General features: G+C 44.3%; 2 protein-coding genes and 1 pseudogene across 2 annotated transcripts in view; all 3 read left to right on the forward strand.

The window, feature by feature from the left end:
• The first annotated feature begins 725 nt into the window (after positions 1–725).
• LOC138788916 (cytochrome P450 2D17-like) lies at positions 726–13,373 on the forward strand (annotated as a pseudogene).
• A 10,203-nt stretch (positions 13,374–23,576) lies between these two features.
• LOC138788914 (cytochrome P450 2D15-like) lies at positions 23,577–34,868 on the forward strand. Its single transcript, XM_069967309.1, has 9 exons — positions 23,577–23,823; positions 26,266–26,437; positions 26,804–26,956; positions 28,063–28,220; positions 29,444–29,617; positions 30,600–30,741; positions 31,716–31,903; positions 32,233–32,374; positions 34,512–34,868. Exons 1-9 carry the CDS (start codon positions 23,629–23,631, stop codon positions 34,691–34,693), a joined length of 1,506 nt encoding a protein of 501 aa, XP_069823410.1. The 5' UTR covers positions 23,577–23,628; the 3' UTR covers positions 34,694–34,868.
• A 25,430-nt stretch (positions 34,869–60,298) lies between these two features.
• The window catches only part of LOC138788915 (cytochrome P450 2D15-like), a 17,536-nt gene continuing 5,745 nt past the window's right edge, over positions 60,299–72,089 (forward strand). The window contains exons 1-7 of the mRNA XM_069967310.1: positions 60,299–60,540; positions 61,850–62,021; positions 62,978–63,130; positions 67,995–68,152; positions 69,541–69,714; positions 71,468–71,609; positions 71,795–71,982. Of these exons, the coding sequence (XP_069823411.1) occupies positions 60,346–60,540; positions 61,850–62,021; positions 62,978–63,130; positions 67,995–68,152; positions 69,541–69,714; positions 71,468–71,609; positions 71,795–71,982 (1,182 nt within the window). The 5' untranslated portion in view covers positions 60,299–60,345. The remainder of the gene's footprint in view (positions 60,541–61,849; positions 62,022–62,977; positions 63,131–67,994; positions 68,153–69,540; positions 69,715–71,467; positions 71,610–71,794; positions 71,983–72,089) is intronic.

Consider the following 72,089-nt stretch of genomic DNA (forward strand, 5'->3'; position numbering starts at 1 on the left):
GCTTAACAGTGCAATATGAACTTTGAACTAATGAACTAAATGAACTTGATTTATTGCATGGTGGGATGGTGATGGCTACAGAGAAAAGTTGTGCAATATACAGCTGGTTACCGTTTGTTATTTTATTTTTAGGGTGCGTTCACACCTACAGGATCTGCAGCAGATCCGCAGCAGATTTGATGGCGCAGATTTGATGCTGTTTTCAGTTAATTAAATGAAATCTGCTGCGGATCCGGTAAGTGTGAACGTACCCTGAAGGTAAATAAATGTTATCTTTAATAGAGTTTTCCTAGAGATCAGTGTAAGGGTTAATATACAAGGAAATCCAAGAACCCAATCTGTCAGAGATTTAATATTGGTGAAGTTTTCTATATTGCATCATGTATCTTTTCATGTCATATCATTTTCTAACCTTTTTGCTTTTTATGATGTACACAGTGTCCAGCTGACAAATAATAATGCGAGGACAAGTCTCCATCCACTGCAGCTCCGGTATATATATATATTGGGCTCAGGTCCAAAATCCAGAAGAACAGTGTAATATATATATTTTTTTATATATTACACCGTTCGTCTGGATTTTGGACCTGTGACCGATATATATACATGTAATGCTGCTTAAAGAAAGCCATTACTTCTGTGTTCTATCCCTTTAAGTGAAATGATAGAGGTTGGCTTTCAGAGATGGGCGTTTCCAGTTGTTGTTTCCCACATTGTACAGCACACTACCAGAGTTATTACTAGCAGGATCCAGCACACAGAGGAGATGGCTGAGCTTCTCTCCTTATTTTCTAATGTATTTTTATTGCTCATTTCTTTCATCGTTGGCCTTTTCCTCTTGGACTTTGTGAAGAGCAGGAAGAATGGATCTCAGTTTCCCCCAGGTCCTAGAGGAGTTCCATTTCTTGGTAACATTCTGCAGGTTGACTTCCGAAATCTAATAGAAACCTTGCGCCAGGTACAATATTTGAATAGAATGTATGTGTTACCAATACCTGTTTAACAATTCTATATATTGTCCATTGCGTCTTCACTGAGGAAGATAGCAACTGGCCGGCCATAGTCATGCAATGTCTCAACAGCAAGCATGACATCTGTAATAGGTTTAGATAAAATATGTAAATTGCATTCTTGTTTCCATATATACTGAGATATTGGTGAATGCTGAGCAAGTGAATAGATGGCAGCAGGTGAAGCGTACAGTAGCACGCTTCGCTCCCCAGCTGGCCACAACATTCAGCTAGTTTGCCCCATAGACTATAATTGAGCGAATGAGTCGGATCTTGCCACCAGCTGAGGTGTGAAACACGCTACCATGTCTTTCACTCACTTTTAACTAGCGATTGCAGTGAGTGGCTATGTTCACACAACGTCAAAAATAGAGAAAAGGCGGCCGATTTAGAAATTTAAAATATCGCCCGTTTTTGCTGCAATGTAACTGACTGCAATGGCAATGCATTGAAGTCAATGGGAAGACGGACGTCCAATGCACACAATGTAGTGAATAACGGACGTTGTTACCGCGGATGGCATAATAATGAACATGAAAATTATTTTCGGACGTCTTTTGCAAACAGCGGACGTTTTTTATTAGTTGTTTACGCACAGTTTTTCTTTTGTCACTGTTCTTTTTCCATTTTTACTATTAAATTCGATGGACTTTTCAATTAAGACACCCCCAAGATTAATTAGTAACTCCAAACTAGAATAACATACAAACACCAGTCATTGCACTAAGGAAAGGCCAGGATGCTAAATGATGCCCGTCCAAATAACGGACGTAATTTTAAACAGAGCTGAAAAAACGTTGTGTGAATGTTGTGTGCCAATCTCAGGACTGAGACCTGGTGCAATCTAAACTTTTGACACATCTTGACAATATATGAAAAATGTAATTATGTGGCTTTAACTTTGAACTAATACACAGCAATAAGACGTCAAATCAGGCGTACAGATTCCATGATACATTCCCTATCTATGTTGCAGGGGAACATAGGTCACATTCAGGACTTCCGCATTTCATAGAGTAAAACCATCATGATTGAGCAAATTCTATATGTTGTTAAAGGGGTATTCCTGCCGTGGCCTGGGGTTGCTTGGTGGTAGCAGCAGGTGGGCTTCTGGTGTTTAACTCGGGCACTTGTCACAGGGCCAGGAGTGGGGATTCTCAAGCCCAACCCTTTACAAAGCTCAGTGCCAGTCTGTCCGGACACACTGGCACTGGGCTTTGGAAAGGGTTGGGCTTGAAAAAGTGGAGTATATCCTCAAAACGTCGCAGAATCTGGCATCTGGTTCCCCAACGCCGTTCACCTTCATGAAGATGACAGCGCTCTGAGCTTTAAAAAAAGGACTTTTTACTCTCATACAACATCTGAACTTTCACGTGTGTTGGGTGAATATACGATTGTGCATTTGTATCCTGAAATAACTTTTTCGGATAAAGAAAATCTATCTATTCTTATATAAAACTCAGTCTCTCCAACTAACAACCGACGAAAGACAGTGACCATGAACAACCTCCTATTGGTGGGGAAAGTGCTAGAAAGAGGAGAAGGCACAAGTATTCTCTCTACTCTCAAGTATTCTTCTATTTCTATCTCTGAACTTCCGGCAGAGCACAGTACTACTTGGGTTGGGACCCTCTCGACATCCTCCTCTCTACTCTTCTGATTCCCTTTACTACCTCTCAGCACGCAACTCAGGCAGCACAGCTGTATCACTCCTTCTACTGTCAGTATTAGAGATGAGCGAAATTTTTTAAAAGTTTGTTCCGACCGGACTTCTGGATTTTTTTGAAAAGTTCGGTTCAACTGAATTTTGGATTTATTTGGATTTCATAGTTTAAAGCATCTATATGATACAGGGGTAGAGTATTTGGTTGAATTTAGGGCTCTACACGTCAGTAACATTATTATCTTTTCAATATCTCAAAGTCAATTTTTTTTTTAGACTTATAGACTTTTTAGACAATATTCACCATTACAGGGTCTATGCAGGAGACTCACCATTACAGGGTCTATGCAGGACATTCACCATTACTGGGTCTATGCTGGAAATTCACCATTACAGGGTCTATGCAGGAAATTCACCATTACAGGGTCTATACTGGAAAAAGGTCACAAATGCAGTGAAGGAGCAGCAGAAGTCATTGGAGGCCAGTGAAGGTCCAGCAATAGTTTTTAGAGTTTTATTCTACACACATGCACAAGGTATATATTTGTGCCTCAGGAAAACACCTATGTCATATACACTCTTCCAAGGGTCCAACTATAGTACTTGTTTATCTGTATAGCACGTTTTTGTTCTGCGCACCCTTTGCTCTCCTATGCCTAATCTATCTACCTATCTATCTTTGTCCCTCTCTATTTTTCTCTCTCAATCACTATATGTTTCTCCTCTCCACTTTCCTAATAATCTTTTTGTCTTTGCTTTTGTTCAATATCTTCTCAGTGCAGCAGCAGCAGCGTTTTGTCACTGACAAGCTGTGTACACTGGTAACAGTCTCCTTCCACTCTCTGCAGACTGCGTCATGTGACCGCTCCTCTTAAAGCAATACTGACGTCACACGGGGTGGGCTAGTGCAACATCCCTGCTGATTGGATGTGTTCCGGGCATCATGGGAAAGCGCTTTTCCTGTCCAGAACACTTCCTGCTTTCTAAAATGGTGGCTGCCATTTTAGAAAGCAAGAAAAAAACATTCGGAGCTGACTCAGACTTTTGGAAAAATCTTAACCGGATCCCATACCGGCCAAACCGGTTCGCTCATCTCTAGTCAGTATATATCTGGACTCTAAAGTATTAAGTAACTTATCAAGTGTAAAGTATTGTCTCAAGGCAAAGCTGTATTATCTACTGCCTATATCAAGTACCTCCACAGTAAACAAGATTATATTTATGCAAAAGAGACTCTGTGATTCTTTATTAAGCACCAACACAGAAAATACATCTTACTTGGGTCATCTTCCCTTTCTGTGGGTGGCAGTGCCGATATTTCGGGTGGGTCACTACTCAACTCCGGACCACCGTGATAATTGCCCAAGGGACCCCGCAACAGCCCAGCAGGTCACTGTCCACAAGAAAATGAGGTATAGCCAGCCCACTAAAATAAAATCAGGTGTGCCACCATACCTGTGTGTCCAACCGACACTGACGTCACAACAAACTACCACCGGGCAGAACTATACCTCGGCCAACCACTACATTAGTGGAGTCACGCTGTACCAGCTAGCTTGTGATGGTCCGTCTGTCCCTGCTCACTGGCAGGGCAGTCTCCACTAGAGATAATCGAACATCAGGAATGGGAAGCCGATGGTTCGAGTTCGAACAAACTTGAAAAATCCTGATGTTAAATTGTCCCTAGTCACCACACATGTACTGGGAAACTACATTCCCATCTCCATAACTATATATAAAACATTAGGTAATTAAAATTTAAGAAACTTTGCAATTGCTTCTTATTACCTTGTGTTTTGGCTCCCTGCTAGGCCCTCTGATGTGTCTGATGTGTGGACAGCTGGCTGTCTGGCCTGGTCAGTCTGATGACTCGCTCCCTGACCAGAGATTACAGGCTCCCCTGACAGCCACCTAATGTGCAGCAGTCCATCACACTTACAGCTCACAGCTCTGTGGAGCTATGAGAGTTGGTGTAGATGAGCTAAGCACAGAACAGCAGAGCACAGGCCAGAAGCTATGATGCCAGTTCTAGTTCTGCTGGTGAATAGGACCAATCACAGTGAAGGAGCCACGTACAGGGTAAAAAGGGGAGGTAGAAATAACCCTTCAATATAAATGACCAGCTAAGAGAACTTTTTTCATGTAACATTAGTCCTGTGACTTAACATTTGATTAAAAAAAATTCACAGCTGAGAAAGGAGTTTGGGGATGTATTCAGCTTGCAGTACTTCTGGAAAAAAAATGGTGGTGCTGAATGGATTTGAAGTGTTGAAGGAAGCGCTGATCAACCGGTCGGAAGACATCGCAGATCGGCCTCGATTTCCCATCTATGAAAAAATAGGATATGTCGGAGACACCAAAGGTTTGAAAATTTCATAGCATAATTTCATAGAAAATATACAGCGGTTCTAAGCAAGGGCCAAGGCTTGGAGGAAATTACGAAATGTATCCAAGACCAAAAAAACATAACAGAAGAGTAGAATTAAGAGATAAGTGTGGAAATAGTCCATTACCAGCAGTAAAGATGAGCGGCTAGGCCCTGGCTATACACAGACGTTAAGATATAGCACAACTGTTCCGATTTAAAGAATTGGTTTACATTCGTATACTACTCCGTACATTTGGGATGGTCCCCTATACAACATACTATATCTTTAATAAACAATGGTCCTTCCTGGACTACTTTAACTTGCAATGGTTGGGCACCATCTATTAATCTGTGTGTTTTTGTTAGGTATAGTAATAGCCAGATACGGAAACTCATGGAGATAGCAAAGAAGATTTACCCTGTCCACACTTAGAAATTTCGGGATGGGCAAGAAATCCCTGGAGGAGAGAGTGACAGAAGAAGCTCAGTGCCTGTGTTCTGCATTTAGATCCCAGAAAGGTGAGTGGTAGATGTTTTTTTACAGAATGGAGTTGACCTGCTGCAGTTTTTTTTAAAAACTTTTCTAACTTGGCTGGATGGGACATTGTATTCACTTTTCATTCAATTTTATCTGATAGATGATGTGACCATAAATCATTCATGTGCTTGGTATTACTTTTCTCTTACGACGATCACTGTGCTGGATCAATAATGGTTTATTATAAAAATTCAGACAATCCCGCATGCGGCAATACCAAATACATGTTTTTTGTTTTTTTTTTAAATTTGCAAAATGGGAAAAGGGGAGGGAATTAAGGAGGAACTATTAGCAGGTTAGATGAATCTAATTCACAGCAATCAGAAGAATACAGTGGCACTCACCAGTATAGGTTGCAAAATTAATTTCTTTATTTCATCACTGGTCACTGTGAAATTAATTTTGCAACTCATACTGGTGAGTGCCACTGTATTCTTCTGATTGCTGTGAATTACAAAGAGACTGTGACTTTCAGTTGAGCACCACCAAACTTTTGCAAACACGCGCCCACCCCATTTTTTTCCAAGTTCACCTGCAACCGGTGTTGATTGCCACAAGCTAGTAGTGCCGAGGCTATCTCCAATTACATGCAGCTTAGATGAATCTAACCTGCTCTTATGTCCCTTTTGTGCACAGGGCACTAAGAAGGAAGGTATGTCTCTTACCTCGATCCTCAGAGTCGTTCCCGTGCAGTTGTTAATGTAATTGTGTCTCTGTTAAGGCCGCTGCACTGCCCTGCCTCCAGAGCACCGATCCGCCCCTTCTTATGATTACCAGTGGAGTGGGCTGGTCGCGGTAGGGTCGGATCTATGCTCTGGGGGCCTTAGCTTAATGGCCTTACTGAAGACACCATTACATTAACAACAGCACAGGACTGTTGTTGAGGATTAGGTAAGACACATACAGTACCTTTACCCTCAGCACTCCACGCGCAATGGGGAGCTATCAGCGAGTTAGATTTGTCTAACCTGCTGATAGTTCCTCTTTAAACATTTATTAGGAAGGGAGGAAGGGGGTGTTTGTACTTTTAAAAACTTTTAAAATCCCCCCAGAGGACTATAATAGGCATTCATTCGATTGCTTATACTGATCAATGCTTTGCTTTTGCATAACATTGATCAGTTAGATTGGTGCTTACCTGATTAAAGCCCCTATTCCAAGGGGTGACTTTGAGGAGCAAAAGAGTGATGTAAGTGCTCGTTTGCTCCTCGTTCCCCACTTGCTGACGGCGCTATAGCACTCCTATTCCACGGAGCGACGGCAGCAGAGCGTTGCTGTATGAGTCATTATCAACGATCAGCCGACATCGTTCATGTTGGCTGATCGTTGCCTTCTATTCGAATACGGCCGATAATCGTCGATAATAAGAGCCGATTGGCGCTCTTTTTTTTTGCTGTGGGGGTGAAGATTGAACAACAGAGATTGTTTGCTCAGCCCTGCCTGCCAGAGGCATGCAATAGGTTCAGTAAACGAGTGCTGATCTAGGAGATACAGCCCTATCCTTTCCTTGCTTTGTTTTCCACCTTGCATAGTGTGCATAGTACATAGTGGATAATGTGTTATGATGGAGAAAGGCTAAATTATGTGTTTTATTAAAAAAAAAAAATACCGTACCTATGTATGGATGATAATTTTTGGTTTCCGCAGATCAGTTCAATCCACATTTACTCATAAATAACGCTGTCAGTAATGTTATCTGCTCCATTGCGTTTGGGGATCGCTTTGACTATGATGATGCAAAATTTCAGTGATTTTTAAGTCTCTTTGATGCAGCATTAAAGGTTGAATCTGGACTCTTGGCCCAGGTACTTTAAAACCTTATATACTATATAATATGGTGCTAACATCCACCTACTGTAAAACAATAGAACAATACTTTAAATTATTATTATCACTTCTCACGCATGTTCTCACACAAGCCATATGGATTTTAAGGTCACATCTGCTATGGTTTATTTCCATCTTGGTTGGACTAGAGCACCCTGAACCCATCAGATGCCCATTACCCTAACCCCTTCCCCCAAGTTGCAGCATATAAAAAGGTATGCCCCCCCCCCAAAAAAAAATAAAAAAATATATATATATATATAATATATATCTCAATCATATAAGACATCATATCCCATATAAAGGAAAATGCAAGCTCTCTACAGACGCTCTGCAAACCATATAAATTATTAGTCTTATGCTCCACACTTTTCCAGCACCCTCCTTACCTCTATGCACACTCTTCATCTACAATATAATGCTTCACTTAGTAATAATTCTGCATTTAGCCCCAACAAAAAAACAGAACACCTTGCGTAACATGAGCCAGTCATAAGGCCTATTTTCTTTTTTTTTTTTTTTTGCATCCAGTTATTATCCCAATGTGCCCCCACATTTAGTTAAGCGCCTTTTGTGCCCCAAAGAGTAATTAGGTCCTCTGTCCCCCCCACATTGTAGTTAGGCCTCTTTCTCCTCTACACTGTAATTAGGTATCCTTCGGGTCCCAACCCTGCATGTTGGTGCTCCTCTACCCCCACACCATAATTATTCCCTGTTTAAGCCCCCCTCCCCCCTGTGCAGTTAAGCACCAATTGCCTCCCACCCTCCATTTGAGTCACCATATTGTAAATAGGTCTCTCTTCTGTGCCCTCATACTGGAGATAGGACCCCTTTTGTGCCCCATACGGTATATAAACCACATTGTTGACGTGTGTCCCTTCTCTTCTATAAATTATACTTAGAAGTAAAAAAAAAAGTTATACCCACCGCCTTTGCAGATCTACGACACAGTCTGTCCCGATGGTGCCTGATTTCGGCTGAGCGATGCTTACTGCTTTTGTCTTAAGATACAGAAAGTGTCCAAACAGCCAATGATTGATAATATTGGGTGTGGAGCTGGACAACCAATTAAATTACTATAAAACATATCATACATTCCCTCTAAATTAAGGAATTTGAAGAAAATTGTCATTGTCTTTTTTTCCCCCTAGCTGCCGTGAACTCTCCCAGCAGTCATAAAGGACTGAATACAGTATGACCCTATTTTTCAATGTGCATATAATATTACTTAACGTAATATAATTCCCAGATTTACCTTTTAGATCCTAACTGAAATTCCTCTTCTCATGAACGTCTCATGGCTTGTGGATCGTGTGATGAAGCCAGAGTATGAACTCATAGCATTCTTAAAGGAAATAGTATCAGAGCATCAGAAAACCTGGAATCCAAACGACATCCGTGATTTTATTGATGCCTACCTAGTGGAGATGGAAAAAGTAAGGACTCATATTCTTATACGCTATGGTAGAAGTCCATATCTCCAATTTGTCAGGCTTTCTCTAAATTGTCACCTGATCAAGAATGCCAGTGGGGCATTGCTCCCAATCTCACCAGACTCCAATCCTAACAATGTCAACGTTTCTCCACTATCTAATGTCTAGAGGGGTTATGTAACAAATTAACAAATGTACCATGATGCCCACTACTCCCACATGTCCCAATGGACCAGCGTACCTTTCATCCTACTTCCGACCACTGATCCTGGACTCAGGACACTGGCGATTACTAGTGATGAGGGAACATCCTGATGTTTGGTTTGGAACACGAACATTAATAAAAATTATTGTGATCGGTTCGTGTTCACCAAACATTCACGAACAAATAACAAACGTACAGTAAAACTGTACATTTTGGTCTATGCACATGCACACAGATTATCAGGTCCAAAGCGTTAATTTCGCAGTTGCGTACATCGTACGTTCGCATTATAACCATTCCGATCATTGAATACATTGTTCGTGATCGGCGAACACTAACAATTAGTGTGATGTTCGTATGAAAATACCATTTACGAACATGTTTGCTTATCACTAGTGCCTACTGAAGCTTAGGAGAAGGTTTCTTCAGGGACTTCTCCACACACTACTGGGGAGAGTAAAGGAGACTGCTAAGAAGTTCCTCTCGAAAAATGGTTATGCTCTCTGCTCTCAAACTGCCTCACAGACTCACTCCATTGTCTGAAGATATTATGGTCATTCTCCATAAATGTTCTTGAAAATCCCCTGCTAGGAGTGGCGAGTAGGTTTGAAATCTGTCTATAGCTTTTTTAAAGTGTGCCTGTCGTAATAACTTTCAAAATCTAAATCAACAGTAGAAGTGAAATAAAGCAAGTTTTCAATATACATTCATTATTATTTTTTTTTTGTTATCTTGCTGTAAAACAAAGCTGAACTTACCAGAAATCCAGGTCCAGTCTCCTGAAAGCAGCAATTCTGGCCAGTACTGGCTCAATGTGTCCGTCAATCACATGACTGCCTTCTCTCTGTGAACGCAGAGATGGCCTGGGATACCTGGGTTTCCTGTTTTTTGAGAAAAAAAAGAGTTAGAAAACAGGAAGTGCTGTATTCTCCATGATAACTAAAAAAAAAAAATGTAAATTGCAAACTTGCTTTATATCACATCTACTGTTGGTTTAGATTTTGAAAGTTATAATGGCAATGACACTTTAAGTCATAGAGCATTGGCCTGTCACTTCTTTATTATATAGTTGGTCTTTTGATCTACCTACCATACATTCTTGTAGACACACTAACTTATGGTTGTCTTGTAAGATGCACTCACCTTTGCCATCTGTGCCCTCCTTTCTGAAGGTGCCACCATAGGCCCAAGCTCTTAACCCTTTACTTGATTAGAGATCAGTCCACAGATCTACCAGGCGTCCTTTCCACCATTGGTAAACTGATCACTCTGGCTTTCACTTCTGTTGCTGCTATGTGTGGCTCCACACTTCTGTTCTGTCCCCTACACCGTACTGGTCTGGTACTTAGACTGCCGGTACACACCCCTAACCTAACTGACTGATGAAGTGTCAAACTTTATTTGAAACGACAGTAATGCTTTCATATCAACTAATATAGTTAATCTTGTCGAGATCGTCAAATTAAATATTTTTGGAAATACATTCATTTAGCAACCTTCCCTACCATTGTTGACAGCTCTCTGTCTAGATTACAGACCACCACTCTGCTCCAAAACCAGTGGTCTGGACAGTATATATATATATATATATATATATATATATATATATATATATATATATATAGCTATAATGTAGATGTAAAGAGATGTAGAGGAGATTTATCAAACTGGTGTAAAGTAGAATTGTCTCAGTTGCCCCTAGCAACCAATCAGATTCCACTTTTCTTTCCTCACAGATTCTTTGAAAAATAAAAAAGATGGAATCTGATTGGTTGCTAGGGGCAACTAATACAATTCTACTTTACACCAGTTTGATAAATCTCCCCCATAGTCTATATATACTGTAAGATAGATAGGTAGATCTCAACATCTATACTATAGCTACATATAACAGCCAGACCACAGCTTTTAGAGCAGACTGGTGGTCGGTAACCTAGACAATGTATAATTATAACCTACAAGTATAATTATATTAGTTGTAATTGGAATACCCGTTATGTCTTTCCCATTTCTCTGTGTTGGAAGGCAAGCCCTGTATATTCAGGGGTGGGAGGGAGGAGGCTTGCTGTTGCGGCCTAGCACCACCTCCCCGACCATTTACCTGCAGAGCTGACAGATTACCTGTTACATTTATTCCAAGTACACAGCAATAATACTCATTTCTTTTAGGTGAAGGGGGACAGTGCTACTAGTTTTAATGAAGGAAACCTGCTGATGACCACATATGATTTATTTGGTGCTGGGACAGAAACTACAAGTACCACCCTGAGGTGGGGGCTGCTGTATATGATCCTCTATCCAGATGTTCAATGTGAGTAGCAACACTTTACATTTTACATGTATAAACTTTAAATCTCTTATTACTGTAGGAATTTATCTTTATATTTAAGTCAATTTTTCACTTTTTCTATTTATATTGCAATTTATTATTATGTCCCTATATAAAGCTGACATGTATCAGTGTATGTATGAGCATTCGTGTAGTAATAAATATTGTCATTCAGCCAAAGTACAAGAAGAAATCGATCAAGTGATTGGAAGAGAGCGGAAGCCGACAATGGGGGATGTGCTGCAGATGCCGTATACTAATGCTGTGATCCATGAAGTACAACGATGCGGAGATATCCTTCCCTTGGCTTTGCCTCATATGACCTACAGAGACATGGAGATTAATGGGTATAATATACCAAAGGTAAAAACTATGGGAAATGTCTATTATCAGAAATGTTTTGTTTTCTCAGATTTATGATAAACGATTGCAAATGTCCGGAAATCGTTCACCATAATACATGGAACGATAAGTCCTTAGTTGATAAGTTCTTTACTATTGTTCTAAACCATTCCCCATGTACCATTATTTTTCAATTCTTTTCCCATAGGGCACCACTGTTATGACCAACCTGTCCTCTGTGCTGAAAGATCAGCAAGTATGGGAGAAACCTTTCCAGTTTTACCCAAAGCATTTTCTAGATGAGAACGGAAAGTTTGTAAAACGAGAAGCATTTATCCCATTTTCTGCAGGTGAGCATGAAAGTCTTATTGGTGTTTCCTATCAGGGTAAAAAAACTTAAATTTTATAATATAAGTACTTCAAATATTTGAAGCTACGTGATTCCAAATCCCTTACATAGATATGAGTATGGGCGGTTTCAGAAAGAGTGGGTTGTTTATTGTTTAGCTTCCCCTTAAAGTCAATGTCTCACTGTACCTAGAAATCTTAAAGTATGACTGGAAATGCATGTCAAGCCAGCGATCAGATTCTTCTGGAGAGATCTCTGGCTTGGCGTAAATTCCCAGTCATGTTTAAGACTCCTAGTTGGAGTGAGACACTGACTTTAAAGTAGAAATCCAACCAAATGTAAAAAACAGGGAGGGCTGGGGGAGGTGGGAATGTAAAAAAGTGATACTTACCTGTCCCAGTGCCCCCGCAGTGCATTGAGACTAGCTCACAGTCAGTCTCCGGTCCTACCTCAGTCACTGACTAGCTGAGTAGGCATTTCTGAGCCGGGTCGTGATTTCACGGGACTGGGAGCTACAGTACACTGATGGGCAACTGTGAGTGGTGGTGCTGTACTGTGGGGGGCACCGGGACAGGTAAGTGTGACTTCTTTATTATGTTCCCACCACCCCCTGCCCGTTTTTTTTTTTTTTTTTTTATGGAAATCTGTCCGGAATTCTCCTCTAAGGAAAACTACACTAGAGTGAGAGTTACTTTGCATATATTTTTACCCAGAACTCCCAGTGGAACATGAATGACCTGTAAGATAAGAAGTTAGGGTCATTTGATGTAAATATTAACCAAAAACATAAGCTTCACTGCCAACATGTGTATGGCGGGGAGCGGAGAGGGTGGTTTAAAAAAAAAAAAAAAAGCAAAAAACAACAGACACTCATCTTCTCGTGCCGCCACCAGTATTATGCAGCTCTGTTCCCTGCCTCTGGGTTTGGGTTGCAATGTCACCAGCACACCCAGCCAACCAGTGGTGGAGGTGGAACCCTATTGCCTGTGATATCACACCCCAAGCACAGAAGTGGCTGCATAATATGGGAAGCAGCATGGGGGCCAGGAAGGTGAGTGCAGGTTACCTTTTTTTTCACCCCATCTGTTAGTTAATTTTTTTTGTTTTCTCTTCTAGGTCGGAGATCTTGTTTGGGAGAACAACTTGCCAGAATGGAACTCTTCCTGTTTTTTACCACTTTATTACAGCAGCTTACATTTGGGATACCGAATGACCAATCTCGTCCCAGGGAAGATCCTGTCTATGCCCTAACACAAAGTCCACAGCCCTACAATATTCATGTAGTAGCTAGGGGATAAGTCTTCAGACAGGAAGACAACTGTATCCATGTCACTGAATCTTACTCTTTAGCTTCTCATAGTCATACAATTAATAAAATATTTAGTTTAGTTTCTCATAGTATGGCATCTCATACAAATTTTTCTAAAAATCCTTTGCTAATTTTCAATAGTAATGTTCAAAAAGTGACTCATTGTTTATATGAATATAAGAATAAAGTATTTACCCAGATACGTTGGCTATCACACAGTACATTCAGTCATGTAATAATAAATCATAGCATCTTTGTAAGCAGTTCTGGCCTTCGATATGTGCTGTCTGATCTGCAAACAGAATCTTACAAAGCAGAATTTGCTAAGCAGATTCATACATACAGATTGTGGGAAATTACTTAACTTAAAGGGGTTAGACGATTTACAAATACTTGTCCACTGTCTTTCAGAGAGGGGACAAGTATATGATTGGGGGGGGGGGAGGCGATCTCTGTGCCCCCTGGGGATCTCTCTATTGGCTTCCCTTCTCCTTTGTTATGAATTGAGCTGCTTGTTGGCGCATGACTGGTAGCTCCATTAATTTTCTATGGAGCCGCCAGAGAGAGCCAAGTACAGCAACCGGCTTATTCTGGCGGCTACATAGATAATAAATGGAGCTGCGGGTCAGGTGCCATCCCATGGCTCGATTCATAACAAAGGAACTGGGACACTATTAGTGAGATCCCCAGGGGGCATGAAGGTTGGATCCCCTGCTTTCTCATACTTGTCCCCTATCCTGTGGACAGCACCAAAGTACGACCACATTTTTATTCTGCACTCTTATATATATCGGTGCTGTCTCTGAGCTATGTCAAATATTGATGTGGATGGAGGGATCCGTGGTGGTAAGAATTCTATAACCAGTACCTGTGGTGGAAAGTCAAAGTGGGGAGGAAAGGACAGAAGAGCAGAGTGTTGAATTGTATCAAAAAACTGCAGCTTCTCACATTATAGCAAAGTCAAACGCAAGTTTAAGGCCACCATTATTATGGTGAGGGAGAAACCTTTCCAGATTTATCAGGTTTCTTACAGTGTACTGTAATATACTGAGGGGTTGTTTCTGGGTGGTGTAGTGCAACCTTAGGGCTCACCTTCTGTAACCTTCCTGTCACGGTGAGGTCCTCTCAGCATATACACAGGGGAATATCTTTAATAAAAGTCTTCACACAGTAGTGGTGCAAGTATATGGAAACTTTACTTGAAGAATAACTATGTACAATCCATTACAGGGGCATCTGATGATCAATATATGTTAGCTTGATCAGAGTCCTTAGCTTCAGGGGGGTTACCTTGGTTACTATAATTTAGACTTGGTAGATAGATAGGTTTACAGTAATAGTGTAGACAGACCTGTTCCAGGGACTTTGCTGTTTCCAGCCTTTATAAGGTACGTGTGAATAGATACTTGAAGTTACTGAAAAGACTTGAAAGAAATTACGCTGGCAACGCTCACTGGCAAGCAGGAGGAAGACGTATGAACACACTGACTTGAGAGCCAGGAAGATATGGACTGTGAATGGGAGACCCTCTATCACTTCACCAATGTGACAGCAGGCACTAATAAATACAGAGAATGTCCTACTTAGACTTTGAGGGCACGTATTAATCCTTATAGCTGCCTGGAAACAGGTTAGGAGACTGAACCTCAAGCCTGACAGGATTGGTAAGGTGATGCAGAGAGGTTAGATGTGACTCTGGCCAAGCCAGATTACCAACTGTCAACTGTAAAGACCCGCACAGCACTCTGGGTAGAAGGTGGGCAGAGCCAACTTTCCCCTGGCCAATCACTCCAGTCTCATAGGTTGCAGGGGAGGAGCACTGATCAAGCTCAACACTTGTATACAAACAGATAAATTGACCAATCAATATTCTCCTAGTGGGTTGCTATAGAAACTGTATGAACACGTGTACCACTAGAGGTCAATACATAACAGCATCAAACAAATACGTGACAGAAAACAATGCTCATTTAACCCCTTAGGGACCGCCATGCTGCCTTTTCACGGCGACCACTAATGGGCTTTATTCCGATGCATACGCCTTTTAATGGCGGGCGCATCAGAATAAATTAGCGCCCGGCGGCGGCAGCAGGACGGGGGATCAGCGGTCATTGTGACAGCTGACCCCCTCCTGTAACTGCCCGGAGTGGAGGATTCTCCGCTACGAGCAGTTTAACCCGTTAAATGCCGCTGTCAAAGCATGACAGCGGCATCTAATGAGTTGTGGTGTGTACCGGACGGCGCCGCAGGTCCACTTACGCGATCGGAGGTCCCGCGTCGTCGTCCGGTCCCTCCGACGTCTCCATGGTAACTCCGGGGGCCTAATGAAGGCCCCCGGGCTTACCATGGATAAGCCATCCTGCTGACAGGGGTGGCTGTGCTACTGCCTGTCAGCAGGATGGTCACATGACACAATACACTGTACTGCAGAAGCAGTACAGTGTATTGTATACTGTGATCTAAGTGTTACACTAGTGTACAGTAATGTACACTAGTGTAAAAAAGTAAAAAAAAAGTGCACCAAACACAATCCCCCCAGCCCCCCCTCCCCATAATAAAAATGCATTACATTCCCCATACACTATAAAACATTACATAAAAGTGATCAAAAACACAAATCCTATACATATTTGGTATCACCACGTCCGTAACGACCCAATCTATAAAACGATATCAATAATTATATCGCACGACACACGCTGTAAAAAAATAAATAAAAAAACAGTACCAGAATAGCAGTATTTTATCAATCTGCTTTAGAAAATACGCCATAAAAGAGATCAAAAAGTCATATACATATAAAACTTGGTATCAATAGAAACTATAGATCTTCCTGCAAAAAATAAGCCCAAAACCAGCTCTGTCGCGCAAAAGATAAGAATGCTATGGATCTTGCAATGTGGCGACAGCTTTTGTGGGTTTTTGCTAGGAAGGTAGTTTCTATTGCGCCAAAGTGGTAATAGTTAAAAAAAACCTACACAAATGTGGTATCGCCGTAACCGTAGTGACCCAGAGAATACATGTATTATGTTATTAGTGACCGCCGCTACGGATTTTTACGGCGATCACTAATGGGCTCTATTCTGCTGCCATCAGCTCTTTATGGCGATGGTGCAGAATAGTGCAGCAGCGCCGGTAATGCCCGCAGCCCCCTCCTCTCAGCTACCGGAGGTCGCTGAGAAGTTGGGGCAGAGTGTGGGGTCAGTCCTGGCCAGTCCCCGCACCGATGATCGCCGTTATTACCAGTATAACGGCAGCCACCGGTAACGGGCACTGCATGCTTTCATCTCCTCTCACCGTTAATCCACAGTGAGAGGAGATGAATGTCCCCCCTCCCCCTGTTCCCCCCGGAATAACCTTAGTGTTCACAGTGAGTAATTCCTTAGGGTACAAACACACTTGCCGTATCTGCAGCGAGTTTCTCGCTGCGTATTCGCAGCGAGACTCGCTGAGGATCCTGACCCTGTGTACTCAATGGCAGACAAAGTCGCAGCAGGGATGTACATCCCTGCTGCGAGTTTGTCCAAAGGCCGACCCGTTAACCCCCCGGCCGCCGGAGACTATACATCACCTGGTCCCGACTATACATCACCTGGTCCTTCGCTGATTCCAGGCACGTCCCGCTCAGCCAATCAATGTGCTTCCCCACCGCAGCACTGATTGGCTGAGCGGGCAGTGAAGACGCCGGGAGCCCCGTAGGCGGGATCGGGTGACGTATAGTCTCCGGCTGCCGGGGAGTTAGCGGGGCGAGCTGCGGACAAACTCGCAGCAGGGATGTACATCCCTGCTGCGAGTTTGTCTGCCATTGAGTACACATGGCTGGGATCCTCAGCGAGTCTCACTGCGAATACGCAGCCAGAAACTCGCTGCGGATACGACAAGTGTGTTTGTACCCTTAAAAAAAGATCAAACTCTCATTCTCTCCACCACCAGAGGTGGCGGAGAGCATGGGGCAATAATCAGGGACTAGCCGATGTGGTCCTGGCACAAGTGATCAGCGGTATATACTATATACCACTGATCACTTGCTCCAAATGCTTCCGGCACTTTTTGTCCCGTCACCAAAAATCATTGGTAACAGAATAAAAAGTCAAGTGCCCCGGATTACCTGTAACCACCTTGCATTACCTGTAACCACCTCGCATTACCTGTAACCACCCCAGATTACCTATAACCACTCCGCATTACCTGTAACCACCCCAGATTACCTGTAACCACCCCAGATTATTCATAACCACTCCAGTTTACCTGTAACTGCTCAGATTACCCGTAACCACCCCAGATAGCCAGTAAACACCCCCAGATTGCCTGTAACCACCCCAGATTGCCACAGGCTACCCATAACCACTACAGATTACCACAGATTGCCCGTAACCACCCCAGATTGCCCATACCCACCCCAGAATGCCTGTCACTCCTCCCCCAGATTGCCCATCACCACCCCAGTTTGCCTGTGACCCACCCCCCCCAGATTGCCCGTCACCACCCCAGATAGCCCGTAAATACCCCCAGATTGTCCGTTACCACCCCTATATAGCCAGTAAACCCCCCCCCCAGATTGTCCGTTACCACCCCATATAGCCGGTAAACACCCCCAGATAGCCAGTAAACACCCTCACATTGCCCATAAACACCCCAGATTGCCACAGACTGCTCGTACCACCCCAGATTGTCCATAAACACCCCAGATTGCCACAGACTGCTCGTACCACCCCAGATTGCCCATAAACACCCCAGATTGCCACAGACTGCTTGTACCACCCCAGATTGCCCATAAACACCCCAGATAGCAAGTAAACACTCCCAGGTTGCCCGTCACTACCCCAGATTACCTGTAATCTCATAAAAAAAAAAAATATTTTAGCACCTGCGCTATTCTAATAACTGATGCTAGCTGTGGTTTTGCACCAGCAAAATGACGCTCCTTCCCTTCTGAGCCCTGCTGCGTGCCCATACAGTGGTTTATGCCCACATATGAGGTACCGTTGTACTCAGGAGAACATGCTTTACAAATTTTGCTGTGCATTTTCTCTCCTGTTTCTCGTGAAATTGAGAAATTTCAAACTAAACAAACATATTATTGGAAAAATTCTAGTTTTTCATTTTTACTGTCTAATTTTGAATAATTTCCTCTAATACCTGTGGGGTCAAAATGCTCACCGCACACCAAGATGTATTCTTTGAGGGGTGCCCTTTCCAAAATGGGGTGACTTATGGGGGGGGTTTCACTCTGCTGACACTACAGGGGCTCTGCAACCGCACCTGGGGCTCAGAAACTTCTACAGCAAAATCTGCACTGAAAATGCTAATTGGCGCTCCCTTCCTTCTGATCCCTGCTGTGTGCCCATACAGTGGTTTATGCCCACATATGGGGTACCGTTGTACTCGGAAGAACCTGTGTTACAGATTTTGGGGTGCCTTTTCTCTCCTGCTCCTTGTGAAATTGAGAAATTTCAAACTAAACAAACATATTATTGGAAAAATTCTAGTTTTTCATTTTTACTGTCTAATTTTAAATACTTTCCTCTAATACCTGTGGGGTCAAAATGCTCACCACACCCCAAGATGTATTCTTTGAGGGGTTATCTTTCCAAAATGGGCTGACTTTTGGGGGGGTTTCACTTCCCTGGCACTACAGGGGCTTTGCAAACGCACCTGGCGCCTGAAAACTTGTACAGCAAAATCTGCACTGAAAATGCTAATTGGCGCTCCTTCCCTTCTGAGCCCCGCTGTGTGCCCATACAGTGGTTTACGCCCCCATATGGGTCACCATTGTACTCAGGAGAACCTGCGTTACAAATTTTGGGGTGCTTTTTCTCTCCTGTTGCTTGCAAAAATGAGATACTTTAATCTGAACGAACATATTATTTGAAAATTTCTATTTTCCATTTTTTTCCGGCCTAATTGTGAATACTTTCCTCCAGCCCCTGTAGGGTTAAAATGCTCATTATACCCCTAGATTAATTCTTTAAGGTGTCTAGTTTCCAAAATGGGGTCATTTATGGGGGTTTCAAGTATACAAGCCTCCTAAACACACTTCAAAAAAAACTGGTCCCTAAAAAAATTAGTTTTGGAAATTTAATGAAAAATTGGTAATTTGCTGATACATTTCTTAGCCCCGTAACACCGAAGAAAAGTAAAATATGTTTATGAAATTATGCCAGAATAAAGAGGACATATTGGTAATGTGACCTAGTAACTAATTTATGTGATACAACTTTCTTTTCTTAGAAGCAGAGAATTTCAAAGTTTGTAAAGTGCAAATTTTTCAAATTTTTCATGATATTTTTATGTTTTTCACAAAAAACACAAAAGATAGTGACCAAATTTTACCACTAATATAAAGTACCATATGTTACAAAAAAAACAATCTCAGAATCGTTTGCATATGTTAAAGCATCACTGAGCTATAAGCGCATAAAATGAGACAGGTCAGATTTTGAAAAATGAGCCTGGTCATTAAGGCTCAAATAGGCTTGGTCCCTAAGGTTAATACATTACCACAAGAGAGGCCAGGAAAAGACACAAACACATAGGCCCAAATACAGACAGTCCGGGGTTGCCAATGGCAATAGTATACCTCTAGACGCCTGACTATATATACCAGACTGAGCCCTTACACCCAGGGCCGGCGTCAGCACCTGGCATACTCGGGCAAGTGCCAGGGCCCACGGCCGCCCAAGAGGCCCTCGACACTTGCCCAAGCAGTGAGACAGACGCCCGCCGCATCACCGACCCCAAGTCCGGGGGAGGGCTGGAGGGGCTGGGGAAGGACCTGCCGTGTTTGCTGCACTGGGGAAGGACCTGTGGTGACGTCATAAGGGGCGGGACTGAGAACGGGAGAGGCTGCATATGGATGAAGGACCTGTGGTGACGTCATAAGGGGGCGGGGCTGAGAACGGGAGAGGCTGTATATGGATGAAGGACCTGTGATCATTGTCATGTGACATGAGGAGGCGGGGCTCACCAATACCTTCCCTCTGTATGCTGTGAGTTTTAGTCCTTCTCTTATATCTCTTTCTGTAATGGCCTCTGATCTCCCATAATAACAGGCTGTCCATGCTGGGAGTTGTAGTCCTCTTATATCTCCTTCTGTAATGTCCTCTGATCTCCCATAATAACAGGCTGTCCATGCTGGGAGTTGTAGTCCTCCTCTTATATCTCCTCCTGTAATGTCCTCTGATCTCCTATAATAACAGGCTGGACATGCTGGGAGTTGTAGTACTCCTCTTAAATCTCCTCCTGTAATGTCCTTTGATATCCCATAATAACAGGCTGGACACACTGGGAGTTGTAGTCCTATTATATCTCCTCCTGTAATGTCCTCTGATATCCCATAATAACAGGCTGGACATGCTGGGAGTTGTAGTCCTATTATATCTCCTCCTGTAATGTCCTCTGATATCCCATAATAACAGGCTGGACATGCTGGGAGTTGTAGTCCTATTATATCTCCTCCTGTAATGTCCTCTGATATCCCATAATAACAGGATGGACATGCTGGGAGTTGTAGTCCTATTATATCTCCTCCTGTAATGTCCTCTGATATCCCATAATAACAGGCTGGACATGCTGGGAGTTGTAGTCCTATTATATCTCCTCCTGTAATGTCCTCTGATATTCCATAATAACAGGCTGGACACACTGGGAGTTGTAGTCCTATTATATCTCCTCCTGTAATGTCCTCTGATATCCCATAATAACAGGCTGGACATGGTGGGAGTTGTAGTACTCCTCTTAAATCTCCTCCTGTAATGTCCTCTGATCTCCCATAATAACAGGCTGGACATGCTGGGGGTTGTTTTGGTACCCCTGGTATACCTCATGTAATGTCTCTTACTGTAACTCCATTCTAGCCTGCTCTACGGTGAAGAAGCTAGAATACAGACTCCAGGGGGACGACCTCCTTCCAGCACCTCCATTCTAGCATGGATCCGATCTCACCAACAGGCGCAGAGCGATGACGTCATCACGCCTGCTGGTGGATCCACAAGGCGCACACAAGGGAGAAGAGGACCCATCCCCCACCCGGATTAGTGAGTATGTTTTATTTTTTTATTTTCTTGTGCTGAGGGAGATCAGGGGGCATTTCTATGGGGCAGAGCAGGTGGCATTTCTATGGGGCAGAGCAGGGGGCATTACTATGGAGCAGAGCAGGGGGCATTACTATGGGGCAGAGCAGGGGGCATTTCTATGGGGCAGAGCAGGGGGCATTACTATGGAGCAGAGCAGGGGGCATTACTATGGGGCAGAGCAGGGGGCATTACTATGGAGCAGAGCAGGGGGCATTACTATGGGGCAGAGCAGGGGGCATTTCTATGGGGCAGAGCAGGGGGCATTACTATGGAGCAGAGCAGGGGGCATTACTATGGGGCAGAGCAGGCGGGATTTCTATGGGGCAGAGCAGGGGGCATTTCTATGGGGCAGAGCAGGGGGCATTACTATGGGGCAGAGCAGGGGGCATTACTATGGAGCAGAGCAGGGGGCATTACTATGGGGCAGAGCAGGCGGGATTTCTATGGGGCAGAGCAGGGGGCATTTCTATGGGGCAGAGCAGGGGGCATTACTATGGAGCAGAGCAGGGGGCATTACTATGGGGCAGAGCAGGGGGCATTTCTATGGGGCAGAGCAGGGGGCATTACTATGGAGCAGAGCAGGGGGCATTACTATGGGGCAGAGCAGGCGGGATTTCTATGGGGCAGAGCAGGGGGCATTTCTATGGGGCAGAGCAGGGGGCATTACTATGGGGCAGAGCAGGGGGCATTACTATGGGGACAGAGCAGGGGGCATTACTATGGGGACAGAGCAGGGGGCATTACTATGGGGACAGAGGGCATTATTACTATATGGGGGGCACAGCACAGGACCCACAAACCTCCTTACTTTACTGCACATGACACCAAACAGTGGAGTTACTACTGTATAGGAGCCTATGGGTGGGAAAAAGGGAAGGAAGTTGCTGAAAAAGTGTGGAGCCTAACATGTTTGTCTGACAGGTCCCGAAGAGCTGAATTGTAGCTGGAAGAAATCATCATGGAGGTCTGGGCAAGATGGAGAGGAAACGGAGAGCGATCGCCCCAGATCAAAGAAGACGTCACCTGTGAGTTACTGGATTACGTTTTTTTTTCGATATTTGGTCAAACTTTATTTGGTAGGTGTGCCCCGAGGTGTGCTTTACAAAGGGGCCCGCTGAGGCTCTCTCGCCCAAGGGCCCACAAAAACCTGGAGCCGGCCCTGCTTACACCTATGATACCCTTTTAATCTTCCGTCCAATCCAACTCAGGTATATATATCGGGCGCAGGTCCAAATTCCACAAGAATGGTGTAATATATATATATATATATATATATATATATATATATATATATATATATATCGTTTTTATATGTTACACCTTTCTTCCGGATTTTGGACCTGCACCTAATATATATACCTGAGTTGGAGTGGATGGAAGTTTTTTTGTCTGCATATTTGATCCCTAGAGGATTGTTGGCTGCGGTCTGATTATATCAGGAAAGACTTAGGCCCTTATTACACTGGGCGACAAGAAGGAGCAAATGAGCGCCAACCTGTCAGGTCAGTGCTTGCTTGCTTCTCGTTCCCCGATCACTGACGGCGCTATTACATGTGTCAACAGGTAAGGCTGCCAGGGTGATTGCTTGATCGTCCGGAGAGGCCATAGAAGATAGCGGGGGTCTGCTGCCACCGCTCCTGTTACGGGGAGCAACAGCAGCATTATGCTGCTATCCTCATTGTTGATTTCTCAACATATTGAAAGACAACAATCAGTCAACATCGTGCGTGTTGGCTGATCATTGTCTTCTATTACACAAAGCAATTATTGGCCGTAATCGGGACAATAATCGCTTCGTGTAATAGGGCCTTTAAAGATTTGAATCTGTACAGTCTGGAGGAAAGAAGAGAAAGGGGGGACATGATCGAAACCTTTAAGTATGTAAAAGGACTAAATAAGGTTCAGGAAGAAAGAGTTTTAAGAAAAAAAAACTGAACTAAAGTGAGAAGTTAGTTGGGGGAAAGATCAGAAGCAACGTGAGAATATATTACTTTACTGAAAGAGTAGTAGATGTAATATGTAATGCTGCTTGAAGAAAGCTGATATTTCTGTGTTCTATCCCTTTAAGTGAAATGATAGAGGTTGTCATTCAGAGATGGGCGTTTCCAGCAGTTGTTGTTATCTACATTGTACAGCACACTGCCAGAGTTATTACTAGCAGGATCCAGCACACAGAGGAGATGGCTGAGCTTCTCTCCTTCTTACTTTCTAATGTATTTTTATTGCTCATTTCTTTCATCGTTGGCCTTTTCCTCTTGGACTTTGTGAAGAGCAGGAAGAATGGATCCCAGTTTCCCCCAGGTCCTAGAGGAGTTCCATTTCTTGGTAACATTCTGCAGGTTGACTTCCAAAACCCAACAGAAACTTTGCGCCAGGTACAGTATGCGTAGTCTGTATGTGTTACCAATACCTGTTTAACAAACTCTATGGGGGAGATTTATCAAAGGGTGTAAAATTTAGACTGGTGAAAACTGGCCACAGCAACCAACCACAGCTCCTCTTTCCTTTCACCAGAGCTGGAAGCTGAGCTGTAATTGGTTGCTGTGGCCAATTTGCACCAGTCTAAATTTTACGCCCTTTGATAAATCTCCCCCTATATGTTGTCCATTGCGTCTTCACTGAGGAGGATAGAAATTGGCCGGCCATAGTCATGCAGTGTTTCAACAGCAAAAATGGCTTTATCAGACAATTGTAATGGTTTCGACCCACGTCGATAGACCTCTCACTAGCCAGCCAACACCCTGCTCTGCACTGACAAGGGACAAAAACCCCGAAATAGCTATCTGCAGATGGGAAATCTTTCCTTTTGGAGAGATAGCTTGGCTTGGCATAAAATCCCCAGTCAATGTTCTAAGGCTCCTTGACTGAGCGAGACTTGACTTGAAGGGACATCTCTTTGCTTAAGAGGTGTGAGTGCTACTTTGCATATCCTTTCTAAACAAAATATTAAAATTGCTTTCTTGTTTCCATATATACTAATATATTGGTAAATGCTGAACAAGTGAATAGATAGTAGCAGGTGAATAGCACTGTAGCACGCTTTGCTCCTCAGCTGGCCACAACAATCAATTAGTTTGCCCCATAGACTATAATTGAACGAATGAGTTGGATCTTGCCACCAGCTGAGGTGTGAAACGCGCTACCCTGTCTTTCATTTACATTTAACTAGCGATTACAGTAAATCTCAGGACTGAAACCTGGTCCAATCTCAACCTTTGACACGTCTAGACAATATATTAAAAGTTTAATTATGTGATGGTACGGTTTTAACTTCTGCACTAATACACAGCAATGAGATGTCACATCAGGCGTACAGATTTCATATTACATTCCCTATCTCTGTTGCAGGTGAACATAGGTAACATTCAGGACTTCAGCACTTCATAGAGTAAAACCATCATGACTGAGCAAATTCTGTTAAAGGGGTATTCCTGCCGTGGCCTGAGGTTGCTAGGTGTAACAGCAGGTGGGCTTTTGGTGTTTAACTCAGGCACTTGTCACAGGGCCTAGAGTGGTGATACCCACCCCCGGACACACTGGCACTGGGCTTTGTAAAGGGTAGCACAATGTGTGGGTGCAGGTGTGGCAGAAAGCCATGAGTCCAGCCCTTAACCACAAGTAATGTTTACTTGGAGTCTTCAATGCAGTACAGTTACTACTTTCAGTAGGTGCAGGCACGGGTGTTGGCAGTGGTAGTAGCCGTTGGTAGGAAGTGGTTGGAAAAAGTGTTGCTTGACTTGAATAGGTTCAGGGGCTGTCTTGGGGACCTTACCTAACTTCCACACCTGTGCCGGTCTGTAAGAGGGAATTCCTGGTCCTGGAATCCCACGTTGGGATCACTACTACCACACTTCTATACACCTATCTCCTGGGGTCCCCGACCTGGCTGCGGTGCACTCTGCTTGAAGCCTTTAATAGAGTTGTGCCTATTATTTAGCACAACTCCAATAGGTGAGTGGTTCCTATCTAAACCTCTCACCCCTGGCTTGAATTTAGAATTTTTGAATTTAGGAAGCGCCATTTTTTCTTTCTGTCTCTTAGAAAGAGGAGAAGGAAGAGGTGTAATAGGTGCAGAGTGTGTGTGGTACCTGCACCAGTAATTGGACAACAGTGAACAACATACACGTTAACCCTTTTCCTTCCTGCGGCTGTGTCAACAGACATTACTTGTGGTTATGGTGGTAATGGTGTGGAAAGGCACCCATCATCCCAGAGTGTGACATCTGACAGAGCTACCTTTGAAGAGGTAGAATACAGGTCTTAGTGGCACACATGTACTGGGACACTAAATTCCCATCTCCATAACTATATCTAAAACATTAGGTAATTAAAAGTTGAAGAAAATTTTTTTTTTCAATAGCTTCTTATTACCTTTTATGTTCTGGCTCCCTGCTAGGTCCTCTGATGTGGCTGATTAGTGGACAGCTGGCTGTCTGGCCTGGCCAGGTTGATAACTCACTCTCTGACCGGAGCTTACAAGCTCCCCTGACAGCCACCTTATGTGCAGTAGTCCATCACATTGACAGCTCTCAGCTCTGTGAAGCTATGAGAGTTGGTGTAAATGAGCTAAGCACAGAACAGCAGAGAACAGGCCAGAAGCCACAATGCCAGCCCTAGTTCTGCTTGTGAAGAGGACCAATCACAGTAAAGGAGCTTGCTCCAAGAGAAAACCAGGAAGTGGCACAATCTACAAGCCATGTGCAGGGTAAAAAGGGGAGGTGGAAATAACCCTTCAATATTAAATGACCAGCTATGAGAACTTTTTTCATGTAACATTAGTCCTGTGATTTTTAACATTTGATAAAAAAATTTCACAGCTGAGAAAGGAGTTTGGGGATGTATTCAGTTTGCAGTATTTCTGGAGAAAAATTGTGGTGCTGAATGGTTTTGAAGTGTTGAAGGAAGCGCTGATCAACCGGTCGGAAGACATCGCAGATCGGCCTCGATTTCCCATCTATGAAAAAATAGGATATGCCGGAGACTCCAAAGGTTTGAAAATTTCATAGCATAATTTAATAGAAAATATATACAGCTGTTCTAAGCAAGGGCCAAGGCTTGGAGGAAATTCCTAAATATATCCAAGACCAAAAAAACATAACAGAAGAATAGAATTAAGAGGTAAGTGTGGAAATAGTCCAAAAGCCCATTAGAAGCGGATAGGCCCTGGCTATATACAGACGTTATATAGCACAACTGTTCCGATTTAAAGAATTGGTTTACATTCGTATACTACTCCGTACATTTGGGATGGTCCCCTATACAACATACTATATCTTTAATAAACAATGGCCCTTTCTTGAATACTTTAACTTGAAAAGGTTGGGCACCAATGATTAATCTGTGTGTTTTTGTTAGGTATAGTAATAGCCAGATACGGAAACTCATGGAGAGAGCAAAGAAGATTTACTCTGACCACACTTAGAAATTTCGGGATGGGCAAGAAATCCCTGGAGGAGAGAGTGACAGAGGAAGCTCAGTGCCTGTGTTCTGCATTTAGATCCCAGAAAGGTGAGTGGTAGATGTTTGCCTACAGAATTAAGTTGACCTGTTGCATAGATTTTTTTATACCTTGGGGGGAATGGATCATTGTATATACTTTTCATTCAATTTTATCTGATAGATGATGTGACCAGAAATCAGCAATTCTTGTGCTTGGTATTATTTTTCTTTTACGCCGATCACTGTGCTGGATCAATAATGGTTTATTATAATAATTGAGACAATCTTGCACGTGGCAATACCAAACACATGGGTTTTTTTTTTTTTGGGGGGGGGGGTTATTTTCAGAATGGAAAAAGTGGAGGGAATTAAAGGGGAATTATCAGCACATTAGATGAACTTTTTGTGCATGGAGCGCTAAGGAGGAAGGTATGTCTCTTACCTCGATCCTCAGGGCCGTTCCTGTGCAGTTGTTAATGTAATTGTGTCTCTGTTAAGGGCGGTGCACTGCCCTGCCTCCAAAGCACCGATCTGCCCCTTCTAATGATTATCAGTGGAGTGGGCTGGTTGCGGGAGTGTAGGATCGGTGCTCTAGGGGAAGTAGCTGAACAGCCTTACTGAAGATACCATTACATTAACAACAGCACAGGATTGGCGTTGAGGATGAAGGTAAGACACATACCTTTATCCTCAGCGCTCCATGCACAATGGGGAGCTATCAGCGAGTTAGATTTGTCTAACCTGCTGATAGTTCCTCTTTAAACATTTATTAGGAAGGGGGGTTTTGTCATTTTAAAAACGTTTTAAGTCCCCCAGGGGACTATAATAGGCAATCAGTTGATTGCTTATACTGATCAATGCTATGCTTTGGCATAAAATTGATCAATTAGATTGGTGCTATGAGCGCTCCTTTGCTCCTCGTTCCCTGCTCGCTGCTGGCACTATTACACGTGGCAGCAGCGAGCGGGTGAGAGCTGGGGGGGCTGTGGGGAACTGCCGGGGAGTTGCCCGGGTAATCACTAGATTACCAGCAGCAGTCTGCTGCCGCCGCTGCTATTCCACGGAGCGACGGCAGCAGATTGTTGCTGTATGAGTTGTTTGTCTTTCAACAATGAGAAGGCTAAATGAGTTTTATTAAAAAAACAAAAATGGATGATAATTTTTGGTTTCCGCAGATCAGTTCAATCCACATTTGCTCATAAATAACGCTGTCAGTAACGTCATCTGCTCCATTGCGTTTGGGGATCGCTTTGACTATGATGATGCAAAATTTCAGCGATTTTTAAGTCTCTTTGATGCAGCATTTAAGGCTGAATCTGGACTCTTGGCCCAGGTACTTTAAAACCTTATATACTATATAATATGGTGCTAACATCCACCTACTGTAAAACAATAGAACAATACTTTAAATTATTATTATCACTTCTGAGAAATTAAGAGCAGATTAGCATGTTCTCACACAAGCCATATGGATTTTAAAGGCACATCTGCTATGGTTTATTTGATCTTGGTTGGACTAGAGCACCTTGAACCCATCCCATGCCCATTACCCCCACCCCCCTTCCCCCAAGTTGCAGCATATAAAAAGGTATGTTTCTTTCTACCCCCCCCCCCCCCAAAAAAAAAAAAAATAATAGTAATGATAATATATATATATATATATACTGTATCTCAATCAATCATATAAGACATCATATCCCATATAGAGGAAGATACAAGCTCTCTACAGGCGCTCTGCAAACCATATAAATTATTAGTCTTATGCTCCACACTTTTCCAGCACCCTCCTTACCTCTATGCACACTCTTCATCTACAATATAATGCTTTGCTTAGTAATAATTCTGCATTTAGCCCCAACAAAGAAACAGAACACCTTGCGTAACATGAATCAGTAATAAGGCCTTTTTTGCATCCAGTTATTATCCTGTTGTGCCCCCACATTTCGTTAAGCGCCTTTTGTGCCACAAAGCGTAATTAGGTCCTTTGTCCCCCCACATTGTAGTTAGCCCTCCTTCTCCCCTACACTGTAATTAGCTATCCTTTGGGTCCCAACCCTATATGTCGGTGCTCCTCCACCCCCACACTGTAATTATTCCCTGTTTAAGCCCCCCCCCCACCCGGTATAGTTCGGCACCAAGTACCTCCCACCATGCTTTACTTTGGCCCCCCTTCTGTGCCTCCATAGTGTGGATAAGGCACCTTCTGAACCGCTGCACTAGCGAATCCCTCCTTTTGAGCCCCCATATTGTAAATACGTCCCTCTTCTGTGCCCACATACCGGAGATAGGTCCCCTTTTGTGCCCCATACGGTATATAAACCACAAGGTTATACCCACCACCTGCCCTGATCTACCACACAGTCTGTCCCGATGCTTACAGCTTTAGTTGTAACATACAGAAAGTGTGCAAACAGCCAATGATTGGTCGTATTGGGGCAGCTGAGTGTAACAGATTTTTTTTTCCTATTTCTTGTGGGGCTGGACAACCACTTAAATTACTATAAAATATATCATAATATAATATAACGTAATATAATTCCCAAATTTACCTTTTAGATCCTAAATGAAATTCCTCTTCTCATGAACGTCCCCTGGCTTGTGGATCGTGTGATGAAGCCAGAGTATGAACTGATAGCATTCTTAAAGGAAATAGTATCAGAGCATCAGAAAACCTGGAATCCAAACTACATCCGTGACTTTATCGATGTCTACCTAGTGGAGATGGAAAAAGTAAGGACTCTTATATTCTTATACGCTGTGGTAGAAGTCCATATCTCCAATTCGAAGGGCTTTCTCCGATTTGTCAACTGATCAAGAGTGCAAGTGGGGCATTGCTCCCAATCTCACCAGGCTCCAATCCTAACAATGTCAACGTTATGTAACCAATGTACCATGATGCCCACTACTCCCACATGTCCCAATGGACCAGCGTACCTTTCATCCTACTTCCGGACACTGATCCTGGACTCCGGACACTGGTGATTACTAGTGATGAGCGAACATCCTGATGTTCGGTTCGGATCCCGAACACGAACATTAATAAAAATTATCGTAATCGGTTTGTGTTCACCGAACATTCACGAACAAATAAAAAACGTACAGTAGAAGCGTACATTTCAGTCTACGCACATGCTCACACATTATCAAGTGCAAAGCGTAGATTGAGCCGTTGTGTACATTTTGGTCTATGCACATGCGTACAGATTATCAGGTGCAAAGCGTGCATTTCGCAGTTGCGTACATCGTGTACATCGTACACATGTTCGGATAGGTTTGAAAATGATCATTATAACCATTCCGACCATCAAACAAATTGTTCGTGATCGTAAAATACATCGTAAAATTGTAAAATACAACCATTTTTGAGCACGTTTGCTTATCACTAGCGCCTACTGAAGCTTAGGAGAAGGTTTCTTCAGGGACTTCTCCACACACCACTGGGGAGGGTGAAGGGAACTTATTTAAACTTGATGAGCCCTACAAGTATCATCATATTCGTTGAGATGGGAATACCACTTAAGTCTTTGCCATTTCTCTGTGCTGGAAGCCAAGCCCTGTATGTCAGTCATGCAGGACTGGACATGGGTGGGAGGGAGGAGAATTGCTGTTACGGCCCACCACCAACTCCCCGGCCATTTACCTGCAGAGCTGACAGATTTCCGTAAAGTTACATTTATTCCATGTACACAGCAATAATACTCATTTCTTTTAGGTGAAGGGGGACAGCGCTACTAGTTTTAATGAAGGAAACCTGCTGATGACCACATATGATTTATTTGCTGCTGGGACAGAAACTACAAGTACCACCCTGAGGTGGGGGCTGCTGTATATGATCCTCTACCCAGATGTCCAATGTGAGTAGCAACACTTTATATTTACATCTTACATTACATTTATAACACTTTACATTTTACATCTATAAACTTTAAAACTCTTATTACTGTAGGAATTTATCTGTATATTGAAGTCAATGGTACCTTGGTTTAAGAGCTTTTTGGTTTAAGAGCTCACAGTTTTTCAAAATTGTGACTTGGTTTAAGAGTGTTGCTTTGGTTTAAGAGCTCCCTGTACTGGGTACGAGGGGGAGGGGGAGAGGGGAATGGTCTGCATAGCGGGGTCTACAGCCCTGTACTCTGACCCAGAAAGTCTCCCTCACCTTCCAAATCATAGCAGATCCACTTCAGGCTGGGGCTTGCATCAGGGGACAGGACTGTGGAGGTAATCTCTTGATAGCTGTAACCCCTCTGTCCCCGGATAGAGAGCGCTGCATGTATGTGCCCACATATAACCTGCTCCCTCCTTCATGCTCCCTGCAGTCTCTGTCAGTCCTGATTGGTACCCCCCCCCCCCTTCCCCATTGCTGTCATGTGACCACACAGACCTCTGACAGCAGCCCTGCTTCTCTATTCTGGCATGTTGTACTACGCTACTGCATTATGGGGATCTGCAGTTCCATCCTGTATCTACAAACTGCTGCTGTTTCTTCAGGTTTATGCAGTTACTATACATTATACTCCACATGCTGATTGCTATATTGTACAGTAACTTATACTATCACATATTCTGCTGTTTCTGAATGTTTGTTTCATTTGTTTTACATGTTATTCAGTATAAAAAAAATTATTTTGGGGGTGTAGAACCAATTGTCTGCATTTCAAATTTGCTTTGGTTTAAGAGTGGATTTGGATTACAAGCACTGTTCCGGAACGAATTATGCTCATAATCCAAGGCACCACTGTATTGCAATTTATTATTATGTCCCTATATAAAGCGTACATGTATCAGTGTATGTATGAGCATTCATGTAGTAATAAATATTGTCATTCAGCCAAAGTACAAGAAGAAATTGATCAAGTAATTGGAAGAGAGCGGAAACCGGCAATGGGGGATGTGCTGCAGATGCCGTATACTAATGCTGTGATCCATGAAGTACAACGATGCGGAGATATTGTTCCCCTGGCTTTGCCTCATATGACCTACAGAGATATGGAGATTAAAGGGTACACTATACAAAAGGTAAAAACTATGGGAAATGTCTGATATTATCAGAAATTTTTTGTTTTCTCCGATTAATGATAAACAATTGCAAACGTCCGGAAATTGTTCACCATAATACATGGAACAATAAGTCCTTAGTTACTAAGTTCTTTCTTATTGTTCTAAACTCAGGCCCTCCAGCTGTTGCAAACTACAAATCCCATCATGCCTGGACAGCCAAAGCTTTAGCTTTGGCTGTCCAGGCATGATGGGAATTGTAGTTTTAAAACAGCTGGAGGGCCTGAGTTTGACACGTTTGTTCTATACCATTCCCTATATACCATTATTTTTCATATCTTTTTCTATAGGGCACCACTATTATCACCAACCTGTCCTCTGTGCTCAAAGATCAGCAAGTATGGGAGAAACCTTTCCAGTTTTACCCAAAGCACTTCCTAGATGAGAACGGAAAGTTTGTAAAACGAGAAGCATTTATCCCATTTTCTGCAGGTGAGTCGGAGGAGTCTTATTGGTGTTTCCTGTAGAACCAAGCAAAGCTCCCAGTAGCACTCAGATAGCCACGGGGGCCCAAACTGGCTTCCCCCTGGACGCAGATTCCACCCGGGTCGTGGATCCCACTCGGCCCAAATAGACGTAATACAAAAGAATGGAATGGAAACAGGGGATCACATGACTCAATGACGTATACCATCCCATCCGATCACATGATTTGTGTGTTCTACAGGGCAATCCCGGCGGCCGTAAACCCCGCCCCCCTGTTTACAAATAACTGCATATCAATACTGCATATAAATATAATGTGATAATGCAGCGGACCTTGGGTAGCTAATCAGCCATCAGGGGAATGTATAAATATAAATACAAAAATCAGTAAAGAGCTTTATTAATCAAAATACACATTACACCATAAGACATATATGCAGCAAAAAAAAAAGCATTAAAAAAAAACACCGACATTCTCGGGACACAACGTGGTGGCAACTCTGTTGAGGTGTGTTTTACTGCTATGTGTTTTGTTGTTTGTGGTATATAAAGATGTGATTTATGTATACTGGTTAGTTTGAAAAAGACTAGCAAGAGTCGAAACGTCACTATTTCATTGTCTATGGAGGAATAAAAGGATTAAGCTTTATTGGACGCTGCCATCCATTCTTTTGTATTATTCGTGTTTTCTATCAGCGTAAGAGACAAAAATCCTACAGTGTACGTACTTCAAATATTTGAAGCTACATGAATCCAAATCCCTTACATAGATATGAGTATGAACGGTTTCAGAAAGAGTGGGTTGTTTATTGTTTAGCTTCCCCTTAAAGCGTAACTGTCATGTTTTTTTTTATTGCAGAAATCAGTAGTATAAGTGATTTTAAGAAACTCTGTAATAGGTTTCATCAGCCAAAAAAGCCTCCTTCTGTACTCAAGAAGCAATCTCCCAGCCTCCCCCCTGACTTCTTATCTGTGCATTATCAGGCAAACACGTCTTCATTACAGAGAAGCCAGTGAAGACGGGTTCTGCTCTCTCCATTGTAAGCCTATGGAGGGGGGAGGGGCCGAGGGAGATGAGGGAGCAGGAAGAGGTGACATGAAGGTCAGCTGTTTGTAGACTCTCTGGGCACCTAAAACGCTAAATTCAGGTGTCAGAAAGGTCAGCGCTTATCTATGAACTTACTGAGAGAAGATTGCAGGGTGTTGTGCTCTGCAGGACTGCTCCGTGCTCAGTCACTCCTAACAGCCCCTCCCCTCTCCATAGCCACATAATGGACACAGAAATACTGCTTCATCTGATGTGAGGGGGGAGGCTGGGAGATTGCTTTTTAACTACAGAAGGAAACTCTTTTGGTTTATAAAACCTATTACAGAGTTTCTTAAAATCGCTTGTACTATTGATATTTACTGTTTTCAGAAAAATGGCCCTGAAATGACAGTTACGCTTTAAAGTCAATGTCTCACTGCAATTAGAAGTCTTAGGGTACTATTACAGGGAATCTGGCCGATTATCGTTCCGTGTAATAAAGACAACAATCAGCCGATGATCGCTGTCATCGGCTGATTGTTGATATAGGTTCTGACCTACAATCGTCGGGCACCGACCACGCACCGCGGCTGACGATATGCAAAGAGGAATACATACCTATCCAGGTTGCAGGGCTCTTCTTTCTCTGAGCTTCTCACCGGGTCCCGCGCGCTCCAGCTTCACAGCGGCCTGTCTCAGCTGACAGGCCGCCCGGCCAATCACAGGCCAGGAACGCCGCGGCCAGTGATTGGCTGAGCGGCCTGTCAGCTGAGACAAGCCGCTGTGAAGCTGGAGCGCGTGGGACCCGGGGAGAAGCACAGAGGAAGAGGAGCCCTGCAACCTGGATAGGTATGTATACAGTTTAAACAAAGACTGCAAGGACATCGGTAAAGATGTCCTCTAAGGAAAACTACACTAGAGTGAGAGTTACTTTTTACCCAGAACTTCAAGTGGAATATGAATGACCTGTAAGAAAAGAAGTTAGGGTCATCTGATTTAAATATTAACCAAAAACATAAGCTTCACTGCCAACATGTGTATGGTGGGGAGTGGAGGGTGGTTAAAAAAAAGGCAAAAAACAACAGACACTCATCACGTTTTTTTTTTCTCTTGTAGGTCGGAGATCTTGTTTGGGAGAACAACTTGCCAGAATGGAACTCTTCCTGTTTTTTACCACTTTATTACAGCAGCTTACATTTGGGATACCGAATGACCAACCTCGTCCCAGGGAAGATCCTGTCTATGCCCTAACACAAAGTCCACAGCCCTACAATATTCATGTAGTAGCTAGGGGATAAGTTTCCAAACAGGGAGAGATCTGTATCTATGTCACTGAATCTTACCCTTTAGCTTCTCATAGTCACACAATTTATAAAAGATTTTTCTAGAAATCCTTTGCTAATTTTCAATAGTAATGTTCAAAAAGTCATTTATTGTTTATATGAATATAAGAATAAAGTATTTACCCAGATACGTTGGCTATCACACAGTACATTCAGTTATCTAATATTAAATCATAGCATCTTTGTAAGCAGTTCTGGCCTTCAATATGTGCCGTCTGATCTGCAAACAGAATGTTACAGAGCAGAATTCATATATACAGATTGTGGGAAATTACTTCACTTAAAGGGGTTTGCCGATTTAAAAATACTTGTCCACTGTCCATCAGAGAGGTGACCCTGGGGATCTCTCTATTGGCTTCCTGGCTCCTTTGTTATGAATTGAGCTGTTGGTCGGCTCATGACCAGCAGCTCCATTAATTTTCTATGGAGCCGCAAGAGAGAACTAAGTACAGCACCCGGCTTATTCTGGCGGCTCCATAGAGAATGAATGGAGCTGTGGATCAGGAGCCAACCCATGGCTTGATTCATAACAAAGGAGCTAGGACACCATTAGTGAGATCCCCAGGGAGCATGAAGGTTGGATCCCCTGCTTTCTCATACTTGTCCTCTATTCTATGGACAGCACCAAAGTCCGTCCACATTTTCATTCTGCACTCTTAAAAAATATTTCCATTGTATAGCCCCACATCTACTGTTTTAATAAATATATATATATATATATATATATATATATATATATATATATATTGTAGAAAGGCAGTAGGTGCTATTGTCGATGACAGGTATGTGTCACCAAGGTGGCTGGCCTCGGTGATATAAAAAACCCTATAGTTTGCACCTGTGACATTATGTTGCTGAGTGGTTTTTTTTTGGTAGTTCGGGTCCGGGTTTTTTATGGAGCGACCAAAGAGCTTGGGTGGGAAGGTCGCTCCCATACTCCAGCCCAGGTCTTACCAGCCCTTTAAAAGGCAGCTGGTTCAGAGCAGAGGGGGGTGTGGTGTGTTACTGAAGCAAAGTGTGGTGTGTTACTTAACCATAGTGTGAGCGCTATCAAAGCTGGAAGGCTAAGGAAGCCTGTGGGACTTGCTGCATCTAAACGGTGAGACCGTGGCCTTTGTTTATTTTTTTGGCTTACCTGAGAGAAAGGACTGTTTATCTTTTCCTTGAAGTGTTTTTTCATTATGCTGAAGAAAAGCTATTTTTATTTGTAAGACTGCGTTCACACAATAAAGTGTCTTTTGTTTGACTGGAACCCGTGCCCAAGGACTATCTTTGAGCTGAACCCCCACAATTGGTGCTTCGGATGCGGGCATAACCCACTCTTTTAAAAGGAGAAAGACTGCATGTCCTGGGTCAAGGCAGCGACAGGGTTAAAGGAGCAGTCTGACAGCATGGAGGAGCTTCTTAAGCACCTGGTTAAGGCCAGTGCACAGCAGCAGCAAGCCCACTTGGAAACTGTGCAGGCTCAGCAAGAGACTAATAATCTCCTTATTAAACAGATGGCTGTCCTGGCTGAGTCTGTCAGAGCCAGGGAGACAGTAACCTCCCAAACACAAGGAGACATTGGCCGTGTAAGGAGAACGGTAAGGGAAGCCTTACAGAAAATGACGCCAGAGGATGACGTTGAGGCTTTTTTGACGGTGTTTGAGAGAGTAGCTGATCGTGAGAAACTACCTCCAGACCAGTGGGCTGAGGTTCTAGCCCCGTACCTTACCGGAGAGCCGCAGAAAGCCTATTATGACCTGACCCTGCAGGATGCTAAAGAATATACAAAACTCAAAGCGGAAATTTTAGCCCGACTGGGTGTGACCTTGGCAGTCCGGGCAGGAAGAGTGCACCGCTGGGTGTATGGCAAGGACAAGCCACCAAGATCACAGATGTTTGACCTACTCCATCTTGTGCAGAAGTGGCTGCAGCCAGAGACCTGCTCTCCAGCCCAAATGGTTGAACGGGTCGTCATGGACCGATTCATACATTCACTCCCTAAGTCTGTGCAGTGCTGGGTTGCACAAGGAGACCCCCAGAATGCAGATGACCTCGTGGGTCTGGTAGAGCGATACGTAGCTGTGGAAACCTCTCTAAATGACTCAGGGAGCCTGAGGTCACCTTACTGGGGTGCCCAGAGTAGAACAGATACTCAAAAGAGGGGGTCCAAATCTCCTCTTGAAGGGCGTTCTCAGGCCAAGGAAGGGTCTGAACCCAAGTTAAGGGGCCCATCCCGAGATATTATTTGTTGGAGATGTCGAGGCCCTGGTCACATTGCCCGAGAGTTATTTTTCATATTCTCTAGAACTGGGTTACCCAAGGAGATCCTAACTGATCAAGGTACGCCTTTTATGTCAAAGGTAATGAGGGAACTGTGTAAAATGTTGAAGATAACCCAGTTACGTACCTCAGTATACCACCCCCAAACCGACGGGTTGGTAGAAAGGTTTAATAAGACCTTAAAGGGGATGTTGAGAAAGATGGTAGAGAGGGATGGTCGGGACTGGGACTGTCTGTTGCCCTACTTACTGTTCTCCATCAGGGAAGTTCCACAAGCGTCCACAGGTTTCTCGCCCTTTGAACTGTTATATGGTCGGCACCCCAGGGGTTTGCTGGACATAGCGAAGGAGACCTGGGAAAGTGAAACCACTCCATATAAAAGTGTCATAGAACATGTAGCTCAGATGCAGGAGAGGATATCTAATGTGATGCCTATTGTAAAAGAGCATCTCCTGCAGGCTCAAGAGGCACAGTCCAGGGTATATAATCGATCTGCCAGACTTAGACAGTTCAGACCAGGGGATCGAGTGCTTGTGCTGGTACCCACAGTTGAGAGCAAATTCCTGGCAAAGTGGCAGGGGCCATATGAGGTGGTTGAAAAAGTGGGTGAAGTAAATTACCGTATACATCAACCAGGTAAGAGAAAGCCTCTTCAGATATATCATGTAAACCTGTTAAAACCCTGGAAAGATAGAAACCCTCCTGAGACCCCTTGTTTAGTGACCCAACCTGAGTCTAATGTCACTGCTGTCAAAATTGCAGAGACCCTGTCCCCTTCACAGAGGCAGCAGTGTAGAGAATTGCTGCAGCACAATAAGGACTTATTCTCTGAGTTGCCAGGTCTTGCAAATTGTATTGAGCATGAGAGCCTCACTGAGCCACAGGTTCGGGTAAATGTAAAGCCCTATAGAATCCCCGAAGCCCGTCGGGAGGTAGTGTCCAGTGAAGTTAAGAGGATGGTCAAGTTGGGGGTAATTGAGCAATCTAAAAGTGGGTGGTCCAGCCCAATAGTGTTAGTACCAAAACCGAATGGTGAATGGCGGTTTTGTAACGATTACCGGAAGTTAAATGAAGTATCTAAGTTTGATGTGCAGTGTCCCAGAACATGCAGACTACTACTCCTATTATGGCCATTTCTCTTGCTGTGTCAATGCCTGTTCTGGTAAGTGTTTGCACTGCAACTGCTGCTGGTTTCCCCCTAGTATTCTCTGGTAATGTGCATTCTCATGTGTATTCTCATGTATTCCTGTGTATTATTGCATTGTACAGTGGTATGCAAGGCTGTTGATCACGTGACCGTGCCAGTGCCCTGTAACCATGGTTCCTCCAATGGCCGACTAGCTCTGGCCAGGAGCAACCATGTGACCTCCCACTTCCTCCTAACAAGTTAGTCTTCCCCCTGCTTCCAAGCAAGGAGGATGTGTGTCGTCCCTCTCCTTCTCTCTCATCTGGGTGTCATTCCGTTATCTCTCCTCATCGCTGCAAGGATTCACAGCAAGTATTATTCTCAGGCTAATCCACCCAGCAACGCTATTTCTCTCATACTCCTACTCCCATCATCCGGCACGTCTTCTCACAGCCTATACAGCACCACTCCTGCTTTATTTGTCAAAGCCTGCTATATACCCGGTTGCATCCGGACAGAACTGTTGCTACTAGTTACCTTTTCTATAATAAAACCGCTGTTACTGAACCCTGGCATTAGTGTCCACTAACTGGTGCCCTGACTAAGTGCAGCGAAGAATCGCATGCCCATCATCACCCGCAGATTCCACAGACCGGCCCTACAGCTGTGCCGCCCTCAGGCCTATACCGTGACAAGTATAACCCCTGCAGCTGCCCCGGTCATTGCCTGCTCATAACACCAGCACTGCGGAAGTGGCCCCCAGGGGCCAGGGCATCGCATTTTTGGCGTCACGAACAGGATACAGACTGTGTTGTGCCAACTGTCAGTGTCCCCAGAACTGTACTGCTAATCCCCCCAGAGGCTTTGCTATTGCCGCGCTGCGGCCTGCTAAGGGGTTAAGTCAGCCGGTGACGCACTGTCTTCGCGCGCGCGCGCGCTCCGCCCCGGCCCTGCAGTATCCAAGCCTCTGTTGCAGGAGGGAAGGAGATTGTGCCCGGACCGCCGGAAGTGTTGATGCTGACTTCCGCCCTATTCCTCTCCGGTCCCGGACACCCTGCCTATCGGTGCCTGCTGTTCCCGCAAGCTCTCCTCGCTCCTACTTTCTTCCAGGCGCCTTACACCAGAACCCCTCGTCATGTCCACCGGCCATCACAGTGACTCTGACGGGTCCGGCAGTTCGCCGACGGCCCGAAGAAGGCTTCCCGCGGCTCCCGTTGCTATGGCTACCGCAGCGGTCCCATTCTTCATTGGGCCCAACAATCTTCCCAGTTATAAAGGAGAACCCCACACGTTGGCTGATTTCAAGGAAAAAATTTCCCGCACCCTTGAACTTGTCTCACTCTCTCCCACTCAGCAGGTGCAGTTGCTGCTAGGACAACTTGAGGGTCCCGCTGCCGAGGAGGTGCGGTCATGGCCAGCTACGGAGAAAGCTAATGTACAACAGATCCTGACCCGGCTGAGTAAAGAATTTGAGGTACAGTCACCCACGGAGGTCCGCCTTAAGTTTTATGACCGACGACAAAGGCCAGGTGAGACCCTCAGAGACTATGCACTAGCACTCCAATCTGCCTACCGGGCCCTGAGACAGGTTGATACCATAGACTCCTCAGCTGTGGAGAGTATGATCACTGACCGCTTCATAGAGGGGGTGGACTCTAGACTCATCCAGAGCCAACTGCGTATGCTAGCTGCCCAAAACCCTACAATGCCTTTCCTGGACTTCAAGACTCTGGCTCTGAGGGTGGTTGGCATTGACAATCCCTGTGCCGGCTGTACTCCAGATTCGGATTGCCCGGATCCGGTGGGACCTATACCCCCACCTCCAGTGCCCACTATGGTTCCACCAGTTTCCGCTATACAAGCTGCCCAACAGTCTATCCCGGCTAATTCACCAGCGATCCCTGCTCTCCTTACGCAAGTGGTTGACTCTCTCTGCCAAGCCCTAAGGGGGCTACAAGGGGCCTATCCAACACCTCCACCACCACAGGACCCCTGCCCTGAGTATTCAGTTCCCGATCGGCCTCCTCCACCGAGACTTAGATCCCCTGAGCGCCCCTATTGCCGCCACTGTAGGCGACATGGACACTACCGCTCTCAGTGCTATCAGTTAAACGGGTTACCCCTGGGTCCGAGGGCCAACACCCAGGAGGTCGAGATCCAGGCCCGCAGGAAGCACAGTGGTTCTCAAGGTTCCTCTCACAATGCCCGCATGTGACTCTCTGGGTGGACGGAGTCCCCCTGGAGGCTCTGGTAGATACAGGTTCCCAGGTTACCACTATCCCGAGGCATGTGTTTGAAGAACATTGGGATCTGAGAACCCTAGGTCCAGTTGAGAAATACCGTCTGAAACTTATTGCTAGTAATGGTCGTCCTATTGTGCAACTAGGTTACTGGGAACCCACTGTCTGCATAGGGAAGCGGGAGCTAGCGCGTCAGGGTATCATTGTTACTGAGGCTCAGGGAGATAGTGGGACCGTGGTATTAGGCATGAATATTATCCGCCATGTATTCACTGAAGTGTTGGATGCCTTGAATGCCTCTATGTCTTGTGCTATGTCTCCTCAGTACAGGCAAGCCGTTCAGAAGACCATAAAGGTGCTCGCCGCTCAGCGGAAATTTGCCAATCCTCGAGGAGAAATCTGCCGTGTCCGCACTAGAGATGCTCGTCCGATCACCATCCCAGCTAACAGTGAGTTCCTCATCTGGTGCAGGGTCCGTCCAGGCCTCAACAATGCTGATTATGTGGCCCTTCTGGATGCTATTGAAATTGAGGGGCAACCTCTTGTCAGGGCCGCTAGGAGCCTGGTGACCGTCTCCAATGGTCAGGTCCCTGTCCGTCTGGTGAACCTTGGAGACTCCTCAGCTGACCTACCCAAGTTCACCACCGTGGCCATGTTATACCAACTCGATCCTGAGGACATCATCTGTGAGGAGACCATCGCCTATCAGAGTTCCATCCGTGGCACTCAAAGGGACTCAAACAGGGCTCTCGCCCCTTGGTGGGATGAACTCCATATTGGCGATGCCAATACCCCACTTGAATACCTCCACGGCATCCTCAAGGTGGCCAAAAGGTATCACGAGGCCTTCAGCAAACACTCCCTCGATTTCGGGAAGACCAACCTGGTCCAGCATCGAATCAACACTGGGGACCATCTGCCTATCAAAGAGAAACATCGGCCAATCCCTCCTGCCAGCTATCAGCAGGTCAAGAAACTGCTCAAGGAGATGAAAGACTCTAACGTTATCCAAGAGAGTCAGAGTCCGTGGGCTGCCCCTATCGTCCTCGTGAGGAAGAAAGACGGTAACATCCGGTTCTGCGTGGATTATAGGAAGATAAACACAATCACCCACAAGGATGCCTATCCTTTGCCCCGGATCGAAGAGTCTATTGCTGCTTTGGGGTCAGCCGCCTACTTCTCCACCTTGGACCTCACCAGTGGGTACTGGCAGGTGCCCATGGCACCCGAAGACCGTGAGAAGACGGCCTTCACCACCCCCATGGGACTATTCGAATTCACCAGCATGCCCTTCGGTCTGTGCAACGCCCCCGCTACCTTCCAGCGGTTGATGGAAAGGTGTCTCGGCCATCTCAACTTTCAGAGTGTCCTGCTCTACCTAGATGATGTGATTGTCTATTCACGTACCTACGAAGATCACGTCCATCATCTGGCTGAAGTGTTCCAGGTCCTAATCGATCACGGCCTGAAAATCAAGCCTTCCAAGTGCCACCTTCTCAAACCCCAAGTGAACTATCTGGGGCACGTTGTGAGTGCTGAGGGGATACGACCCGATCCAGAGAAGATCTCGGCTGTGGAACACTGGGATACCCCTAAGACCGTCAAGGAGGTGAGAAGCTTTCTGGGATTTGCCGGCTATTACCGCCGCTTCATTCCCCACTTTGCCCAAGTGGCCGAGCCCCTCAATGAGTTACTCCGGGGTTGCCCTCGAGAAAGCTACAACCGACGACTCCCCGTCGAGTGGTCCGAACGGCAGGAGGTTGCTTTTCAAACCCTGAAACGCCTGTTGACCACGCCTCCTATCCTGGCCTACCCGGACTATAACCTTCCTTTCCGGCTTTACACAGACGCCAGCTTCCAAGGCCTGGGAGCTGTGCTGTCCCAGGTTCAAGATGGCCAAGAGAGAGTCGTAGCTTATGCCAGCCGGAGTCTTCGGGGTGCTGAAAAGAACGATAACAATTATAGCTCCTTCAAGTTGGAGTTACTAGCCCTAGTGTGGGCCGTCACTGAAAAGTTCAAGGACTACCTGGCTGCCACCCCTGTTACCATCTATACGGATAACAACCCGTTGGCGCATCTCAACACTGCTCGGCTGGGCGCCCTGGAGCAGCGGTGGGCTTCTCGACTGGCCAATTTCCAGTTTGAAATTAAGTACCGCAGTGGCAAGGCTAACGTCAATGCAGACCTTCTGTCCCGACTATCCAAGGGCGAAGAGGCCCCAGAGGACAGCGATTGGGAAGACGTAGAAATGCCTCCCTTCTATCAAAGGTTCGCTACCCAGAGTGCTATTGATGTAGCCGGGCCTGAAACGCCTTCGCCTCCACCTAGGGCCCCGCAAGACTTGGCCAGGTGGCAGACCATCCAGGAAGAGTCCCGTGTCCTGGGGGAGATCTATGACTACCTCTCTACTGGTCGGGTCCCCATGCGGATAAAGAGGCCCTATCCTGATGTCGAGCTAAGGCGACTCTGGAGGCAAAGAAAGAGGCTCTTCTTACAGAAGGGACTGATCCTGCGGAACTCTCTTGATCCGGTCTCTGGGGAGAGGTGCCACCAGATCCTCATTCCCCGACGAGACGCTAAGATGGTGCTAGATGCCTACCATGACCGGTCCGGTCATTTCGGGGTACACAAGACGGAGGCCACTATCCGACAGCGGTTCTACTGGATCGGGATGAGGGCTGACATCGAGAACTGGTGTGCTGAGTGCCCTGCCTGTAATATCTCCAAAGCTGGGGGAAGAGAAGTCAGGGCCCCTTTGCATCCAATCACCTCCCACCGGCCGAATCAGCTAGTCGCCCTGGACCATGTGAAGCTAGCCCCTACAAGATGCGGGTATACCTACGCCCTCACCATGGTTGACCACTACTCCAAGTGGGTAGTCGTGGTACCTGTCAGGGACTTGACCGCCAAGACCACTGCTCTTACTTTTTACAAGGAGTATGTAAAGCACTATGGGTGCCCAGAGTCTCTGCTGACGGACCGGGGTCCGGCCTTCGAGTCGCAACTTTTCCAGGAGCTGTGTGCCTACCATGAATGTAAGAAGCTCCGCACCACGGCCTATCACCCTCAAGGGAATGGTCTGTGTGAAAAAGTTAACCAGGTCTTTATCAACATGCTCCGAACGGCTTCAGTGACCAAGAGAGTAGAGTGGCCCCACTTGTTGGATGAACTAGTGGAGATCTATAACAATACCACTCATTGTTCCACTGGCTACTCCCCGTTCTACCTGATGTTCGGCCGCCAAGGCCAACTTCCTCAAGACCGTGCTCTTGGAGTCCAAGCTCCTGACACCTTCAACCCCCTACCTGAAACGGACTGGGTTCGGGAACATCAGAGGAGAATCCAGGATGCCCGGGAAATTGTTGACCGGAGGATGGGGGAGGCTCAGCAGCGCCAAGAGGATGCCTACAACCTAAGGGAGAATGCCACACCACTACAAGTGGGGGATAAAGTTTGGCTAAAGAAATATCATCGCTCTCACAAACTTGAAAGCCTTTGGGAGCCTGAGCCCTATGTCATCTCCTCTATCCCTTACCCAGAGACTGATGTGTATGAAGTCAAAAAGCCTGGGCTAGCCCCACAGACGGTGCATCGGAATAGGATAAAACGTTGCACTAAGGAGGACCTACAGGGCCTTACAGCACCGTGTCCGGTACCTGCATCCACGCCTCCGGCTCCCCCAGCAGCTCCAGCTAAACCTCTCTCTCTGGAAGAAATGTTCCAAGTTGAACCGTTCCTCATGGCCGTAGGCTATCTAGCGTTCCCTGTACCCGTTTCAGCGGTTTCTCCACTTCCAATTGTGCCTCCAACGACTCCATCTTTACAACCAGACACTGGGGGTGATCTTCCACCGGTACCTGCACCAATCACTGTTGAAGAGGATCCTCCGCTGAGACGGTCTGAGCGCTCTACCAGAGGAATTCCTCCACTTCGCTACAGAGACCAGAGCCCTTAAACTGTTTTGTTGTCTAACTGTTTTGTTCCAGTTCCTGCAACGTTTAAGGTTCGTGCCTGGTCCTCCTGACCAAGTTCCCTGTACTAACCAGCCATGAGCTGATGGACACTTACCATAACAAAAGGTTCTCTAGTGCCTGTCCCAGAGCCTTTTACATGGACGATGTCTAATTGCCTAAAAGAGACTCTACCTAACAGAGACACTTAACCCATTCCTTCCTAATGCACTTTCCTGTGATTGTGTGTTCCACACAGGGTATTATTGCACTTATTTCATTATTGCACTTATTGTACTATTGTATTCCAGTGTTATCAAAGTCTTTGTATTTCCTCCTCTGAGTAAGCACAAGGTTACATAGATTGCCTCAGAGTAGAGCGCCTCTTTTGTAAAACAGTATATTTTTCCAGTGTCTAAGTCAGATAGCTCCTCCTCTGAGTAAGAGAAGTTAGTATATATATATATACCTCAGAGAAAGTCCAGTTTATGTAGGAGTGTATTTTCTCATCCAGTCTCATTATTGTGTATTATTATCATATCTATAGCTGGAAAGATTTAGTTGAGCCAGTTCGTATGCAGATTTTTCTCAGATTTTCATTCAGATTTTTCTCAGATTTTCATTCAGATTTCTCTCAGATTTTCATTCAGATTCATGTGAGCCAGTTCTCCTCAAGACCTCGCAGTATTTGTTGTCTTTTGTGTTCCCCTTCCTTTTGTTTCCAGTATTTGTTCACCTCTGTCTTGTCCCAACACAGTAGTTATCACACATAGTCATACCTAACCTTCACACTTGTCCATACATATCGCACCTTGGATACCTTTTCGTGTGTTTGGCCTGTGGAGTGCTTGTGTGTGTGATTGAGTGGTATGAAAGGGAGCTCCCCATGTATGTTTGCTTTTATTATTTTGTTCTTTTCTCTTCCAGGTATCCAAGACACTACTCAGACACGCCAAGGTAGTACACAGGTCTTCACGTTCTCCTCCAGTAGGGTAACATATTTAACAGAAAACCTACTGTCTAACTGGCTGGAATATGGTGGGTCACCCGCCAGCAGTTAAGTTGTCCTGGCTTACATGTCAGATGGTTCACGCACTAGCTACCTGGTCGCCAGAGTACGTTAGGCACCCCTAGGTGAAGTCCTGCCACTAGGGTTTCTCATCCTCTCTCTCTTTTCACCTGTGCCTTGGGCGTGGGAAACACACACCTCATAACACTCACTCTCATCATTCATTCCTGTTGTTTGATTGTCCAGTCTATTCATGTTTGCTGCCTTCAAGATTCGCCGAGGTCGGCTCAAATTTGCTAGGGAGGTATGCAGTGTCCCAGAACATGCAGACTACTACTCCTATTATGGCCATTTCTCTTGCTGTGTCAATGCCTGTTCTGGTAAGTGTTTGCACTGCAACTGCTGCTGGTTTCCCCCTAGTATTCTCTGGTAATGTGCATTCTCATGTGTATTCTCATGTATTCCTGTGTATTATTGCATTGTACAGTGGTATGCAAGGCTGTTGATCACGTGACCGTGCCAGTGCCCTGTAACCATGGTTCCTCCAATGGCCGACTAGCTCTGGCCAGGAGCAACCATGTGACCTCCCACTTCCTCCTAACAAGTTAGTCTTCCCCCTGCTTCCAAGCAAGGAGGATGTGTGTCGTCCCTCTCCTTCTCTCTCATCTGGGTGTCATTCCGTTATCTCTCCTCATCGCTGCAAGGATTCACAGCAAGTATTATTCTCAGGCTAATCCACCCAGCAACGCTATTTCTCTCATACTCCTACTCCCATCATCCGGCACGTCTTCTCACAGCCTATGCAGCACCACTCCTGCTTTATTTGTCAAAGCCTGCTATATACCCGGTTGCATCCGGACAGAACTGTTGCTACTAGTTACCTTTTCTATAATAAAACCGCTGTTACTGAACCCTGGCATTAGTGTCCACTAACTGGTGCCCTGACTAAGTGCAGCGAAGAATCGCATGCCCATCATCACCCGCAGATTCCACAGACCGGCCCTACAGCTGTGCCGCCCTCAGGCCTATACCGTGACAAGTATAACCCCTGCAGCTGCCCCGGTCATTGCCTGCTCATAACACCAGCACTGCGGAAGTGGCCCCCAGGGGCCAGGGCATCGCAGATGCATACCCCATGCCTCGGGTAGATGAACTGATTGAAAGGCTAGGGCCGGCCCGGTATATCACAACACTAGACCTTACAAAAGGGTACTGGCAAATCCCATTGTCCAAGGAAGCGAGGGAAAAGACAGCTTTCTCCACACCAGAGGGGTCCTATGAGTACGTACGGATGCCTTTTGGGTTGCAGGGTGCACCTGCTACTTTCCAGAGAGCCATGGACCATATTTTACTCCCCCACAGAAAGTATGCAGCGGCCTATCTGGATGACATTGTCATCTTTAGCCAGGACTGGCAGAGTCACCTGAATAAAGTCCAAGCAGTCCTGAATGCAATAAGGGAGGCTGGGTTTACTATAAACCCTAACAAATGTGCCATGGGGATGGAAGAAGCCAGATACCTGGGGTATATAGTGGGAAGGGGTCAGATAAAACCACAAATAAATAAGGTGGAGGCAATCCAGAGCTGGCCACGCCCACTCACAAAAAAACAGGTAAGGTCCTTCCTGGGAATTGTTGGCTATTATAGAAGGTTTGTCCCCAACTTCGCAGAGATTGCAGTCCCCCTGACGGATCTCACTAAGGGTACAAAGTCGGCCATGGTAAAATGGTCCCCAGAGGCTGAGCAGGCTTTTCAAGAGTTAAAGTTAGCCCTATGTAAGCAGCCAGTATTGGTAGCCCCTGATTTCTCTAGGGAATTCATAGTGCAGACAGACGCATCAGATGTGGGTCTAGGAGCTGTCATGTCCCAAGAGATAAATGGGGAGGAACACCCAGTGGTGTATCTGAGCAGGAAACTGTCCTCCTGTGAGAAAAACTACTCTATCATAGAGAAGGAGTGTCTGGCCATCAAGTGGGCTTTGGATTCATTAAGGTATTATCTTTTAGGAAGGAAGTTTAAGCTAGTTTCGGACCACGCTCCCCTAAAATGGATGCAAGAGAAAAAAGGGAACAATGCCCGAGTGACACGATGGTTTCTGGCCCTACAGGACTTTAGGTTTAGTGTGGAGCACAGGCCGGGCAAGCTGCATAACAATGCAGATGCCCTCTCAAGGGTTCATTGTATGTTGGCAGAAGGTGCCCAGCCCCTCGGCTTTGGGCAGAGGGGGGGGGTATGTAGAAAGGCAGTAGGTGCTATTGTCGATGACAGGTATGTGTCACCAAGGTGGCTGGCCTCTGTGATATAAAAAACCCTATAGTTTGCACCTGTGACATTATGTTGCTGAGTGGTTTTTTTTTGGTAGTTCGGGTCCGGGTTTTTTATGGAGCGACCAAAGAGCTTGGGTGGGAAGGTCGCTCCCATACTCCAGCCCAGGTCTTACCAGCCCTTTAAAAGGCAGCTGGTTCAGAGCAGAGGGGGGTGTGGTGTGTTACTGAAGCAAAGTGTGGTGTGTTACTTAACCATAGTGTGAGCGCTATCAAAGCTGGAAGGCTAAGGAAGCCTGTGGGACTTGCTGCATCTAAACGGTGAGACCGTGGCCTTTGTTTATTTTTTTGGCTTACCTGAGAGAAAGGACTGTTTATCTTTTCCTTGAAGTGTTTTTTCATTATGCTGAAGAAAAGCTATTTTTATTTGTAAGACTGCGTTCACACAATAAAGTGTCTTTTGTTTGACTGGAACCCGTGCCCAAGGACTATCTTTGAGCTGAACCCCCACAATATATATATATATATATATATATATATATATATATATATATATATATATGTATAGCAATTCTGTCTATATTGTGTGCCCCTCAGTAACAGTGCAGGAGGGTATATATATATATATATATATATATATATATCTATCATGGTGGTAAAAATACTATAACCAATACCTGTGGTGGAAAGTCAAAGTGGGGAGTAAAGGACAGAAGAGCAGAGTGTTGAATTGTATAAAAAAAACTGCAACCTCGACTTCCGGTTCCGGCGCGTATGGGATGGCAGCAGTGTGAGTGAGCTTCTCCACCCTCCGCTCATAATATCGCTCCCCGCTCTGACTCCTGATATTACCGGCCCTGCCGGACCACATCTCTGACTTCTCTAAGTGCAGAGGAGTCGGAGGCACCACTTCATTAAGGGGGGAACCAGTTATACACCTCCCCATAAGCCCTCCTTCATTTACCTCACAGCTCTGTCACAGGGACACCTAAGATGGCGCCGACACGAGGTGCTGCTGCTGAGGCACACACAGAGGAAACACATACCTAACAAACCCCAGTGCCGGACCTCTGTGACACCATAATACCAGGACTAAATATGTCTTGCAAGGCACTGGCAATTCAAGTGTCCAAAATGATATTAAATGACATAAAATCCTCTCTTGAGGCCACTATAGTTTCCTCCCTAGCAACCATACAGGGAGATATAGCAACGCACACCTCACAGATTACTGAACTTCAGGAGAGAGTCAGCCTGTTAGAAGATGAAATACATTCTACAAAAATAAAACTACAACAGAATATGAATGTCACAGCTTCATTGCAAACAAAGACTGATGATCTAGAGAACCGCTCTAGGCGCAATAATTTACATATTATAGGTTTACCTGAATCCATTCCAGCCATGCAATTACATGCTATATGTTCTCTAGAAATTCCCCAAGCCTTGGGTATCCCCGGTCACATTACTGTGGAAAGAGCTCACCGTGTGGGACCCCCACCAGCGAAACAAAAGCAAGATACAAATAAAAAAGAACAGAAACCCAGACAAGTGATTGTCAAGTATCTGAATTATAATGATAAAAACAACATTTTACAAAGCTTTAAAAAATCTACAGTTGATGTTGCAATTCGTGGCCACAAAATCCTCATGTTTAATGACTACTCCGCAGCAGTGGTTCAAAAACATAAAGCTTTTGCACACATTTGCTCAACACTGGTGAAAAATCAAATACGATTTGCTCTTCTTTATCCTGCCATACTGAAAGTTTTCAAATCGGATGGTTCAGCCTCTCTTTACAGTTCTCCTGAGGAAGCCATTTCTTCCCTTAAAGATGTAAAGGGTCTCACTCCACCTATTCAAGACAAGCACAAGAGACGACGTTTGGATAGTCCTACTGACACGGTAGAAAAAATGGAATGATTATGAACGCCATCTCTATTCTGTTGGACGCTATGCTGCTCATTAAAACTGAGTATTTTTTTTCTATTTAGCCCTATATATGTTGACTAAATACTATATTAGGGACACCTTGTTACTACATTATTATTTTCTTTAGTCTAGGTAGTAATGCATTTGGTGGTGTGTGTGTGTGTGTGTGTGTGTGTGTAAGTATTTATGTATGTATATATATGTATATGTATATGTGTGTGTGCATGTATATGTATAATTCCACCTTGTATGGTTTAAGGTTTAAGTGCAACTTCTTTAAGTACTAATCATTATATACTGGCTCTCCCTTTTATTTTATTTATTTGCTTCCCTGTGACAACTCACATTTCTCAGGAGGGTAGTGATGTGTATGTCTTTAATTTTAATATATACTCATTTAGTGGAGCGGAGGTTGATGTGACCTCTCCACCAGTTATTTCTTTCTCTTTATTTCTTCTCGATAATGCGGAGTTTGCGAATGCTCCGAACATTGGACAATACGAAAAAAGTGAAGTCCACATCTCACTTTATTTGCTTAGTTTATATTGTTAACTGTTTTATTCTTAGGTATATCACCTTTAGTTTGTCTGAAAATGCTACATGCTATCCTCTTTTTCTACCTGAAAGGGTTACCCACTATATTATTGTGCTTCCAGGGTCTCTTCTTAACACCTCCTCTTCTATTAAAGGACAACTCCGGCGAAAAATTTTTTGGGCTTATTTAACACACATTACAAAGTTATATGACTTTGTAATGTGGTTAAATACCCGGTCTGGCCCCCTTCCCCCACTTTCCGACCCCCGACCCCCAACCCCCCACCCCGGAAGTTAAAGAATGTATACATTACCTATTACGGTCATCACGGTCCTCTTCTCTGGTGTCGGGTGACATCAGAGCTGGGGGGCGGTCCGGGTCTTCTTCCTCTTCGGCGTCTTCATTGAGAGTGAATGGGAGAGAAAAGGCTGCTGGTGCACATGCGCACCAGCAGCCTTTTCATTGGCTGGAGCGCATCACATGGCTTCCAGCTTGCTCAGCCCTGATTGGCTGAGCTTGCTGGAAGCCATGTGATGCGCTCCAGCCAATGAAAAGGCTGCCGGTGCGCAAGCGCACTGGCAGCCTTTTCTCTCTCATGGACCCGGAAGCAAGAGACATCGCTGGATGCCGGACGAAGGTGACGGTGAGGCGGACGGCGGGTGAATGGAGTGGCGATCGTCACCGGAGGGATGGTGAGTATGGTGTCTGTGTGTGTCTGTGTTTTTTTTGGGGGGGGGGGTCCCGCCGGAGTTGTCCTTTAATATTTTATGAAATTAATCACTTGGAATGTTAAGGACTAAGACTAAGAATGTTAAGACTACGTTCCCTATCTAAGAGGACTTCTATACTTAAACATCTTAAGAGACTTAGGGCCGATATAGTATTATTGCCAGAAACACATTTAACTGAATCGGATTATTTCAGACTTAAACGTTTTTGGGTGGGTGCAGTTTATGGTTCACCAGCTATTTACCGTAAAGGCGGGGTAGTTATTCTTACACATAAAAATTTAACCTGTACGGTATTTTCTCAATATCAAGATGATGAAGGCAGGATATGTCATCTTCTTATTGACACTTCAGCGGGCAAATATAGCATATATAACGTTTATGATCCCAACACTCAGAGACCTGATTTTTTTAAAAAATTGGAAAACCTCATTCTGCAAGATGACAATAATCTTAAAATAGTTGGTGGAGACCTAAATACTGTTCTTAATACAACTGAAGATAGAAAAAGAACTAAGACCCCTACTGTATATACTTCATCAGATAATATTTTATCCAACTTCCTTAATTCTACCTCCCTATCTGATTCTTGGCGTCATCTACACCCAGATGGTAGAGAATACTCTTTTTACTCTCACTCCCAAACTGCCTGGTCAAGAATAGACTACTGTTTAGTGTCACCGGACTCTCTTGGCAGAGTAGAAGACTCTGAAATTCATGATATAGTAATTTCGGATCACTCCCCTGTTAGTTTACAATTAAGAGATATTTTTCAGAAGGGATCCGATATTATTTGGAGATTTCCTTCTCATTTAGCTAATGATGAATCATTTATCAAACTATTAAAAAAATGGTGGTCAGACTTTTATTCTAACAATGCTGAACATACACAATCTTCAATACTTTTCTGGGAGACTGCAAAAGCAGTTCTAAGGGGCCAAATAATTTCTTATGTGGCTGCCCAGAAACGTGAAGCACGTAAAAACTATCTTCAACTTTCCCAAGATCTGCGCTCTACATACACTCTTTTCCTGTCTTCCCCTACAGATGACAATAAATCTAAATGGACAGCAGCTAGACAAGCTTTCGAAATTGCACAGGAAAAACTCAATGCTATATATAGAGATCAATACATATCCCGTTTATTCCGCTATGGTAATAAATTAGGGAAAATGTTAGCTAACCTTGCTAAAGGACGTAGACCTACTACACATATCCCTGCTCTCAAAGATGCAGCGGGTATTATACAAAAAGATCCTAAAGTCATATCACAACTTTTACAACAATTTTACCGCTCACTATATTCCAAAGATAGGCTTGATCTAGCTGCTGGTAAGAACTTTCTAGAGTCATTAACTCTACCTTCTCTTGATACCCCTTCTCTTGATTCTCTCAACGCCCCAGTCACATTGGAGGAAATTACTGCCACTATCTCTACACTTAAAAATAACAAAGCTCCGGGCCCTGACGGCTATAGTGCGGAATTTTATAAATCTATGTCTTCTGTCATCTCCCCCACTCTTCTTTCTACTTTCCAAACTATTCTGACTGACCATCACATGCTCCCCTCGGGAGATACTGCATATATCAAAATACTACACAAACAGGGGAAGGATCCGACATCTCCTAATTCGTACAGGCCAATCTCTTTAATAAATGTAGACCTAAAATTGTTGGCAAAGATTATGACCAATAGATTGGCAGACATCCTACCATCACTAATAGGCAGCCATCAAGTTGGCTTTATAAAAGGACGTTCTGGTGTCACTAATATAAGAACGGTACTAGCGGCCCAGTCTGGTGTCCAATCTGGGGGTCGTTCCAGCCACTCTCCAGGTCTGTTGGCAATTGACGCCGAAAAGGCTTTTGATAATATCAGCTGGGAGTGGCTGGACATGACCTTAGCAAAATTTGGTATCAAAGGTCAATTCAAAGATTTTATTTCCACAATATACACATCTCCGAAAGTTAGAATTCATACCCCGGGTTTCCTTTCAGATAGCTTTCCCTTACAAAAAGGTACCAGACAGGGTTGCCCCCTATCCCCTCTATTGTTCAATTTGGCAATGGAGCCTCTTGCTAGATATCTTATTTCTTCTGACTTTTTCTCAGGCATACGGGTTGGTTCCCAAGTCATCAAAGTTACATGCTTTGCTGATGATACTTTAATATATTTAGATAACCCAGATCTACATGTTCCGGCAGTATTAGATGCCTTAAAATTTTTTGGTTCCTTCTCTGGGTATAGAATCAATATACATAAAAGTCAACTTCTTTACCTAACTCCACATAAGAGGTCTACTTCGGGTCCTGCGGGGGTCTCCATCGCTAAATCCTATATTACTTATCTTGGAATCCAGATTGGCAGAACTCCCTCCTCACTATATTCCCTGAATTATCGCCCTATAATTAAGAGAATAAAACAAGATCTCCAGAGATGGGAATCTCTACCATTGTCAATTCTAGGCCGTACCCACTTAATCAAAATGATGTGTTTTGAAAAACTGTTATATCCAATGCAAACAATACCCCTTTTACTCAAACATTCTGACGTTTCCCTACTCCAATCATATCTCACTAAATTTATTTGGCAAATTTGGCATTTGGAGACCTCGTATTGCCTATTCCACTCTCTGTCTCCCTACTTCTAAAGGTGGTGCTCAATGCCCAGATATTAGATTATATAATTTAGCCGCTCTCTTTCGCCATGCTAAAGATTGGATTATGGACACTTCATATTTCTCCAATATTTTAATTGAGAAAGCTTTAGCAGCACCTTGGCCTTTACCCACCCTGCTACATGCTAAATTACCAGAACTCCCCCCAGAAATCAAGAGAAGTGTTATCTTTAAAGACACCATTGCCACATGGAAGGCGATACGAAAATTATATGGTTTACCCTTTTGCCTATCGAAAAGATTTCCTCTGTGGCATTCACCACTTTACCCACCTGACTCAGACAAATTAGATTACTCAGAGTGGCAGAGTGCACATGTTTCTTCTGTTTGGGATTTGCTGGATACTAATTCCAGCACTTTCTTATCATGGGATATCGTCAGAACACGATTTAAATTGTCCTCATTTCATTTACCTCAATACGATTCTATAATTGAATTTCTTACTTCCAGAGTACGGAAGATAGCAGAAGCAGAAAGTGATATAGAATTTGATAATCTATTCCCAACACCACCGGTACATAATTCTTTATCACATACATATGGAGAACTTAGATCACGCTCTCAAAAGAATTTATCTAGACAAATTTTTTTTTAAAAATGGTCCTCCGTAATTTTTTCAGAGGATCTGACCCAACAAATATTGAGAGGATCTCAACTAGTGCATTCTGCCACTCCCAATGTGGTTCTACGTGAAATACATTTCCGCTTTATACACAAGGCTATATATGCCTTTAATATTCCTTTTTTAAGGTGATATTATAGGTTACTGTTTTTCTACCTATGTTTTTGGTAAGACTACGTTGTATTGTATATGATAATATGTCTTTTAAGGTTATTACAAAGGCTCATTGTATCTGTATGATATTGTAAACATACAATCCTTTGTTGCCTGTGAGCGACTTTCTTTTTGAATATGTAATACATTTTCGATATGTTCGAAATATTACATTTTCGATATGTTCAAATATTACATAAGCCACTAATAAAATATCGTTAAAAAAAAAAAAAACTGCAGCCTCTCACATTATAGCATAGTTAAACACAAGTTTAAGGCCACCATTATTTTTGCCCCTCCCTGTCCCTCAGTCCAGCTTTGACTGTTGACCACAGCTACTTCTGTCTGTGGATGTATTGCTGGTCTATGCTTAAAATGTAATCAAGAAAACTGTAGACCTAAACGCGTCCATCAATGGAGGGTTGAGGTACTGAGAACAGGTCTTAGAATAGAAATGAGATATATTGGGGGAGATTTATCAAATTGGTGTAAAGTAGAACTGGCTCAGTTGCCCCTAGCAACCAATCAGATTTCACCTTTCATTTTCTAAAGAATTAGTGGGGAATGAAAAGTGGAATCTGATTGGTTGCTAGGGGCAACTGAGCCACTTCTACTTTACACCAGTTTGATAAATCTCCCCCATTGGGTATATATAATTCTCTTAGTTCATTTGAGAGGGCAGAAGTACTGACAAGACACAGACTCCAACTCATTTGGTCCCATTAACAGTAATCTGCCTTTACAAACATTTGTGAAAGAATGGGGTGTTCTAAAGAGCTGACTGAAGAGTGGTATGGTTGCTAAAAATTTCATCCCTTTGCGGGGTGGAACAATGCCTTATTTTCAATGGGATCCCGGCCGGAGCGTATACACATCGTATATGCTCCGGCCGGGATCCCGTGCGGCGCCGCAAATAACTGACATGTCAGTTTTCTGCAACCGCAATTCTATGAACTAAGTTGCAGTGTTCAGTTACATTCACAAACTCATAACGTTAAAGGGGTTCTCTGGAAGTAAAAAAATAAAAATGAAAAAAAAACTAATGCCAGAAAGTTATACAGTTCTGTAAATGAATTTTATTTAAAAATCTCAAGCCTGCTGTATGTCCTGCAAGAAGTGGTGTATTCTTTTCAGTCTGACACAGTACTCTCTGCTGCCACCTCTGTCCATGACAGAAACTGTCCAGAGCAGTAGCAAATCCTCATAGAAAAACTCTCCTGCTCATGACAGTTCCTGACATGGACAGAGGTGGCAGTAGAGAGCACTGTGTCCAACTGGAAATAAACCACCACTTCCTGCAGGACATGCAGCAGCTGATAAGTACTGGAAGACTTTTTAAATAGAAGTAAATTACAAATCAGTATAACTTTCTGACACCAGAACATTTTTATTTCTCTCCAGGGTGTCTTTACACAGATTTATCTGAGAGATTTGTGAAGCCAAAGCCAGTAATGGATTTGAGAAGAGGAGAAATCCCAGTGTTTCCTTCTGTGGTGCTATGCTATGGTGTAGGTACAGCTCAGCCAGAGATGGTAAAGTCGTGACACCAGTGCTAGTCCAGCAAACAGGTGTGATGTTGGTACCTGCTTTGTGTTATGGCTGGCTGTAATTCCAATGGTCATTGACCTGCCGGGTTATGATGGGTCCCATGGGCTCTTGTCTCTTAAATTGACCCACCCGGACTATCGGTACTACCACCCACAGAAAGGGGAAAAATAACCCAAGGTTTGTGTGTGTATGGGTGCTGGTGCAGGTAAAGTACGACGGAGTCCCAGTGACATAGAAACAGAACAGCTTTACTGTACAGTCTTTCAGTAATACAACACAAGTTGAAAAATCTTCACACAGACTTTAGTGCTTAACTCGTTTGTGCTTGAGGAGATGCTTGAAGAAGTAGAGTAGAAGAGTGATAGTTGTAGCGGTGCTTGGAAAGTTGAGAGAAGAGGAGAAGAGATTTTTATTAAGGGAGTCCCAACCCAATGTAGCAATGTACTTTGCCGAAACGTTAGACAATACTTTAGAGTGAATATTGTACTTTTACCTTTGTATAGACTATGTCTGACCACCTTGTGCCCTACAGTGTTGAGTGACCCGTCCTAAAAGGGTGATACAAGCCCCAGCCGTGGTTATCTGGGTGAAGCTAAGTTTCCAGGGGTGTCCCAGTCACCTGCGCTGCGAGATAGGATACGTAGACCTACCTTGGTAGCTTTGTCCTATCCAGGCTAGTTCCTCTTGTACTTAGGATACTGCCTTGCACCTTTTAAACTGGTTCACAGCGTGGGCTAGGGTGTTCCTGGACTCTTCTACCTTCTTAGTGCTTAGCACTGCATAATGGATATAGTTGGAATACTAAAAGCAATCAAGCTGCATCTGAACACACTCGTGTCTTAGACTAGACTCCACTGCTCACTTTCTCCTACACGGAACTAATTTAACTCCTACCACAGGTGTGAGTTTGTGTGTAGAGCAGGGATAGGTAGAAGAAGAGAAAGCACCTCCTATAGGTCAGCACTAGAGATGAGCGAGCATGCTCGTCCGAGCTTGCTACTCATTTAAGTATTAGGGTACTCGACGTGCTTGTTACTCGGACGAGCTTCTCGCGATACTCAAGACAATGGCATCTTCCTCTTCCTGAATGTTTGGCGGTTTTTTCTCAGCCAATCATTATGCAGGAGAGTCTTTGGGAGCTTGTAGCATCACATGGGAACCTTGCATGTCGATAGCAGCGATTGGCTGGCCAGATCAGATGACCTGGGCATATAAGTATCAGATCCCGCGATGCTCATGTCAGACGTGGGCTGGAAGAGATTAGGGAGAGAGCTGCTGTCTGTCAGGGAGAGTGTTAGGCAGGGAATTAATGTGCGGTTAGGCAGGAATCCGACACAAAACCCAACAGTCCTTCTAAGGCAGGGATGTCAAACTCAGGCCCTCCAGCTGTTGCAAAACTACAAGCCCCATCATGCCTGAAAAGCCAAAACTTTAGCTTTGGCTGTTCAGGCATTATGGGAATTGTAGTTTCAAAACAGATGGAGGGCCTGAGTTTGACACGTCTGTTCTAAGGTCTTAAAATTTTCAAAACATTTTTTTTTGCTACTCTTGGCTGTTGGCTTGGACTTGTAGTTCAGCTGTCAGTAGTCAATTTGTCCTGTTGCTGACATTCTCGTGGCTGGCTGGGATCTGTAGTTCAGCTATACCTATCCTCACTGTGCTGTGTCCTGTGCACATGGTGCCTTTAAAAAAAAAAAATCAGCACCAGTTACACACATACTCTATACGACTACCCCCAAGTCTGCTGTTAGTAGTCAATTTGTCCTGTTGCTGACATTACCTTGGCTGGCTGGTATCTGTAGTTCAGCTATACCTATCCTATTCTAGTCTCGTCTATTGACTAGACAAAATGGTGAACCCCAGGGGTAAGGATCAAGGGCGTGGGGTTCCGAGCGATGCAGTGGGTGGAGGCCGTGGTCCTGGGCAGGGTGACACATCACCTGTTGAGGAGGGAGCAATGGAACACCGCAGACAATAAATCCCTAGCTTCTTCTCGAAACTTAAGGGGTCACAGGGTACACCACTATTGAAAATGCAGCAGTGCAAACAGGTGAATAGCGGATAATGTGTCCAGTAATTTATCCACCACCCAGTCTTCCACGCAGTCCACCCACGCTACCCAAGGGAGTGGAACCCTTGCTCCACCAGCTCAACTTCCTTTCCCTCTGCCCGACCCTTCCAGGGAAAGTAGGGATTCAGATCCACCACCATGCTGCCAGGAACTCTTTTCTGGACCCTTCCCTGAGTCTGAGCAACTGGTGCAGTAAGGAGAGAGCCAAGAAGGAGGGGGAGTTGTTGTATGGGGAGAGAGACGGGGATCAGCGAAGTACAGCTACTGCATCAGTGTGTCCAAGGCTGTACTTTGACCTCCGATAGACATCAATCAACTCAGGAGATTACTGGCCCGACAGTGAACAGAAGTTGGAGCGAGGGAGGAGGTACAGTAACATGGGGGGGAGAGCCGGTAGCCCATAATTTGGCGTAATGTTGCAATTAGCCAGCCCCAGAGGCGTCCATGCATCCTGCCCCTGCTTTTTCCTGTCCATTCACATGTTGTTTCCATCATTTTCTGAGGTTTCCAGGTTTTCAGGCAATCTTCCCTGTGCAGAGCTTTAATCCCCTGCAAATGCTTGAGTTTCCTATTGACTTCAATGGGGCTTTTTACTCGAAATGAGCACCCGAGCATCGGGAAATATTCATCTCGAGTATAGAGCACCCGAGCATTTTAGTACTTGCTCATCTCGTATTTGATCTCTACAGGATTGTTGGCTGCGGTATGATTATATTATGAAAGACTTAAGCCCATATTTCATGGGCGACAAGAGGGAGCAAGCGAGCGCCAACCCATCAGGCCAGCGCTCGCTTGCTCCTCGTTCCCCGGTCACTAATGGCGCTATTACACGTGTCGACAGGTAAGGAGCCTATTCCATGGAGCGATAATCAGCCGCATCGGCCCGATTTGGCCGATTATCGGAATAGAGAGAACGATCAGCCGATGATCGTGTCATCGGCTGATCGTTCATTTGGGTTCAAACCTAAAATCATAGGTCGCCACCCGCACATCGCTATGTGGAGTAGCGGGCGCGGCGGGTGACCAACGATTTCACAAACATCATACTTTACCTGTCCAGGCTGCAGGTCTTCTCCTTCTACCGGTCCTGCGGGGCAGCATCAGCTTCGGAGCGGCCTGTCTGAGCTGACAGAGCGCTCAGCCAATCACTGGCTGGGACCGAATCGGGAGAAGGAGAAGACCTGCGCCTGGACAGGTAATGTATGAAACAAGGACTGCAAGGATATCGATAACGATGTTCCTGCAGCCCTTGCTAACGATTGTCGGGCTGTGGAATAGGCCCAGTAAATGAGCGCCGATCTAGCAGATCCGGCTCGTTTGAATCGTTGATCGGGCCCTGCTCGGCCTGTGGAATAGGACCCTAAGGCTGCCAGGGTGATTGCTTGATCGTCCCGAGAGGCCATAGAAGATAGCGGGGGTCTGCTGCCGCCCCTCCTGTTGCGAGGAGTAACGGCAGCATTATGCTACTATCCTCATTGTTGATTTCTCAACATGTTGAAAGACAACGATCAGCCGACATCGTGCATGTTGGCTGATCGTTGTCTTCTATTACACAAAGCAATTATTGGCCGTAACAGTCGGTATCGGCCGAATACGGCGGATAACCGCTTCCTGTAATAGGGCCTTAAAGGATTTGAATCTGTATAGTCTGGAGGTAAGAAGGGAAAGGGGGGACATGATCGAAAACTTAATGTATGTAAAAGGACTAAATAAGGTTCAGGAGGGGAGTGTTTTTAGGAAAAAAAACTGAACTCAAAAAGTGAGAAGTTAGTTGGGGGAAAGATCAGAAGCAACGTGAGAAAATATTACTTTACTAAAAGAGTAGTAGATGCTTGGAACAAACTTCTAGCAGATGTGGTAGGTAAATCTACAATGACATGACTAGGATAAACATATATCTATCCTAAGATAATAAGAAGGGAAATACTAAAAGGGCAGACTAGTTGGACCCAGTGGTCTTTTTCTTCTATGTTTCTATGATCAAAACGCTACTGAGAGTTGTGCCTCATCTTGTAGCAGAACTTGCCCAGGTGAGAGTTTGTTTATATCCCACCCTGGTGACATGTGATCTACGCAGTGGGGCGCTGTCCTTTCTCTTTCCTTTAATCTTGCATTATGTTAGTTAGACCCATGCATACGGGTGGTTTGTCAGTGCGGACAATATACAATGCTGCTGGCATTAGAAAACCGATATTTCTGGACCCTTCCCTGAGTCTGAGCAACTGGTGCAGTAAGGAGAGAGCCAAGAAGGAGGGGGAGTTGTTTTACGGGGAGAGAGACGGGGATCAGCGAAGTACAGCTACTGCATCAGTGCGTCCAAGGCTGTACTTTGACCTCCGATAGACATCAATCACAGACCCATATTTACCCCTTTAAGTGAAATGATAGAGGTTGGCTTTCAGAGATGGGCGTTTCCAGCAGTTGTTTTCCACATTGTACAGCACACTGCCAGAGTTATTACTAGCAGGATCCAGCACACAGAGGACATGGCTGAGCTTCTCTCCTTCTTATTTTCTAATATATTTTTATTGCTCATTTCTTTCATCGTTGGCCTTTTCCTCTTGGACTTTGTGAAGAGCAGGAAGAATGGATCCCAGTTTCCCCCAGGTCCTAGAGGAGTTCCATTTCTTGGTAACATTCTGCAGGTGGACTTCCGAAACCCAACAGAAACATTGCGCCAGGTACAGTATATGTATAGTATATGTTAACAATACCTGTTTAAAGGGGTAGTGTGGCACTAAACAATTATTCACAAAATAACACACATTACAAAGTTATACAACTTTGTAATGTATGTTATGTATGTGAATGACCCCCTTCCCCGTGTTTCCCCCCCCCCACGCTAGACCCGGATGTGTGATGCATTATACTCACCGCATCTCGTGTCGACCCCCGTCCGCCATCTTGGGACAATGACTTAGTCCCCGGGAGGCCGGCCGAACCACTCCATCCGTCCCTCATCCCGGCCCCCTCTGGGGCGTCATTAGCAGCTCAGCCACAATTGGTTAAGCATAACTGTGCTCAGCCAATCGCTGCTGAACACAGTTATGATGTGGCAGAGGGGGGCCAGCATGAGGGACGGATGCAGCGGTTCGGCCGGCCTCCCGAAGATGACATCATTGTCCCAAGATGGCGGACGGGGGTGAGTATAATGAACCACACCTCCGGGTCTAGCTGAGGAGGAGGATAGAAATTGGCCGGCCAAGGTCATGCAACACTAAGGATGACTTTATCAGACAATTGTAATGGTTTTAAGTAAAGTATTAAAATTGCTTTCTTGTTTCCATGTATACTGAGATATTGGTGAATACTGAACAAGTGAATAGATGGTAGTGGATGAAGCGTACAGTAGCACACTTCGCTCCCTGACTGCTCCATAGACTATATGTGAGAGAATGCGTCGGATCTTGCCACCAGCTGATATATTAAAAGTGCTACCATGTGTTTAACGCAGTTATAACTAGTGATTGCAGATAGATGGGCAAATGTAAAACCATCATGACTGGGCAAATCTTTTATGTTGTTAAAGGGGTACCCCAGCAAAAAAAAATATTTCAAATCAACTGATATCAGAAAGTGCCAGAGATTTGTAATTTACTTCTATTAAAAAAAAATCTTAAGTCTTCTAGTATTTACCAGCTGCTGAATGTTATGCAGGAAGTGGTGTATCATATCCAGTGGGGAGAGGAGGAGAGGTTTTTTATGGGGATTTGCTACTGCTCTTCATGCACAGGCAGCAGAGAGCACTGCGTCAGATTGGAAAGAATACACCACTTCCTGCAGGACATACAGCAGCTGATAAATACTAGAGGACTTGAGATTTTTTAATAGAAGTAAATTACAAATCTCTGCCACTTCATGACATCAGTTGATTTGATAGAAAAAAAAATATCTCGAGTACCCCTTTAAGATACAGTAAACAACCAGCTAAGAGAACCTGTTATGTGATTTTTCATATTTTATGAATATATGTCTGTGTGGTTTTCACAGCTGAGAAAGGAGTTTGGAGACATATTCAGTTTGCAGTATTTCTGGAAAAACACTGTGGTGCTGAATGGATTTGAGGTGATGAAGGAAGCGCTGATCAATAGGTCGGAAGACATCGCAGATCGGCCTCCATTTCCCATCTATGAAAAAGTAGGATATTCTGGAGATAACAAAGGTATAAACATTTCATAGCATCATTTCATAGAAAATATATACAGCTGTTGGTCTTGCTTGGAGGAAATTGCTTGAAGGAGAAGTCCGGAGATAATTTTTATTAAAGTATTGTATTGCCCCCAAAAGTTATACAAATCCCCAATAATACACTTAGTACGGGAAATGCTTATAAAGTGCTTTTTTCCCTGCACTTACTACTGTATCAAGGCTTCACTTCCTGGATAACATGGTGATGTCACTTCCTGGATAACATGGTGATGTCACTTCCTGGATAACATGGTGATGTCACTTCCTGGATAACATGGTGATGTCACGACCCGACTCCAAGAGCTGTGCGGGCTGTGGCTGCTGGAGAGGATGATGGATGCTCAGTGTTTCTCCAGTGCCCTGTGTCCCTCAGTGTCCCCCTGCCATCATCCTCTCCAGCAGCCACAGCCGCACAGCTCTGGGAGTCAGGTCGCAACATCACTGTTATCCAGGAAGTGACATCACCATGTTATCCAGGAAGTGACATCACCATGTTATCCAGGAAGTGAAGCCTTGATGCAGTAGTAAGTGCAGGGAAAAAAGCACTTTATAAGCATTTCCCATAATAAGTGTACTGTATATTGGTGATTTGTATAACTTTTGGGGGGCAATACAAGACTTGAATAAAAATTTTCACCGGACTTCTCCTTTAATACATTCAAGACCAAAAAAACATAACAGAAGAGTACAGTAGAATTAAGACATAAGTGTGGAAATAATCCATTACCAGTAGTAAAGAGGACAGAGTAGGTCCTGACTATACACAGACATTATATAACAGAACAGAGTGGGTTCCCATTCATATACTACTCTGCACATTTGGGTTGATCGCTTATACGAGTACATCAATATGTTTAACATACAATGGTCTTTCCTGGACTAACTTGAAAATGTTCATCTGATAATGACCATTCTGTGTGTTCTTCTTAGGTTTAGTATTGGTTCCATACGGGAGCTCGTGGAAAGAGCAAAGAAGATTTACCCTGTGCACACTTAGAAATTTCGGGATGGGCAAGAAATCCCTGGAGGAGAGAGTGACAGAGGAAGCTCAGTGCCTGTGTTCTGCATTTAGATCCCAGAAAGGTGAGTGGTAGATGTTTATCTACAGCAGGGATGAGGAACCTTCGGCCCGCCAGTTGGTGCAAAATTACATTTCCCATCATGCCTGTTCCATGGCCCAGGGTGCTAATGCAGATGTTGTGTGCTGCTGGTGGGCTCTGGTGTTTTGGGGGCAACTTGTCACGGTGGCCAGGAGTGGTAGCGCCCACCCTTGAACACAAGGGCACCGGACCTTGGGTAGAATGAATGATTGCAGGTGAGTGTACAGGTGCGGCGACCCGACTTAAACAGTGCTTAACTTTACTGAAAATAGTGCAATACAAAAGTTGTGGAACTGTTCTGGTAACAGTGCTAGTGCAAACAGTACTTGATAATACTTTGGAGGTAGACTTGAGCAGACAATTAGAAAATGGAGTGAAGTCTTGATTTGAGATACCGAGTGGTACAGGGCCGGCTAAGAGCCCTCACCTTATTGGTTCAGTACTCTGACGGGATGTGTGTATAGAAAAGAAACTGAAATCTTGTGAACGTATTAACGTTTAGATAAGTTTCAGTTATCTTATCAGTCCGCCTTCTGCCTCCCAGTATCGGCGAGTGCCCTGGAAGGTAGTACGAGTTCTAGGCCTTTGGCTCTAGGTGTAGCTGCCACTGAGACCTAACCTCAAGTGGACGAGCGTCTGTCAGTAAAGTACTTTGGCTTAATGCAGCTTTGCTTTACTGGGGATCAGTCCTTTTGCCTTTTCCTTAGGTGGTGACTGTCCTGACTGAAGAATCCTTGATGTAGGTAAGGGTGTCTGTTACCCCACCTCTTAGCTTAGCACTGCATCTTGCTAGTTACTTGCTCCTAGCCAGAAGAAGTGGTGTTGCCACTGTAGCACTGGCCTAAGCCAGGCCTGCTTAAGTCACTGCAGCAGAAACCTGTGTCTTGTCCTACCCACTCTATAAAGAAAACTAAACCATAACTGCATCTGCCCACCTGACAGGAAATCCCTCACTTATTAAGGGTGATATGACGTTATGATAGGAAGTGTGTGTGAAAGAGAGAAAAGAGTACAGAGTGTCTGTTTAATAAAACAATCATATAGACAACAAAGAATAACCTTTCACTATAGACTGCAGCTGTGCACAGAGGGAGTGAGACACCTAGTGGCTCCAGCGGAGAATGCAGCTAAGAACACTTGGTGTGACATCTGAACAAACTAGTTTTACCTGGGTGTGTTAAGACAAGAAGAAATACCCATAGTGGGACACTACACCTAGCCAAAAGCTTTGGCTGTCCAGACATAATGGGAAATGTAGTTTTGCATAGATGGAGGGCCGATGGTTTCCTATCCCTGGTATACAGAGTGGTTAATCTGCTCCATACATTATTTTAACACCCCCTCCCCAAATACGAGATTTTTTTGCAAATTTGTTACTCCTCACATTCAAAGAATCATAACTCAATTTTATCCAATAAATAATATGATCAGCAATCAGCAATTCTGGCGCTTGGTATTATTTTTCATTTTCTTCTATTACTGCGCAGGATCAATAATGGTTTAATCTTATAATTCAGACAATTGACAATCCCGCATGTGGCAATATCAAACATATTTTGGATTTAAAAAAAAAAAGTTTTAGTTTTTTTTTTGGGGGGGGGAGGCTTAACCCTTTTATTAGGATAGGGTTTTTTGTACTTTTAAATACCTTTTTTTTCCACACAATTTAAGTCCCCTGGGGACTATAATATGCAATCATTAGATTGCTTATACTGATCAATAGATAATAGAAACAAGCCGCACTTCCAAATCCAATGTGGCTAGGGATTCCACAGCACACCAGCTCAGGTGGTAAAAAAAAGTGTAGTTTATTCCAAAAGATAGTGAACAAACAGATGCAACGTTTCAATTCTCTCACAGAATCTTTCTCAAGAATCTTTCTGATGCTTGAGAAAGATTGTGTGAGAGAATAGAAACATTGCATCTGTTTGTTCACTATCTTTTGGAATAAACTACACTTTTTTTTACCACCTGAGCTGGTGTGCTGTGGACTCTTCGCTATCTTTATACTGATCAATGCTATGCTTCTGCATAGCATTGATTAGCCAGATTGGTACTCAGCTGATTAAGGCCAGATTCGCACTACGTATATTTTTAAATAACGGCTGTTGTTGTATGTTGCAACAATGGACACTGTTTATTGATAGTGTGGCTTTACATTAGATCTTATAAAACAATGGCTTTAGTGTATACAAACTGACATTCAATGAACAGCGGCCACACAAGATAGCCTATTCTCACAATGTAAAATTCTGCTGTCGGCTGTATTGTTCTCTATGGCTAATTGGAGTGCGGCCACACCCGAATGTTCCCACATTCATATTAAAATAAAGTGATGTTCACCCGGTGGGTACTGTAAATACTGGCCCTGTCAAACAACGGCCATTGTTCATACAGAGTGTGAACCTAGCCTAAGGGTCCATTTACACAGAAAGATTATCTCACAGATTATCTGCCAAAGATTTGAAGCCAAAGCCAGGAACGGATTTGAAAAGAAGAAAAATCTCAGTCTTTCCTTTATGACCTGTTCTCTGTTTATAGTCTGTTTCTGGCTTTGGCTTCAGATCTTTGGCAGATAATTTGTCAGATAATCTTTCCGTGTAAATGGACCCCAAGTCTGCCTGAGGCACTCTGAACAAATCCCTGACAGGTCCGGTACCTATCAGGTCATTCTCTGCATGCAGAGGGTTATACTACTGGGATCTGATGGAAGTCCGGACCCGGTAGTAGCATAAAGCTGACACCCACTGCATATAGTGCAGGTTCATCTCCTGGGCCCGCTCTATATGCAATGACCGCTGGGCCCCATAAAAAGGTGTATCGGTGGTTGTTAGGAGGTTAACATAGATTCTGATTTATCCTTTCACCTACTTTTACAATTATCCTATGTAATAGTGATCCTATGTATCCAGTGATCAGCTGATGAAAGAGCAATCCCTCGTTCGATGGCTGATTGCAGGTGATTGAAAACCTTGTATCTGTAGCCGATGAATGACAGAAGTAAAGGGGAACATGACTGATCCACAGATTGTTTGTTCAGCCCTGCCAGCACCATACTGAGCCATGTAATAGGCTGAGCATGAGAGTGTAGTGAACCGGTAAGGGCCCCTATGTCTTTATTGCATCTGAGTAAGGTAACTCCCTCGAGTTCACACAAGTGGGATGAGGTATCCACTGCAGTTAGTGTTTTTCCCACTAGGTGTCACTACTGTGTTTGTTTGTAACTTATTTCTATGCACAGCTTGCAAGTCTTTCAAAGGCTTACTATTGTCTGTCACATGTTGTCTTTTACCCACTCACAGGTGTATGTGCTTTCCCTCTTTTCTTCAGCCTGTCCACTGCTTTCTTTCTCTCTGCACACTCACAGCCCACCAATCACAGACAGGGTTAGACCGACCCCTGTTGTTAGGACTTGGTGGGAGGAGTCAGTTCAGTTGTAGTCTGGATTCAATTTGAGAAGGAGCAACACAGACTAGTCTCTGCTAAAGCAAAGCCAGGGCCTGGCTTTGGCCAGGTCCTCTGACAGGGACACCACTAAGCAAGCAACCACAGTTCTTTCTGATGAGCAACAGAACCACTTTGCAGTGCTAGAACTCTACAGAGGGAGAGAAGTCGCACAGGGAACACCTTCTCCATGCCGTCAACCTCTCTAAGGCTGGGTTCACACTATGTATATTTGAGGCTGTATAGCAACCAAAACCAGGAGTGGATTGAAAACACAGAAAGGCTCTGTTCACATAATGTTGTAATTGAGTGGATGGCCATCATTTAATGGCAAATATTTGCTGTTATTTTAAAACAACGGCTGTGGTATTGAAATAATGGCCGTTATTTACTGTTATATGGCGGCCATCCACTCAATTTCAACATTGTGTGAACAGATCCTTTCTGTGTTTTCAATCCACTCCTGGTTTTGGTTGCTATGAGGACCTGACATGAAGACCAAATACTGCCTGAAATATACATAGTGTGAACCCAGCCTAAAAGTGCAGGGCAGTTACCTCAGGAACATAGGAACCGACCTCAGTGGAACAAAGGTACGGAAAGTCTGTGTTCCACTGCGCAGTGCAGGACAACTGGGAGGTCTCGGGAGTCTGCTTAGCCCAGATAACAAGGCCTGGGGCTTGTATTACCCAACTCCGATGGGTAGCCTGCAGAAGGTGGTCAGACTATAGGTCAATGTGTGTACGAGTATTCTCTATATCTCTTCTATACACCTCTACTGTTCCAGGCAGAGTACACATCTACATTGGACAAGGCCCCTCTGGCAACCCCTCTCCTCTACTCTTTCTACTGCAATGCTCTTTCTTCTACAAAGCACCTTATCTCTACCTCAACTACAGGCACCTAAGTAACTCGCCAGATTGTATTTTCCTGTGTTGCACTGGACTGTATTACTACCAAGGTACCTTCCTTGTATTGCACTATGTTCCCCTAAGTAAACTGTTCTGTTTTCCTAAAGCATTGTACTTTGTCCTATTCCTTATGCACCCGCACCCACACACACCTGTACACTTGGGTTAAAGATTTTGTGGTATCGGTGAGGGGTCAACTGTCCGGGGTGGGTCCTATACCACTCCAGGCTACTGTGACAAGTGTCCAAGTGACCCTAGACCCACTCAGCTACCACACCAAAGTAACCGCTGACCTGGCAGGGAGACCACCATCTAGAACTCCCCTGCGCCTCTCACCGGCCTACCTCAGGAGCGCTGATCTATGAGATACAGCTCTTACTATAATTTTCTATTCTTTCCTTGCTTTACTCTTCTTCTTGCATAATGTGTTATGATGGAGACGGCTGAATGATATGTATCTCTTTATGTATGATATTTTTATGGTTTCTGCAGATCAGTTTAATCCACATTTCCTTATAAACAACGCTGTCAGTAATGTCATCTGCTCCATTGTGTTTGGGGATCGCTTTGACTACGATGATGCAAAATTTCAGCGATTTTTACATCTCTTTGATGCAGCATTAAAGGCTGAATCTGGACTCTTTGCCCAGGTACTTAAAAAAAAAAATTATATATATATATATATATATATATATATATATATATATATAACAAATATATATATATATAACATAGCTCATATGAGACAACATAACCCATATGAAGGAAGATACAAACTCTATATAGGTGATCTGAAAACCATATAAACTATTACAGTTCAGCTATATTTCCGTGACTATAGGTGTATTGGTCTTTGACTGATATCACTCACTTTTGCTATCTTTTTCATCTGTTAGAGACCCCCATGACAACTTCTTTTAGCCTTTTTTGTAGGATTTGCTGGACAAACATCTTATGCTCCTCGCCTTTTCATCACCCTCCCTACCACTATACACACTCTTTATCCATAATGCTTTACTTAGCCTTAGTTCTCCATTTAGCCCCTACAAAGTAAAAAAGTAATAGTACACCTTCTGTACCACAAACAAATAAGGCCCTTTTTGACTCCAAATGTTATCTTCCTTTTGTGCCCCCCAATTTTCTCCCTGAGTTCAGTGCTTGTTGTGTTTTGGTGTTTCCCCAATTTTTAAGCCCCCTTTGTGCCCCAAAGAGTAATTAGGTCCTCTGTGTCCCCACATTGTAGTTAGGCCTCTTTCTCCTCCACACTGTAGTTAGGTATCCTTTGTGTCTAAACCCTGTATGTAGGTGCTCCTCTGCCCCAACACTATAATTATCCCCAGATTGTAGTTAAGCACCATGCTGTAGTTTGGCCCCCTTATATACCCCCACACTGTAGATAGGCACCTGTCTGAGCAACTGTACTATAGATAAGAACCCCTTTCTGTACCTCTACACTGTAGATAAGCCACCTTCTGAGCCCCCATACTGTAGATAAGCTTCTTTCTTGCACCCATACTGTAGATAAGCTCCCTTCTGTGCCCCCATATGCTAGATAAGCTTCCTTCTGTGCCCCTATACTGTAAATAGACCTCTTTCTGAGCTCCACATTGTGTCCTTCTCATCTATATTTTATACTTAGAAATATAAAAAGTTATACCCACCTGCCCTGATCTACCACACAGTATGTCCCGATGGTGTCTGATATCTGCTGAGTGATGCTAACTGCTTTTGATTTAACATACAGAAAGTGTCCGCACAGCCAATCATTGGTCATACTGGGGATTGGGGCAGCTGAGTGTAACAGATTTTTGTTTATCTAGTTGTTGTGGGACCGGACAGCCAATTGACTTACTATAAAATATATGACAAATTCCCTCTAAATTAAGGAAATCAAAGAAAATTGTCATTGTCTTTTTTCTCCTAGTTGCCATGAACACTCCCAGCAGTCATAAAGGACTGAATACAGTATGACCCTATTTATAAATGTACATATAGGAACTTATTACAACGTAATACAATTCCCAATTTTACCTTTTAGATCCTAAATGAAATTCCTCTTCTCATGAACGTCCCCTGGCTTGTGGATCATGTGCTGCAGCCAGAGTATGAACTGATAACATTCTTTAAGGAAATAGTATCAGAGCATCAGAAAACCTGGAATCCAAACTACATCCGTGATTTTATTGATGCCTACCTAGTGGAGATGGAAAAAGTAAGAACTCATTTATATTCTTAGAAAATTCCCACAGTTATGGACTGAAAATGTGTGGTGTCCCAACACGGGTGTTGTATATGCACCCAAGTAAGTCGTTTAAACAAGTGGGAGATGAAGTACCTTGTTTTCCCCACTAGGTTTAACTACTGTCTTTATGTTCTATGTACACAGCTGAAGAGTATTGGGTTAACTGTTTTATGTCATGTGTTTCTCTGCTGACCGGTCACAGGTGGTGCTCTTTCTTCTTGACCTGCCCTATTCTTCTTCTCTCTTACACATACTAGCCCCACCACTCACAGAAGGGTTTACATACAGCCCCTTAGGGAGGAGTTAACCTGGTGGAGGAAGCGAGTCAGTCTCTAGTTAGTTTCTTGTGAGAAAGGACACAAAACCAGTTCCTGCTGAAGTCAAGCCAGGGCCTGGCTGTGGCCAGGACCCCTGACAGGGACCAGAAACAGATACAGCTAAAGACTTTATTCTCTATACAAGCAACTACTACAGTTACGCAGTGCTAAACTCCAAGTAGGGGAAAGAAGCCACCTAGGATCACCCTAGCCCAGTGCAGGGCGATCTCCTGCAACAAGAGGAATCGACCTCAGTAGGTCAAAGCTACCTTAATAGGTCTACGTATCTTACTGCGCAGCGCAAAAAGCCCGGGCAATCTTGGAAGTCTGCTACACCCAGATAACCGACGTCTGGGGCTTGTGCTACTGACATAGAATGGGTTCTATGCAACTAGAAGGCAGAAGGTGGTCAGACTATAGTCTAAACGTGAGTACAAATATCACTTATCTTCTTATCTACAATTCAGTTCTGGCAGAGTACAGCATCTACATTGGGCAGGGCTCCTCTGGCAACTTTTCTCCTCTTCCTTGTCTTCACAAAGGACTTACTTCTACAAAGCACCTACTACTACCAAGCACTCGTTTACTCTATTGTTAGCAAGATTTGCACTACCTGTATTAAGTATACTGTTCTTCTTCAACGTTATCCAGTATAGTGTTCTATTTTTTATACTAAATGCACAGGACCCACAACAAGCCCGTAGGTTACCGACCATTTGGGGACATAAACCAGCTAAACGAGGTACCAACATCACACCTGTGCACTACTACAGTGCTGGCGTCACGACAAACAACATCACAGTAACTGGCTGAGTACCACAATAGCACAGACAAATGATTGTTCGCTTCATTAGAGTCTATGGAGCGAGTCGGATATCACTGGCAGGCACTCCCCCCCAGTTGTGTCTTGGAATCTCAGCAGGTCTCAGGATTGAGACCCAGTGCGATCAGTAATGACATGACCAAGGACATGTCAAATATATACTGTATAAAATATCTATAGTATAGCAACATACACATCAGTCAGACCACTGTTTTAGAGCAGAGTGGTGGTCGGTAACCTAGACAACAGGCAGTAAACAATGGGAGGGAAAGAACCGCATATCGGGAAGGAGACAAGTTTGCTAAATAAATGTATTTTAAAAAATATCTAGCTTGATGAGTCCTACAAATATAACTATATTAGTTGAGATGGGAATAGTTCTTTAATTAAGTCTTTCCCATTCCTCTGTGCTGGAAGCCAAGCCCTGTATGTCAGTCATGCAGGACTGGACAGGGGTGGGAGGGAGGAGGCTTGCTGTTGCGGCCTAGCACCACCTCACCAACCGTTTACCTGCAGCGCTGACAGATTTCCATCCCTGCTACATTTACTCCTAGTATACAGCAATAATACTCATTTCTTTTAGGTGAAGGGGGACAGCGCTACTAGTTTTACTGAAGCAAACCTGCTTATGACGACAAATGATTTGTTTGGTGCTGGGACAGAAACTACAAGTACCACCCTGAGGTGGGCGCTGCTGTATATGATCCTTTACCCAGATGTCCAATGTGAGTAGCAACACTTTACAATTTACATCGATAAATTTTAAACCTCTGACTGCTGTATGAATGTATCTGTATACTGAAGACAGTTTCACAATTTCTATTGTAATTTATTAGTATGTCCCTATATAAAGCGTAGATGGATCAGTGTATGTATGAGCATTCATGTAGTAATGAAGATTATCATTCAGCCAAAGTACAAGAAGAAATTGATCAAGTGATTGGAAGAGAGCGGAAACCGACAATGGGGGATGTGCTGCAGATGCCGTATACTAATGCTGTGATCCATGAAGTACAACGATGCGGAGATATCCTTCCCTTGGCTTTACCTCGTATGACCTACAGAGACATGGAGATTAATGGGTACAATATACCAAAGGTAAAAACTATTGGAAATGTCTGACATATCAGAACTAGACAAAGCTAATTTTTGTTTTCTCCCATTAATAATAAAGGATTGCAAACGAGAGCTTTTGTGAAGGACCT

Source organism: Dendropsophus ebraccatus, chromosome 4, assembly GCF_027789765.1.
Source record: "Dendropsophus ebraccatus isolate aDenEbr1 chromosome 4, aDenEbr1.pat, whole genome shotgun sequence".
NCBI classification, from domain to species: domain Eukaryota; kingdom Metazoa; phylum Chordata; class Amphibia; order Anura; family Hylidae; genus Dendropsophus; species Dendropsophus ebraccatus.

What these genes read in the sequence shown, in the direction of transcription:
- LOC138788914 (XM_069967309.1), top strand. Translation starts at nt 23,629, where the DNA reads ATGGCTGAGCTTCTCTCCTTCTTACTTTCTAATGTATTTTTATTGCTC. An exon ending in CAACAGAAACTTTGCGCCAG is followed by an intron (nt 23,824 to 26,265) that starts GTACAGTATGCG and finishes AAAATTTCACAG; the next exon opens with CTGAGAAAGGAGTTTGGGGA. An exon ending in ATTTATCCCATTTTCTGCAG is followed by an intron (nt 32,375 to 34,511) that starts GTGAGTCGGAGG and finishes TTTCTCTTGTAG; the next exon opens with GTCGGAGATCTTGTTTGGGA.